The 61,257-nt window shown below is 38.1% G+C and overlaps 2 protein-coding genes across 2 annotated transcripts; both read left to right on the top strand.

Annotated features, from left to right (window-relative positions):
* Positions 1-27,235: 27,235 nt before the first annotated feature.
* Positions 27,236-32,897, top strand: LOC133996566 (CMP-N-acetylneuraminate-beta-galactosamide-alpha-2,3-sialyltransferase 1-like). The gene is made up of 6 exons (XM_062436169.1): positions 27,236-27,494; positions 27,672-27,868; positions 27,984-28,163; positions 31,609-31,654; positions 31,732-31,851; positions 32,646-32,897. Exons 1-6 carry the CDS (start codon positions 27,267-27,269, stop codon positions 32,811-32,813), a joined length of 939 nt encoding a protein of 312 aa, XP_062292153.1. The 5' UTR covers positions 27,236-27,266; the 3' UTR covers positions 32,814-32,897.
* Positions 32,898-52,511: 19,614 nt separating this feature from the next.
* LOC133996467 (CMP-N-acetylneuraminate-beta-galactosamide-alpha-2,3-sialyltransferase 1-like) lies at positions 52,512-59,803 on the top strand. Its single transcript, XM_062436050.1, has 6 exons — positions 52,512-52,794; positions 52,960-53,156; positions 53,260-53,439; positions 57,555-57,600; positions 57,679-57,798; positions 59,343-59,803. Exons 1-6 carry the CDS (start codon positions 52,555-52,557, stop codon positions 59,508-59,510), a joined length of 951 nt encoding a protein of 316 aa, XP_062292034.1. The 5' UTR covers positions 52,512-52,554; the 3' UTR covers positions 59,511-59,803.
* Positions 59,804-61,257: the final 1,454 nt, after the last annotated feature.

The raw sequence follows: 61,257 nt of genomic DNA on the forward strand, positions 1-61,257 counted from the left end.
CTGCAGCAGCTTGTTGAGATGATGGTGATTGAGACCAGGTGTGGAGATGAGGTGATTGAGGCCAGGTGCGGAGAAGAACCAGCAAGGGAGGAACCAGGGAGGCCACACAAACACACACACACACACAGACAAAACACAAAGGGGAGGGGAGAGAATGCAGATTCCTAACAGCTGGGGCTTGAGATGGGACTGATGAGTGCACAGTTTGAAGGCTTGGAAACCAAAACAATGAGATAAAGGAGGTTTAAAAGCTCCCTTAAAAAAACCCTTTTCACATTACACAGTCATTTGATCAATTGCTAATAAAAAACATCGATTGGTGCAGCTTTAAAGTCTCTTTACACTAAAATACTTTTCAAATGTGCCAGATACACAGATTCCACATCTGCATGCCCACTGAGAGTATTGACAAAAACTCAATATGATGGCAGAGAAATCCTCCCATTGCATTGATAGCATAACCTATGTTACTGGAATTTGCCCTTCACTGTCTTAAGTGATAGAGTCACAATGTAGATGGCCCCATTCTGGCAAAGCAAGCCAGTGTATGATTAATCATCTATCAGAGGGGACTTGGCTGGTATGTAAGGTTATAAAAACCCAGCCAAAGCCAATGTGGTGTAGTGATATTATGACTATACCCTGGAAATGAATAGTTTGCACTCATAACATTAAACGGGCACCACTTTCCAATTGAAGAGAAATAATTAAAGTGAATCAATCAGTCTTGTATCTGAAAGTAGTGAACTCTCGAATACAGAGTTCTCAATATCTGCTATAAAGGGATACACAAATATCAAGACTTAGGAATAATTAATGAAGATTTATTGATACTACTTATTATTCTGTTAACGTTTTTCTTGACACCTTGAAGTTAGAGGTCATTGTGTTTGTGTGTGTGTGTGTGTGTGTGTGTGTGGTTCAGTGGTTTTGAACAGCTGAAGGGTGAAACAAACCCTTTCATTACATCAGAGCATATAGTAATATAGTGTAGAGTCTTATTCAAGTATATAAACTGCTCTATTAATCTGAGTGTAGCTATTATAGTGAGTCTAGCTATATATCTTCATCATCATGCGATAAGTATCCTGGTGCTGTTTGATGGTTTTATGCTATGACATGCTGTGCAGCTGTTACATTTTTCATAATGGACATGACAAATGCTTTCTGTTGAAAAAAAAAACAGTACTTACCTCTAGAGGAGCAAATGTTCAATTAAACATTTCACAGTCTGGAGGATTTCACAATTCACTCTATTAGAATTTGCCACGAGGACTAAAATTTGTAACAGAGACGACTGGCTATTTCTCTCTGCTTTTATTGAGCTTTATTAAAAACATAATAAAGATAAGGTGTTTTTTTATTCAATATGTGAATAGCACCAGAAAACAAAAGAGTTCAAATAGGTTGCTATTGATTAGAAGAGAAAAAATAGAGGTGAACACAGGGAGAGAATTCCACTCTTGGGGAGCAAGTAAGTTCATGCCAATGTTGAGCTGACTGAAAAACGATGATCTAAAGCTAAAGCAGAAAATCACCCTTAAAACACCATTTGATGTAGAAATGTGGATGATATATAATTCTAAGAGCACAGTTATAAATAATAGGCGAAAGTGAAGACAGGAGAGCTTTAAATGTCCCTTGAGCCTGGAATTAAACTTGCTCACTTAATAACCTGATGATTAACACATTCATAAGGCCTGACTGCAGGCTTCTCGCGAAGCTACATGGCACATTCATAAATACTGATTTATGACTCGTGCGAGCCTCATGACAAATGAAATGATCATTTGTGACGGACCGTGGAACAATGTGTCAAAACTGTTTGGCTAAATGAGAAAGTAAAGGTCTTCCTGTCACTTAATATATCCAGCGGAGAAACATGGCTTGAATTTAAGTTTGCTTTTTTGCATGAGTAATTTTCTCTTTGTGTGTATCACCTGCTTCTCTTCTCATCCTCCTCTCTCTGGTCTCGGACTGATCAAAGAGCTGCTTCCTTCTCTGCGACTGTGCACATGCTTTTGCATCCATGTGTTCTTTTAGTCCAAAAGGGAACAGTCTGATTTCCTTTCAATCTCACTTAATATATCTTGACACTGAGTTCAGTATTGTCCATTTTTATTCACCATTAAACGTTGATTGATCATTAAAAAGCAGGAAAAGAAAAACATTTCTGGCGTGCATTTAATTTCCTGGCAACAGACACAATCTGACATTTTTGGAGTGTAATTCAGGTCTCTTTTATGTGTGCTTCCACAGCAAATGACACATGATTTGTGTCAATGTGACCTCAGTCTGACCTGGCCTGCACTTGTAAACAGAAACGGTTAAAAGTGGCCCCGGAGAGCCTAAAATTCGGAATTAATTGAGTCTTTGTAAAGCTGATGTAACGGTCACATGACTCCTGGCTCTGACCTTGCATCAAGTGTCTCTCACCACAGAAGTGGCTGCCTCTGCTGCTGCTGCTGCTGCACAGTTATTAAAATCTTGGCTCTGTTTTGCCTCTTCAGCCTCAGTGACCTTTATATGAACATGAATGCACAGATGACACAGTATGCAACCCCATTAGTCAAACCTGACTCATTTTACTTTCCATATATGACCGTCAAGTCAATCTGTGTTATTGTTCTTTGTCATGTGAATTACTTAATGAGCTGGATAGTTGCACTGGACGTTGACCACATTTAAAACATGATGTCAGTGTGGTCATTTGACACCATTCAATCCAAATAATCTGACCCTAGAAATTGTTCTTAAACTGGTAAATTGCAGAAACAAACACGTTTTAAGAGAAATATAATGCTGCCCCTGTTTTGGTTTCATTAAAGTAATCAGAAGACATTGTTAAAGGATAAAGCTGGCATTCATGTATTGATTGATACCCCTGACTTTCACTTTCTCTCATTGGTTAGAAAGACAAAAACAATTTGAGAAGAGAATATCTCTGCACTTTAGAATATATATCCACTAAAAATGATGAGAAAAAACACATACTGCAGCTTTAACGAACGTCTCGGCCAAGTCGTAAAATGTTGACTACCGAATGTATTCCATTCATTTTCCTGCAGTATTCGCTATATCTGTTATATTAAATCAGAGGAGTAGTGAGGAGACAAATACAGTTGAAGCTGAAGATTTGACTGCATTCATTTGAACAATCTCAACTGTATTAATTGGACTTATTCCTGTGTATTTTGTGCATTTATATTAACATATTTGGACAGTGGACACATTCAAATTCTATAAATGATCTCCCTACATTAATCAAACTGTATTTATATAGCACCTTTCGTACAGGTTAATGTAGTTGTTAAAGTGCTTCACAGTTGATTGACAAGCTGATAATAGGACAGAATAAGCGTCGACTGAGGACAAAGAAAAGGAATAACAATGATGAAGGAACAAAAACAAAGAACAATTGCAAAGAAATAGATGCATCTTAGATGGATTAAAACCTTTTAAACCTATTAGACACAATATTACTCACAATTGACTTGTGTTTTTTATGGTTATGTTTGGGCATTCACAACACAAGGTTGAAGTTGGGCAGGATTGACGATTGTGGTATTGGCTAAATAACCCTAACCACACATGTTCGGTGTCAACGGTTTTCACTTTGTACACCCACCATCAACCCTGACCATCTCCCTGCAACTTCTCTGTGTTCCCTGGAAACCAAGGAGCTATCTGAAGGCTCTTATCATTTCAGCTGATTCTGTGCTTTCCTGCTGCATAGTCCCAAACTTCTGCAATTAATCACATTACCGCAAACTAATTGGTACTCAGTGAACCTGGACACCTGAGGGTCTTGCCCTCCAGGGGCAGCTGCCTGCCTCACTAATCCAGCCTTGTCAGCAATAAAAAAAAAAAGCACCAGACATACATGCAGACTTACACCCACTTCGACAGATCTCCCTGGATTTTTATTGGCAATGTAATAAGTGAGAAACACTGCAATTTAAATGCAATAAGAAAATGAGCTGACAAATACTGTGTGTAAACGCCTTTCACACAAGAAGCAACAGTTGCTTTCGTATAAAGATGTCCATCAAAAAGGTATCCACGCTCTGTTGTGTTGAAATAAACACTTCTCACTTTTTTAATGAATATGATAATCCTTACAAGCAACCGTCACTTAAATGATATGAAATTAGGCAAGTGTTCAGTCAGAGAGAGATGAAATCCGCTCTGCAAACACTCACCGCACCTACGTACATACATCACAAGTTCCCACGATTGTTCGCTTGATTGTTTCTCCAGGAAGGCAGGAAGGTGCGGCCTGTCTAATAATTTTCTTGCCTTTTTTTTTTCTACTTCCATTTCTGCTTGTCATCACCTCGACTACAAACGAAGGGAAAAAAGTTCCCGACTGCTATTTAATTAAACGTATCCAGGGTTGAAGCGGAGACTCGTGCTTCAAAATGGCAATAGTAAAAGTTCCAGAGCTTTGTAATTCTCAGACAACACTATCAGCATCGCCTCACACTACTTTAATTAGAAATTTAACTCTTCATACGCCACAGATGGGCCACCTGTTTATACAAACATCAAGCCTTGCCTAAATGAATACCACCTGCATATTAAGGAGGACAACCCTAATATTCTCTCTTCCATTAGTGAGGTTTATTATGTGTTGTTGTATGCAAATGCGAATATTGTGAGGCCATTTTTCTATGTCACAATGATGGTAATGGTCACAAAAGGATGCTCACAAGAGAGGAGAAAATGAGGGCAAATAAGAAAATGAGAGAAAATCATGACAATATGAATGTCTGGAAAAATCTATAAGGATGTCATGCTAATGAAAGCATCTTTCCCTCCTCTATCTGTATAAATAAGACACATTTTATGAGCCCTTTTATGTTATCACTTGTATTTTGTGTCTCTGTATGTCTGGTGCTTTAACCACAAAAAGGTCCTGTTCTTTTTCCTCTGTGACCCAGAAATCATGCTGCCTTCCATGTAAAAGTATGAAATAAAAGAATCTGCTCGAAACAACTCCTGAAGTCTCCTTTGGCGAATAACGCCAAAGTGCATGACGCCTCTCCAGAGAGTAAACCGCATGATTGGCTGACATTTGGAAGGCAAATACCCCCGTCGAATGCCATAACACGTGCATCCAAGCTCATCAGCGATAAGCCAAGGTTTATTAAAGATGCGAGCGTAAATGCACCAAAAAGGAAAATGCCATCATCGGATCATGTTATGATGAAGTGTGTTTACCCGGAGTGACATTCAACAACCCCTACAGAAGGGCCAGGAACAAGTTTATGGCCACTTTGTTGCATTTTTCATGAAACCAGCAACTATTTACCCAATAGAGAGAATAATATTATGAGTCTGTAACATATTATTGCTGTTTATTGGTGTGAGAGTCATTAAATTCAATTGGTCCCTTGATGTTGTTAGTACTAAACACCACCTGGGGGCACTGCAAGCAATGCTTGCCATCAAGTCTTCCACCACTTGTGTTACAGAGACTCAAATTAAAAAGGGAGATGTATTAATGTTGTAAACATTAAAAAATGATTGGCATGCTTTATTGAACATGACACAAACTGAGTTAATTGACTCATAGCTCTAAATAAACCATCTTAAATGCAGTGAGTCACTGTCACTGCTATTGTAAACTGTATTCACAATAAGTGACATAGAACTTAAATGACCTTTCATGTGTTTTTATTACAGTATTTATATTGTCAGGCTGCCCACATTCCTCCACCACTGTGGGAAAAGAGAGAAATTAAGGAGGGGAATTGACGCTGTGGTTGTTTTTAGGAAGAATTCGATCACCTACAGGTTTATAATTAACAACAAATAAGTACAACCCTGAAAGGAAAATGTGACCTTTTTATATTACCATATCTGTACCCTCAGGTTCTTCACTGCCCTGTCACACGAGAACCGATACTCTGTGAACAAAGTCTGAACAAAAGAACCTGAGCTGGTCCGTCACCTCCACTGGCAGGACAGATAATACTACACCTCAAGGTAATTTTGCCAACATAACATTGTATAATGATTGTTATGCTCAGTCCCAAAATGAAATGAACTCAAGTGTCAAGCAGCCAAAATGACAGATTGTGGAATCTAACAATGTATGTGTTTGTTTACAATGTGGCAACAAAAAAAAAAAGATGGAGTAGAATTGGCCTCAGGGTGGGGAAAAATTGAAGTAGGAAGGTAAGAAATATAACATTTAGAAGCAGAACAGGAGCTGAACCTTAACAACACTGGTATGACAATGTGCAGTTTCCAAAAGACATCAGCATGTCACAGTCTTACAAATCAGAGAGTTAGTCATAGCAAAGGTGTGAAGATGTCGTCAGAGAAGAACCCACACAGACAGACACAGACACAGACACAGACACAGACACAGACACACACACACACACACACACACACACACACACACACACACACACACACACACACACACACACACACACACACACACACACACACACACACACACACACACACACACACACACACACACACACACACACACACACACACACACACACGTATATCGAAGTCACTTTTGGAGTATTTACATTGACTTACATTCATTCCCTGGAGACCTAACCCTTACCCTAACCTTAACCACTGACCCAAAAATCAGCTTTGTCCCCAACTAGTCAAACCTGGTCATTCCATATTATAGGTTTTACTTGAGTATGTTCTACATACTGTATATATATGTATCATTGTCATCTGGAACAGCTTTTGGCTCACATTTATGCAATGTACTTGCTATTCATGGCATTAACATTTATTAACATATGGTTTATTTACTAGCATTTGGTAGTGTTTATATTGTAGCTCCTGTAATTATCCGTGCAGCACACTCACTCATAACTTACACCTATTAATTTATAATAGCCTTTGAAATCTGTCATAGCTAGAAAACATGTCACTTCTGGGGAGTCATGTGTTATAGTTATAAATAAGCTAAAAATAAGAAATACATGAGAAAAATCAGACTTAAAATGTACAGACTACAACAAAATGAAAACATCTTTATTTTTAACTAAAACGAAACAAAAAACTAGAAAAAAAACTAATGTAATATACATTCCCTCACTGGTTTCACTGGCTTTGTCAGCCAAATTAGATCTAACAAAACTCAGCAAGTAAAAACAGACATTATTGATTTGATATCTTCAGCAATGACTCATCTTTAATTAAAGTCTTTTGACATACACAAATGCAGAAGGTGACAGAGTTAACTCCAAGCACAGTTACAGCCATTAAACTGTTTGTGCAGTTAATCATTTTTCTAAAATGACCTTGTGTACTACAGCTTATATGTGAGACAATACTGCACAACACAATGTTGTCCATTAACACAGGTTGCTGATTCACTGGCATCCAAATTTCCACTTACGTTGCTTTCAGACACACCTGTATTCTGAAGGTTGGAGAGGATGTATTTGGTTGTGAATAGGAATCCAAAACAAAAGAGGCTATTTGCATGTGAATAAAGCTGAAAAGAACAAATAATGTGTTTCAAAAAAACAACCTGAGAGGGTTTAAATAAAACGTTTTTAAAAATCTAAGAATTAACACGTGCAAGCAAGATTGGTGGCACTTTGTAGGGGTGCAGGTGTCACAAATACAGGTGTCACAAATTTGAATTACACATGGAAAAAAGAAACAGGAACCAGTGCTATTTGCTTAACAAACTATAAGATTAGGTTGAGGCTAAAGAGTACAAATGCTGTCCTGCTTACTGATGTCTATCTCTACAAAATGAAACTAGAAAAATATCCATCCTCTTTAATTCCTGGTTATGATTGTATCAAAATAAGTATTTTTTTCCAACATTGGAATAGAATTTGAAATTGACTTTGTACACCAGAGAAATAAAAACATTTCATAGTGAGCTTTTTACTTGATTATATACATGGAGTACACTACAGCTTTTTCACACAATATAGTTTAAAGTCCATAAGCTAACAAGGGATCATGCAGGTTTGGACATTATATGAAGTGAAGCCTTTGTTTAGCTTTTTTTGGTATGCATTTTTCATTTCTCCTAGATATTTGGGATTAGTTGGACCTGATCAGTACATAAAACTAAGCGTCATCTTCGAACAGGAAGTAGTTCCCCCCCAAAAAAAAATCGAGTCTAAATGTCCTCAAACGTATACTTCCTGATTAGCAGTGTTGTAGCTTGCTGATATTGCTAAAAGTGGTCAAATGTGTATAGTACATCAAACTACAAACATTATTTACCATAAATAAACAAGTGCTCACAATCGGAATGCTAATATGCTGATGTTTAGCATGTTCACCATCTTAGTTTGGCGTGTTAACATGCTAACATTTGCTAAATAATGATGAATAATGACACAAAGCACAGCTGATGGGAAAGTCATTTGTTTTGCAGGACTTAACCAGCATAAACAACAAGGAAACTAACACTGTCGCCCATCATTTACACAGTTATTAAAGTCATTATGTTAAGTACTTGCAATTATTTTAGGCATGTTGGCATCAGAAGTCTCTTCATCTCTCATGATTTTCTAACTGCAGGCCCTAATTGTATGTAATTTCAGTGAGTGCTGTATTTTACCCTTTATAATAATTACGTCCTTTCTCAAAACTGTGTTGTTTTATAACAATTTTATTTGTAACATAATACTATTTATCTCATCCAAAGCTGATGATTTTATACACAACACAGGTTGTGTGTACATAAGTGAATTCTACAATTTAAATGTTTATGGGAAACCATTTAACAAAGTTTAAGGACATACAATGGTAAATAAATTGCTGTAAATTTGTTAGTTTTGTTGCATTTATATATATATATATATATATATATATATATATATATATATATATATATATATATATATATATATATATATTTTGCATTGAGGTGGCATGACATCAGATAACAGTACCTCAAACACTGTGTTTCGAAAACCTTACCTATTGCAACTAAAGCCTTGCTACAATTTATCAATTTATGACAGCAGACCAGGAGGATCTGAACCCATCACTTTATCAGTTTATCCCTGAGCTAGAAGCACCACTACACACAATGATAAAGACTGACTCAGCAGGCAAAAACACCACTCAGTGGGGATGATGGAGACTTTGCTGCTTTGGAGCCAAAATCTGAATAAGGATGTATGTCAACGCTAAATGGTGAAGAATGACATTTGGTTTCTTTGGAAAAATGGTCTCAGCCTTATATTATCAGCTGTGGAAAGAATACATCTACTGAATCTACATCATCGACTAATGTGTGGGAACATTTTCTTCCTTTCGTCGAAACCAAATAAATAAAATGGTCAGATGTCGTGTCAGTTGTTTTAATAATCTGTTTAGGGTTTACATTACTTATGCAGGTGAACCAGGATTTAAGGTCATTTGGACTGACAGGTGGCTCATTTACAGGACAGTCTGTCAGAGACTCGCAGCAGGTTTCCAGTAGGTGTGATTTGAATAAATCTTGAATGAATGTGTGAAGTTCCATTGAACTTTGGACAACAAACCATTTCATTATAATTTGAAATTACCTGGAGCTCTGAGTTGAACACAAAGAGAGGCCAATGAATGGCCGCTATGTCAGCCGATGCAAAGTTAATTTTCTGCTTGTATCTGAACCAACAATATGCTACAGGTTAAGTGCTTGCTACATCAAATCAGGACAATAATGACACATGAAACCAAAAAGAAATCGTTTTTTCTATTCAACACCATTCATGAGCCAAGATTAAATCATAAGGCATGAATACTTTTGAGGGCAGGAGATAAAAAAGATATACTACTATGCACTCTGATATAATGAAGCCATTTTTCTCTGTCTTCTACCTTTGTTGGTAGGGAAGTATTGTTAATGTGATTATTTCTATAAAAGTATCATTATTTGGCTCTTAGTTTATATTGTTAATCTTAATTCCCACTACCAACTGTGTAATGCTTATCAACAGCCAGTCAATTTATTTATTATTAAATGACATAACATACTTATATACCTGTTAGAGTACTAATATAGCAAGATCCCCAAAACCTCCATCATTGTAGTACAACACAGAAATTCAAATAGAAATTGTCAGCAGCTTTATGAGATGAGGGTACAAAGGCAATCATAGGGCAATTATTGCCACAAATGGACTTCACAGGGATTCAAGAGTAATTAGCCAGGACTTCCCTTAACCAGACCCAGGCTGTCTAATTCCTTCATCCACAGAGAGCAAAACTGGTGAAGCAGCCTAATTTTAAAAGCAATCTCCCAGTCCCATCATAAGCCAGGGATTTTCATTAGCATCTTGTTACTGCTCAACAGCACCGCAATTACCTCTTAATTTGAGCTCATTTTGCACTTATTTATGGAATCATAATCAAGACTCCATGCCACTGAGCCTAGAATCAGGTGAAACTGGGGGCATACAGTATACACAAATAGTTGACTAAGTATCAGCAAACCTTTTACCAAGTATGCCGTCATGGATTTTGAAGAAATTAGTCACACTTAAAATTAAAGTGGACAGTAGATGATCCAAAAAAACAAGACTAAGGCCCTTTTTGGGAACCAACAGACTTTACCTTTCTGTTTCCCTCAGATCTCTTCTAGGAGCTGCTGTGAGCCATTAAAAGTCAGGGGAAAAGATAACACTCACATAAGCTCCAGTCTGATATGATAGAAGCATGATTGCAGATGACTGAAGCAGCCGGTAATAGATATTAAGTCAGCCCTGATATGATTTGTTTACTGCAGTAGGAAATGATTTAGTCACGTGAGTTTTAACTCAGTTTTCCTAATTTAATCAGTCACCAATCTTTTTGTTGAGCTGATCACATATCAACCGATATTCCCTCTCTCCTTACATACACAAAATGCAACAAAAGCATCACTTTATCCAAATCAGATGTATGGGTTCAATTACATGTAACTTTAGTGAATACCCTGCTAAATTAAAAAATAGTTGCAGTGACGCAAAATCTTGCCCCCCTGATGGTAATTGTAGTTGGGCACAACAATGCTTTGAGCTAAATGCTTTTGAAGCTTTGACAGCCTGCAGACTCTGCTTCACCACCACTAGCATCTAGACTCTAGAGATCGTGTCCCATCTCCTGTCTTATGGGCTTATGCTTGAAGAAGCTTCACCTTGTTAGAGTCTAGTCAACAAAAATCTTCCTGTCACTAACATCAATATATTTTTATACACTTCCAACTGATTTCTCCTTATTCAAATGCCAGCATGACACCATGCTCACAACGACAATGTCAACATGCTAATGTTTAGCAGGTATACAGTCCACCATCTTAGATTAGCCTGTTAGCTTAGCATTTGCTAATTATCTCTAAAGGGACAGCTCAAGCTGGTGCTTAGTTTTATAGGTATTTGGATCAATTGAAATTTTTAGATGAAACGCTATTACAATTCGTCCTGTATATAATATGAATGTATCTACCAAATTTCATGGCAATTCATCCAATAGCGGTTTAGTTAATTTACTCAAAACCACAGATTCCAATGTCATTGTGGTTGCAGAGGAAATGTCAGGGCATCCACTGAGTAAAAAAATAGTATCTGTTGCGCATCACATTGGGATTGTACAATACTACAGTGCCAATGCAAAAATTACATTTGACATTACATTAACATTACAACTGGAAAGATTGATTGCACCCTGATTGTCACTAGAGGCCTCTGATCAAGGAATTTGTCCAACCTTCCAAACATGTAACACAACTATGAAAATAGTAAGGCAGACACACTGATGCACTTAGAAAGGTGAAAAGAAATGACTAGGCCTTCGCTGCGCTTTGTTCTAAATAGATGCCATAGATCAGGTAGACAGAGCTGGAGCCAGAACTAATTGAGCACGGCTGGTTCTCCTGCTGGACTTAGGCGATTCCCCCCTCCATGACTGATGGATGTGTCTCAGAGGAAGAGCCTGGCCCTTCTGCTGCTATCACATTGCCTAATAATATCTGGTGGATCACATGCTCAACTTGAGGAATGTGAGTGTGAATGTGAGAATATTAAAGAAAATTAAACAGAGTTCTGCTGAGGGGCAAAATACACAGTAAGGCAGGAGTTTAATCATTTCAATAAAGGAATGTTCAAATCTCTGCCTTAAGTGGCTGGTATGAATGCTCAATTGAATCAATTCAGACAACAAAAATATGACAGCTCTTCAGTTTCATTCACTGACTGAAGTGTTTACTCAGCTACAATCAAAAATATTTGTTAACGAGTGTCCAAAATGCCTAATTCATATCTGTTTTGATAGAATGTGAGCTATTTGGATGAGTTGTAAAAATACAAATAGAAAGTGACTGGTGTTTGCAATGCAAATGCAATGCAAATGTATGCCGATGATTTCACCAAGTATAAGTGTTTAAAGGCACATGGCGACTGTTGAGCCAATTATGAATAAGACTGAGTTGTGTCGATCGAGTTGGAGCAGGTTTGTTCAAGTCAGTGGGTGTTGACAGTTTGAATGTGAAGTTTTCAGATCCAGTCCAGTTTAGTCACTTGAGGGACAGTCACTAGTAAATAAATGAAAGCAAAAAAAGGTTTGTAGTCTGAGTGAACTTTGGAAATCTGAAATGGAAGAAAAGCTGATGGAGCTGTAGAGCGAAGCGGCTGGTAGTGGTTGTTTGTGTAGAAGAAAATGCGGTGATTAGTATTGCAGTGGGATCGCCCTTGCAGTGACGCCAGTTGCAGTTCTTGCAACTGGCGTCATTCAGTGGAGTTGGTGGAATTATTCTTTCTGTGTGGTCTGTCCAGTCTGAGGATTTTAGCTAGTCCTCAGGCATTACATAGTGTAACATGAAATGTGCCATTCAAAGCGATGACTCAGTTAATCTCAGCTCTAAAGCTGCGTTCACACCAAAAGCGATGAACGCATTTTTTTTCGCGCGACAAATGAGAATCTGTTGCGCTATCGCTCGAGTTTCGACGCGGGACCATTTTGTGACCATAATGTAAAATTTTCACTAGATAACAACAACATTGCTTCTTCAATCATCAACCATGGCTGAGATCACTTACTCTTTTCTCTCATATGTGTCCCTGAGGCTCCTGAGGCTCTTCCATGTCCTGCGACGCACATCAACTGACAAAAACACACGTAAATTAACTGTTAAATCTATGCTGGGAAAGCCAGCTATTTTGTTTGTTTTTATTTCTTCTTCAAAACTTTATAAGGGAAAGCCAGCTATGCTAACAGGGGCTATACGTCAGTGACGTAAGTGACGTCAGTGACGTCGGGAGAATCTCAACGCTGATAGGCTGTCCCGGCACGGCGTCACGCGATGTCGCCGCAAAAGATTTTCGCGGCATCGCGAATTAGTCGCATGGCCCATGCGAATTCGTCACATGGTGCGAATTCACGTCTAATCGCGTCTTTGCATTGACTTTACATGTAATTTCGACGCGCGACATCGTGTTTGGTCTGAACACCCCTTTAGGAGTGTTTAAGTGTCTTTCAGCTCTTTGTTTTTGTTTTACAGCCCACAACTTTAATGTTTTGGTTCAGTCTCATCGCTCTCATCAGCCAAACTTGCTTTTCAGATGCTGCAGTTTTGAGAAAAACATTTCAGCCTGCACAGCACCAAACTGCAGACAGATAAACATAGCAACTAGGCATAAATAGTGGAGCATTTAGCAGCTGAGGTAAAAGCTGGATTTACATGGTTGCTAGGTGACCAAAGACGGAATCCAAACCATGGTTAATATTGCTTTGTGTTGGTGTATAATTAGGCGAAAGATTGCTAACATATTTGGCATAACATAACTCAATTAATGCAGTTAAAACGACTTTGTAGGGACTTTGTATGGAAAGAAAATAGATTGTTTGAGAAAGGAACTTCCAAATATACTGTAGATATTTATAAAATGGCATTTTTAAAATTGTCAAACTTCTTAACACATTTAGAAACTATAGACTGGATTAACCTTAAAGTCCCCTTCCACTTAAGAATGGTTTTTGTTTCTTGTTCGGTCAGTTGGATGTTTGAGCTTCACTGTAAAAAAAAAAAATGGCGTATGTGCACAGTTTGACCCCCTATCGTTTCCACATTCATCTGCTGAAAGCTGAAAATGTCTCTGTGTGCTGCTTTGTGACATCACAACTAGTTTAGAGTCTAATGTGGTCCAGTATGCAATTTAGCCATGTGAAACTTTAAAGCCTCCAGTGTACACACGCTGAGAATGCACGTTACAGTGAAGTAGGAGACATCTTGTGTCCAGCAATTCAACAATATATTTGCATATTCATAGACTCAATTTTTCGATGAGAGGGAAGGTATAGATGTCATTTTAAGGATTTTAATGAGGTAATTGTACTTTGCTAGTGGAAAGAAAATATCAGACACAAATTATTATTCCAAACAGTGTGGGCTCATTATGAAATAAAAATTGCAAATACACTAGAGAGGCAAAACAAGAGCCTTTCATCAGTTGATATGCCAGTCTGATTAAAAATAATGGAGTTCTTTGTAATCATCCTGAGGATAGCAGGTGTTAGAGCTGTAAGAGAACATGAGGGACTCTCCTTCAGGCATGTGGGAATGCTGTGTGATTAAACCTCTATAGTAACAAGAAGGCTACTGAATTATATGAAAGTTTCATTGTCACAAACCTGATCACTGAAACTGGTAATTTGTTGAAAATGTGGTTATGTTGCTTTAAAAAAGCAGCAAGTTACAAAGCATGCTAAACTACCTACTGCAAAAAGCCACCACAGAGGGGAGCACAAGTATTGTTTGTGATGGGTTTGTGATGGATTAAGATTAAATTCACCTTCATTAATCAGGAGGAGCAAACAGTAGCTGATACAAGGACTTAGTCATTTATTGAGTTTCAATAACTGTTCTTGGGGGGGATGGGGAGTGAGTGGGTGGGTTGTCTGGGAATTGCATCTCATTCGAAAGCTGGAAAACAACCTGGGCCAGTTTCCAGACACACAGCTCCCCAGGGAATGACTTCTTTGTGCCACCTGAACACAGCGAGGACATCTTCAAAATACAAAACAGTATCTTTGAAACCCTAGACATCCCAGACACAGTTTGACAATGGTAATTCACAGTTAAAGTTCAGCGGGTGAGGTATCATCCATGTCATCATGAGGACATAATCCTTGAAATGACAACTATAAGTATAAAGTCAGTCAACCAAAGAAAGGTTACACTCTGTCAGGAAAATGGGTTTTACAGTTTTTTGAGTATAACTTGAAACAGTAGTAAGAAAATGTAACGTGTAAGTATGTACATAATGATTTTGAGCCATATGGATGACAGGGGTGGTCACTCTGTCAGACAGCTGGTCCATCACTGAAATATCTTATCAACTCCTGGATGAATTAACATGAAATATTTGACAGATAAAGGGTTCCTAGATTATTTTATCCTAATGACTTTGGTGGTCCCTTGATGTTTCTTCTAATGCCACAACAAGGTTGATATTTGTGCTTCTGAGTGAAATGTCTTAAGGAATTACCTGATAGACTGCCATAAAATTGTATATTAAACAGTAATGTTCCCCATAGGATGAATCCTAATAACTTTCATGATCCCCTTGACTTGTAACACTCGTCCAACATGAGGGTGACATTTTGACAAATATTTGCAGTGTAATTTGCTAAATAATCAAAGAAGATAAATTCTTGTGAGACTTTGGACTTTTCTTCTAGTGCCATCATCAAGTCAAAACATTTGCTTTCCAAACATTTTGGTTCGTAACAAAATACATGTAAAACTAATGAAATTCCTATTAGTATAGATGGGAAGATTTTAAATTTCATCTTACATATAAAAACACTCTTTTTATCCAGATCATGATGAATTTCCATTGTCAGTATAATCATGAATATCCTCATATGAATGTAAATATATCCTCACGAGTAACTTGAAAAAGCTGTCTACGCTCCTATTGATTTCCTGATTTATTTTGGTTTGCCATTTGCCACAAGGGGGAGCTAGCATCTTTCCAGTCTTTTGTAGGCTCTGAATGTGAATGCTTGGAGAGGTCAGGTAGATTCTTTTGATTAATGATTTTTTTTTCTCTTGTTGTGATTACCTGCTGGGTGTTGGCAAGTCTGAATATTGTCTTATCTGTTTTTCCACTAAAAAGGATGTTGGATATGATGATGATTATCAGGATAATATCATTAATCACAACTATTTTGGCCAGGATGAAGGTGATATGAAATTCTATATCATCCCATGTTTCCCTCTCAGCCTCAGCTGCACTTTGTGTTTAAAGTTAATTTGCAAATATTAATTTGCTAACAGGCTAAACTACTGGTTTGTGAACTTACTATATATTTTACCTGTTACATTGCAGCATGGTAGTATTGTCTCTGTGAGCATGTTAGAATACTGTTAACCTGGCCAGCATGTGCATCCCAGTAAAACTCTGTGAAAAGCCTGTTTACAATAAAAAAAACAAGTTTGAAGAAAGGGCTCTGTTGTGGTGAGCTGACTGCATTCACTAAATTGAGCTGACAACTCCATCAGTCATTGCGATTGCATCACTATCAGTGGTGAATTATCATCTGCTTCACCTCCCTTTTAGGTAAACACTTACTCAACCATGACCAAGGGTAGTACTCAGTCCATGAAAATGTTTTTTTGCAGTGCCCGACTCTAAATGCAAATAGTGTCCCATGTTGGACTGCCCACTTAAGCTGAGTGACCAAAGTATAATCTGTTTCTTAGCACTCAATTTTTTGCAGCTGTATTATTGTGAAAAAAAGAAAAAAAAAGATACAGCACATATATATAATTTCCATGTCTCGATGAAGTTAAATACTTAAAAAGACATCACACTGTGGATTACAACCCTTTCAGCACATTTCCGTCTTATGAAAAAAGATAATTTCCAAACAGAAGATAAACAGAAAACCTCACATTCATAAATTGCTTGTTTGTTGATGTCACAACAAGAGCTGTAGGTTTGCTGTTTTGCTCACTTTTGCCTGGGGCTGCCACAGTCTCTGGAGTGTGGGTTAGCTGTAAACTTTAAACTTCATATCAAATTAGACACATTTCTAACACACAAGGTTTATTGCATCTGGGCCCAGAAATGTTTAAAGTCCCTCATTGTGGATCACACCTCTCAGTTTTTAGGAGTTCACTGACTGCTTGACTTCACCTTCAGTCAGCTGCCAACAACTGTAGCTTTGCTTCCTAAGAAAAGACAAGAACACCAAAGGGAAACTCTTTGCATCACAGTAGCAATAATAAATAAATAAAGAGTACATGACAGTTGACAGCAAAAATAAAGTACACACAGTAGCCATCATTGCATATCAGCAGACAACAATGATAAAGTATAATGACAGTATGCAGTAATAAATAGTAAAAGGGGGTGGGGGATAGTCTCAGATACTATTGTATAGTCTGATGGCTGTCAGCACAAACATACGCCTGAACTGCTCTGTTTTGCACCTGGGGAGAATGAGCCTTTGGCTGAAGTTGCTCCCCCTCTGCCATAACTCAATATAAAGGGAAAGGGAGGGGTTACCCTGGATTGTCCTGTTTTTGTCCCTTATCCTCCTCTCTTCCATTGCGCTCACCAGGGGCCTCAGATACTGCAGAACCAGACCATCATGACATGCCAGGTCATTGCCACTGGCCTATAGTCATTGAGAATACTGGTACTTGTGCTTCCCTCCTGAGCTACTTTTCAAATACCAATGCTGTCTGTAAAAAAGGTTTAGCAGTGTTAGTTGTTCATTCATTTTCTTTTGATCAGCTACATGATTGATTAATCAACAGCCCTGAACGCATTTAACCTTAATGGCTACATGAATAAAAGATGTGCAGATTCAATAAAACACAGATAAAACAATAGCCATGAGAGAATTCCGCACATTAAAAGAATCCATCATTCAGAAGAACGATTATTTAGATAATTAAATAATGTCTTTAATCATTTTTAAAGATTTTTTCAGATCATTTTCATACACAAAATGATTGATAACAAGAATCTGTTATCTGTTATAAAAATGTTAAACTGTACAGGAGATACAGATGGAATATTGGAGTCTCTGAGCCTCTGGCCTTCTGTTCATTTGGAGTTACAGGTCACATTGTGTGTCTACATGAGGCACATAAAGCGCAGAGGAGCATGAAAAAAGCATTGGTATTTGACAACCCAATTGCCAGAATAAAGTGTTAATCACATACACATTTAATCTACATTTCACATGTTGAATCTCTACGTTTCAATGTTGGCCATTATCAGTTTATTAATAACGCTTTATGATGTGAAAATGCTGTGCTTAAAGACTGGTTAAGTTAGGGTTAGCAGCTGAAAATGTCCTGACGTGTTACTAAAAACACTCATTGTTGTTGGCTGAAATGGGAGCGGTCTCGAGGTGGTCCTGAACAGCGCTAGTGTCTCCTCCTCCTAATAAGAAGGTCAACTCATATGTCATCTGAAGTACGTCACTTTAAATATTGATATACTAGGTATTAAATGTATTGAAACAGAGATTAAACGTATCTCTGGCTTTCAACAATGCCAACATTTTGGCGAGTGGGTTGTTAATCCCTTAGGAGGGAGAACAGGTTCTATGTCTTTCAGGGTAATTGTGACATTAAACATACACGCTGCAATGACAAACAACCAGTCGCCTCTGTTTCCAACCGGCTCAAAGTCTGCAACAAAAATGGGAATCACACATGATAAAGCATCTAAAATAATATTTATTACAAACTTAAGTTACAGTAAAATAATGTTAGTCATCTACATCAGTAATGAATACAGTGTGTGGATGAATTAAATGTGTGGTGCCATGTGCAAATGGACAGACAACTGTAATAAAAAATAAAAGACGTCATATGGAATACTATTGACACATCTGACCTGATACATGACAAGACACTGTTTAACAATGACGTACACCAAGAGGATATTACAACGCCAGTTAGTGTAAATCATGTAATAAAGTGAGCAAAGTTAGCACAGTTGGAAATCTCTAAATTAGACTCTGAACAACACATTTCTCCATGTATGTAGGTACAAAGAAAAACAAAACCACACAATTAGCAGCAAGAATTACATTTCAACATATCATTTCAGTCCTTAAATGTTTTGGGTTTTTATGTTGCATCCTGTGATGCAAGAGTTACATCCTGTTTACATTGTTATCTTTGTTCCGCGGCAAGCGTTTTAAAATCATAATTTTCCATGTCCATCATTCACCCACTCTTGAATCCATCTTTTTCTCCATTATATTTCACTTAATGTAGTATAAAAATGTTAGAAACTTTGTATATAATAATCGCTGGGGTTACTGCATAGTTGGGGTATACCCATTTATGATTCTGTGAAGCCTTTGTGTAGTAGTGAAACTCTTTTGATAACACCTATTCTTACAATTTTCTGATCCACTTAATCAGGAAAGTCTCAAAAGATGTACCCTTCTTGAGACTGAGACTGCAGAGACAAAAACGTTATCACTGTCTACTTGAATGATCAAAGTGGAGACAATGGTCTTTTATGACGTTGCACAATGTCACAATGAAGACGTATTTGCTTTTTAACTTGCACACACCCAGAATCATTGCACACCAAGTAGACTTGTTTGACAGGATGGTAATATTTGCAATGTTAACTGGGGGTAAACAAACCCACATCAAATATCACTGAAGCTGAGGCAGAGCTTTGGACACGCATGGCATCATATCATACATTTAAGCTGACACTTAACACAACACAATGAAAAAACAGAAAGCTTGATTTGTCTTGTGAAGTCTCCTGATATAAATCTCACCATTATTCTGCTCTTATAAGTATGGGTCCCTGAAATGAGCTCTTTTTGCTTACTATCTTTATCTTCAAGAGCACTGTTTTTTTTTTAGAGCATTCTGAAAGAGTTCACTATGCTTTTAGTAAGTTTAAACGAACTAAACGGTAAGAAGTGTCATCAAGAGCCTGCCCATAGAAAGTATTCATTGTGTTATGCTCAATCGTACATGTAAGGAGTGATGTGTTTGTGCGTGCAACTCATCCTGTCACATACTGGTTTTAAGTACACAACATTACCACTCTGGCAGAACTACCTACTGTCTTCACTTCTGCCTGATGTTTACTGTAAAAACAATCTCTGACTGACTCCTCCTGATTTGGAAGGCACGCCCTGTTTTATTGACAGGAACAGGAATTAGATCTTGATAAATTCTATGACTCAGTTTAACAAGAAGTCAGTGGCACTAACCCTTTTCATAGCCCTTCTCTATTGTTTTAATATGGCATGCTTTAGAACAGTATGACAGCCCTGCTTGAGTACAGTACCAACTGTGTTGATGTCATTCACCTGTTATTTTTTATCTGTTTGTTTAGTTTAGTCAGACCTTCATCAGGCGTAAGACCTGCAGATCAGAAATCACTGATTGGAGGTAGGTTGCTCTTATAAGATTTTTTATTTGTTCTATTAAGTTATAGCTCCTAAACAAACATTTCCATTTTTTTTTTTTTTACATTAAAATCTTTCCAGATAAAGGCTCGTCCTTTGAAGTGATTTACACAAAAGGCGGGTTTGTGACAGGCTGTTATACCATCTGGCACAGACCACCCCATCTGACCCATGTGCCAGGTGGTTTTGTCATTTGATAGGGAAATTTCTTTTAGAACAAGATGCAGAAATGTCTCTGGACTTTTCTGTCCGAGGATCAGGAAGAGGGGAGCAGTGGTGGAACAACTACTCAGATCCTTTACTTAAGAAAAAGTACAGAAAGGTAGAAATACTCTATTACAAGTAAAAGTCCTCCTTAAGTACATCATTATTAGCAGCTTTATGTAGTTAAAGTATTACAGTAAAAGTAGAGGTTTGGTCCTTCTGGCTGATATATTATTCTATATGTAACCAATTCCATTATTAATACTGAAGCATCATTGTGTAAGCAGCATGTTACTGTTGGATCTAGTTTGAACTACTTTTCATACATTTAAGAACAGTGAATCCCAACCTAGAAGTGGGGTCCCTCCAAAGGGTCACCAGATAAATCTGAGGGGTTGTGAGATGATTGATGGGAGAGGAAAGAAGAAAAAACTAACTTCAGCTTTTAGACTTTTTTCTCTAATCTTTGATTTTTGCTGAAATATTGCATCATTTGAACATTTATTGAAATGAAACCATGTGAGAAGTTTAGAGGGAAATATCACTATTTGGTGGGGCTGTTAACAACTCATACTGCCACAAAGGGCAGTGAGAGTGGAGCAGTTGGACCCAAATGCAAACACTAAAGACAGGGCTGCAGAAAAGGGTTTATTCCCTTGGACATGCTTAGAAAAACCAAAAGTACAGAGCTGAACTGAATAAGCTGACAAAAACTGGCAAGACTGACGAGAATAAGACAAAGACTGACAAATCAAAACAAAGGATCCAGAGACTGAACAGAAAACCAAAACTTAAATACTGCCAGAACTAACGAGGGAATAGGGAACAGGTGACAAGTGCAGGCTGGGAGTGATAGGCTGAAAGGACACTGGAGACAGGGCCGGTGTTGATGATACTGATACAAGATAGGTGTGAAGGCTGGGGAAAAACAATGAGGGCAAGGCAGGGCTAATGAACCTGATGCAGGGCAGGTTTGAGGAAGAGCACATGAACACACAAGGAAAACAGGGCAAGCCAAATGACTCCAAGCAGTAAACAAAAGTGTACCATTACGAAACACAAAGAGTCCATGACAATAGACATCTGAAATGTGACACCGGCTACACATTGCTTTTTGTAAGACATGAAAAGACAAAAAAGTTGAGAACAACTGGTTAGAAGCTTATTATAGTATCCATTGTGTCAAATCTCCATCTGAAAACTGAAGCTGTCAAATGTAGTGGAGTGGAAAGAACGATAAAACGTAGTGGAGTGGACATATAAAGTAGCATAAAATGGGGATACTTTATTATCTGTCCCCACTGGAAGGGATAAATAGTAATGAAACAGCCAGATGAAGAGTTGTGAAGATGACACACATGAATGGAAACTCACAATTACAAGTAATTTATCAGTGTAACACCTTAATTGTATATAATTATTTATTTGACTGTGGTTACAGCTGTAGTTGATTTCCAGTTGACAACCACGTCCCTCACAACAGCACACTGTGGCTCCAGAGTAAAAGCAAGTTTAGCTACCCAGTGATCAGTAAAGCAAACAAATTCAACTGAATGTTGAGATACAAACATTATACCAACTTATATGAACTGTGTTAGCATGTACACGTTTTACAGTATTGCTTCTTGTATTGCTGTGTTTCTAATATTATGACACCACCAGCCCCCCTGCACACCCCCCCCCCTTTTCTTTTTTACCAGTTTTTTTCAAGCTGACCTACCATGAGGAATGACCGCTACCTGTAGCTGCAAGTTGAAGACATGAGGGCAATATCTTAGAGTGGAAGCCAACATAAATTCTGCATCCCTTATTTACTCAACGTTTTAATCAATGTATTCTCATGAATGCATGTTGCTGTCTGAGTTAGTTCGGTTAAGGGTTGGGATTTAGGTAGAGCTATTAAGCGTTTATTGAAAATAACATGAATGCATTGATTTAAAAAAAAAAAAAAAAAAGTCCAGCGTTGGAACATGTTTAAACAGCGTTAGCATGAAAGAGGCCCTAAAGTCATTATTTTAAGACACAGACAGTTGAAGACCATTATAAAATGTGACTGTGACTCAGCGATTTGCTTTGTCACACAAGATTACCCTGGATGCTCTGCTTTCTTCCCTCCCCATGTAAACTCACTCCTATAATTGCCTTGCAGGTCCCTGGGCATTGATCTGTGGTAACCAAGTAGCCTACTGACAATACATGCAAGCAAATAAATCTGATAGTGGCACATCAGAAAGAAAACCAGAGAGGGACAAGTCATGCTATACATCGGTTTTGGTAGAGTTGATAAAATTCTATAGTAAAGTTCAGTCTTATTAGAGGTCAATTTGAGATATTGAGGACAGCATACTAAAATTTCACATCAGAGTTTGAAGAGTTTGCAGCTGGGAGTTGGACCCAATTATTTAGGAGCCAATCAGTTTTCTTATCCATTGTTTCTAGATACAAGGACAATTCACAATTATATAGGTAAATCTGATTTAAAACCTCATTACATATGGTATGAAACTTAATGAAACATTGCTTCTGGCCATCATTGATTCACTATTAATATCATACACTGGATGGAAATAAAGGGACATGGATTACAAACAGTTTTAAGTGTATTTGGTGTCATAGTAATTACTGTGTATATCCGAGACGTTTCTCTCTGAACCAGTTTCATAGAACATCACCTCCTCTGGTAGGTATCAAGACTTTCTTAATCCCACAGAATTTTAAAGAATAGGGTAACTTTGAAATTTGAAGTGCAACCTCCTTTTTTACTTCACTGTATAAACTTTTTTATTGACTACATAAAGTTTAGAAGGTTACTGTTTAAAAGCTGTAGACTTTTAACTTAGCAATAGGCTTGATACTCCAACAGTGCACCATACATTTGACTCAAACATTTTAGGTACCTTCTCTGACTCATTAAATAACAGAACTGGCCCCAACTCAGAGTTTAAGGAGAGTAATGGGTGCTGACCGCCCCCACAAAAATAACAAAAGTCAGAACTCACATACAGTAAGTGTGTATCCATTCTTTAATGATGCAGCAGTAAGGAAACAGCCGTGTTTCAGCCCAAGGCTTTCCTCATTGTTACCTTCCCTGAACCCAAACTGCTCCTCCTTAACTTCAAAAATCGATGACAAATCTGTATGAATATATGTATAACTATGCACACTTACTAAAGCTGTATGTTTACAGTTATGTATTATTAGCAGTATTAGTGGACTTTTTGTGGAAACACCAAGAGACACAAATAATAATTCTTAGTAACTGAATGAGTAATTCAAAGAGCATTCTTATGTCTTTTGTTCTTAAAATTAGCCTTCCAAATGTTTCTTAATGGGTTAGGTTTTATATGTGTGTGTGTGTGTGTGTGTGTGTGTGTGTGTGTGTGTGTGTGTGTGTGTGTGTGTGTGTGTGTGTGTGTGTGTGTGTGTGTGTACAGGGGACAGTTCAGGCTTTATTAACCAAGTGAATGATATAATTACATACCATATACAGCAGTTTATGATAATTATCCTTTATCTTTACATTCATTTTTATTAAAGTGGCCAATTCTCAGTGTGTAGACCAGCCTATAACCTGTTTAAAGGCTCACTTAAAAGCTGCGTGTGTACCTGCTGCGCCTCGTCCAATCGGCTGCATCCTCTGTGTGACGGTGTGTGTACGTGTATGTGTGTGACGTTATTGTGAAACAGGCAGCAGCAGTCTACCCACAGCATCACTGCCCACTCTCCCTGGCACGTCACTTCAGGTTGTTGGGTTAGGGTGTAACAACTGCTTCCCGAAACTGTTATAATGACCTGACTGCCTGAAATAAAAGTGCGGATGCTCTGCCTTGATTTGATCCGATGCGTGAGTTTTATGATCAAATGTTTGGATATCTAACGACATCAAATATTCAGCTATAGTATGCCATGACACACCTGGTGGAGTTACTACTTATATAAATAAATATTTTTGGTAATTTTTGATTTTCTTTTTTACATTCGAGAGAAGCAGAAGGAGGAAGAGGAGGACCAGGAGCCGCCTGAGGTTCGGATTTTTAAAAGCTTTTTATTGGCGAAGTGTGTTCTATGTTCTACAGGGGAGCCAGAGGGAGCCAGGGAGCCCCCCCCCTTAATCAGACATGAGCTCCCCTGACGACACGAATAGTGACATTTTGGGGGGTCTCTAAAGTATTAACAATATACTATTTTTTACCCGCATTTCTATTTTTCTGTATTTTTAGTAGCATGTACCATACGCAAAAAAGACTTCATTTTTCACTTTAACAAAGGTACAGACACGCGTTCTATTCTTGCCATAATCATCATCGAAGTGTGGCGGTGCTGTATGATAAACTTCACTTTGCGTCATTCAGTCTGTGCGCCAATCAACATTATTAATTTATCCGTCATGTGGTAGTCAGGGTTAAGTCAATTGACTCTAAAGAGCAGCTCAACAGCTCGACCAAGGCAATCTGTGTCTTATTTGTGCTGATAATCTATAGAATATAGTAAACTACATCATTCTGTTTGGCCGTATTGTATCATACAGTATAACGTTTGGTTTTGATAATCTATACGATGTCAGTCCTCTCTCCCGTTTCGGAAAAATATGAGGTCCCCAGAAAGCCATGACAGTTCCAACACTGGCTCTGACAATGTGCGCAAAACATGTTTTCTTCTCATCATAACAATTTCATAACATCATATCATCTTTGCAGAAACCGCACCTCTTCACCAAAGATGTTGCAATAATACTCTGGAAGTCTTTTCCTGGATATTATGTACAGGTGTAAATGGGCATTTCAAGATGCTCATCATTACTCAGACTGGCTGATGTTGAACTACAATAGTCTCCACGTTTACTCAGTATAACTGGACTAAAGGCAGATTGACACTCTGATCAGGTAAGATAAAATAAATAAATATCATCAATATCATAATTGATAGAGGTTAGATCTATTTCGTATATAATTTAAAGGTAGAGTCAGTCATTCTGGAGAGATCGTTGATATTTGAACTAATTACAGCCCTTATTTAGTGAACCTTCAGAAGCTCTGCTGACCAAAAGAGAAATGTGGCAGAATCCGGTGTGATGTGTCAGTTGTAGAGAGAAACTACTTTAGGTCATGATTAAAATCAAAAGTCCAAATACAAAATTCTACTATGACTACAAATCATCAGCCATAATTAAAGTTAAAAAAGCAAACATTTATGAAGTACATTTTTAAAAAGAAATTTTTTTCTGTTTAAGCTTTTAATTGAACTATTTCCATCTAAGCTTTTCCATTTTTAATTTTGAGTTTGAAATGTGATGTTTACCTTTTCTTATTTCCATTGCCATTTTCTATTTCAGCTTTGAATATTTCCATTTAAACATTTCCATTTTAAATTTGCTTTTTCGTTTTTCTTTTTAAGTTTAAAATAATAATCCATTTAACTCTATCTCTTTTAGTATTCTATTTGGTGTTTTAATTTAAATTTAATTAAAAAATATCCTTCATAAGAAACAGACGCAGAACATAAACACAACATCAATAGTCTCCGTCCCTCACTTACACCAACCTGCACCACTATCCTTGCAAACACCCTGATTACATCCTGTCTGGACTATTGTAATTCTCTTCTCTTTGGTCTTCTTCGGAAATCTCCTCATAAACTCAAACTCCAGAATCCACATCAATGTTACCTGATTTATATTGTTTGATGTACTGTTGTTGTGTTATGTGTGTAAGGTGTCCTTGAGTGCTTTGAAAGGCTCCTTTAAATAAAATGAATTATTATTATTATTATTTAAAAAATGTGGGGATCTCCATGACACTGTCTCTGATTCAATGTGGAGAGTGGTCTCAATCGCTAGTTTAAAGTCTTCTTCAATACAGCATGACGTTCATTTTGTAAATTATTATTTTAGAGTAAAGCCTATAGTAGCCAATAGCTGTTTTGCTAATTTGCCATTTTCTTTTAATGGTTTTAAGCCCTTTTTTCACAATTGAAAAATAACATTAGCATTATCACAGTTAACCATTAACTGTTAAGGCACCATGATAACCAAGCCAGCAGCTAGCCTTAGGTTTAGCTCCATCCTCTCATCCAAATGTGGTCACTTCTGGCTCCAAAAATCCAAGATGATGGCAGTCAAAATGCTAAACTTGAGGTTTCAAAACAGTCCATAAACCAATGGATGACATCACAGTGGCTATGTCCATTACTGACCTTATAGTCTATGGTCTGAGCCACTTTATTTGCAAATTATAGAGCCAGGGCTGTGTATGAATTTCTTTCCAGAATCACTGACCGCCTTTTACATGTAAGCTTATTGCCAATTGGAAGAGGTAATAATAATAGTAATACAATTATAATTAACATAGTTTTTTTATAGTGTGATTTTCATGATGCAACCTGTAGATAAAATTATTATTTGTATTGATACTCAATGCTCATCCTAAAGCAATCCTCTTGATTTTAAGAGACTATTAAATACAACAATTTAATTTAAATGGATTGGCTGCATTCACTCTATTTAAAGATGAGTCCATGTAGAGAGCTGTTTACTACCACACTGTTAAACTGATAATAGCTGGAAATCATTCTTCCTTATTCATGAATGTACACTTATTTATTGCACACCACACTTTGTCTGCAGAGTGAAACTATTTCCCACTCACGAGCATCACACAGTCAAGATGAATTCAAGGGTGATCGTGTTTGTTGCCCTGCTGTGCGCCACTGGTCTCTGTGTGTTATTGAGGGGATCCATGCCAGAATTCCCCCAGCTGCAGATAAGCCGCTGTTCTTGCGACAAATGTCTGACAGAGGAGGAACCATGGCTTATGCAGCATTTAAACAAATCTGTTCAACCATTTTTGTCAGCAGACTACAGTCTTCCAGAGGATGCTTTCAACTGGTGGAAGGTAATTTGTCATGAAAAGAGTCACTTAACCTGCAGTTAACAAAATGGTAGAGGAAGTGAAAACTTTGTATCACTTTTATTATCGCTGTTCACAACTCTTTTTTTCCCCTGTATGCCAGTTTGCTCACGTAAAACTCAAAACTGGTCTAACAACAGTTTGTGTTGATATGTTTATCAGCGTTTACAGTTGGAAAGTCGTGATTACAGCACCTACAGAACAACAGTGGAAAGGTTGTTTCAGATGTTTCCACCCAGTCCAGATCTGATAGAGTCCAGCCCTGACCGCTGCAGGACTTGTGCTGTGGTGGGGAATTCTGGTAATTTGAGGCAATCACATTATGGACCTCTGATAGATTTCCATGATGTTGTTATAAGGTAAATTGTATTACCTTATCTTAAAGTTTTCTAATGTATTTTTGCCAATAATAACAGTTGTCCATGTAATGAATTCAAGTCTTTAAGTATGTACATATCTCCCTGTACTATTTAGAATGAACACTGGTCGTACCAAAGGCTACGAGGCAGATGTTGGTACCAAAACAACACATCATATCATGTATCCAGAGAGTGCCATGGACCTGGATAACTCCACTCATCTTGTGATGTTTCCATTTAAGATACAAGATCTTGAGTGGCTCATCAAGGCCTTCAGCACAGGATTTTCTGGAAGGTGAGTCTTATTCTAATGGACTAATATGTTAGCATTTGTCCCCATCTGTATCAAGACCTGAGATGTTCATTAAAATATCTAAATGCTAACATGCTCACAATGACAATGCTAACTTAATGATGTTTTCTAGGTACAGTGTTATCTATGCACAACATGTTATTTTAGTGTAACTGATCGGGATATCATTAGTTTTGCAGGTATTTTGTTAAAAAAACGAAGGATTAAAAACTATTAAAATTACTTACTAAATTTCAGGGCAAGCCGTCCAATACTTGTTGAGACATTTCACTTAAAATGACCAATTTCAAACTTGTTTTGGCATGAGATCAGAGGTCATCAATGTCCATAGGAAAACACCAAAGTGCCAATCCATCCAACAATTGAGATATTGGACCAAAACGGTGGACTGACTGCACCAACATACCACATCATAGGATACGTGAACATATTACACTTAGTACACTAAACTATGGTAAATGGGCAAATACATATTAGACTTATTTGGAGAAGGTTGGTTAGTTTGTTGTTCGCAGCAGGATAGCACTGTTCGGGAACACAAACCTGACATCTTCAATGTCATGCCATGCATTTTAACTGTAGATTTTTAGTATCAAGACTCTGGTTATTAAAATTTTTACTGCATTTTACTATTTTAACCCAAACCCAAACCAAGTGGTTTTGCGCCTAAACCTAACTAATGGTGAGACATGATAAGGTTGAAAATACATCATTGATCTGGCGTATCACCTGCATGCAAACTTGGATGTTGGCATTTGAGACCAGGTTTATATATTGGACCCAACTATTTAAATTGACAAATGAAAGACTCATACCCAGTTTAAATTATTTCCACTAACCAAGACTGTACTCATAGAATAGTGTTACAATGTAAAACTTCAATTGTGGTTCCTGGGGCTTATGTGGCATAACCAAACAAGACTGACCACCAATTTTCCCCCAAAAAAAGTGTCACAATCTAAACTACTATCACAGGTGATTCATCTTCATAACAGACACACAATGTACATCCAATGCAAATATTCAGTGCTAGTACAAGAGGTAGCATGTCCTTCATGAAGCAAAACAAAAAGCAATGACTGACTGGAATTCATGCCCTGCCTTAGTATAGGTAGTGTTGGCTTTGTTAAACAATTATGAACTTTCCCCATGCTCAAGACAAGTTAAGGGAAGAAGGGAAGTGACATATCCCAGCACTGTTAAGATATGACATCGCTATTAGAGTGTAGCCTACCAGCACAGTACAACTCTACAGGTCAGCTGACACGGCAATATAACAAACAGCCTCAAGGTGCTTTTAATAGCTTGAGTTGATCACAGTCTTCCTTGACAGTGCCAGTTCTTTTGCGTGAGGGTAAGATGTACTAACGGAGGGGAGCAAGTGTTGGACAGTTGTTGGCAATGAGAATGAATGAGGTTCACTTGAGGGCCACAATGCCTGCTAGCAGTTTCAGAATGAAAATTCAAGTAATTAGAGTCTGGCCTATAGCTTCCTGCTAAGATTTTCAGAAAGAATGATCTCTGCTTTCATTTCTTCTGGAATGTCTCAAATATAATATTACTGATTATTTTATTAATTTCAGCCCCTTTACACCTTGCATTAAAATGCGTCTCATATCCATATTGTCTTTAGATATCATTCAACCTAATAACATTTTCGCCTGGTATCAATATGTGTCTCAGTCAGTGTCCACATTGAGATCTGAATAGGATCCGATCCAGGTAAAACAGCCAAACTTCTCATATCCTGGCAGAGGTCTCTGAGGTGGTCAAAAATCTCCATAGTGGCAAGGCCCTGGGTGTGGATGAAATTTGTCCTGAGATGCTGAAGGCTCTGGACATTGTTTGGTTGTCAAGGCTGGCACACATCTTCAGTGTTGCACTGGGATCAGGGATTGTGCATGTGGACTGGCAGACCAGGATGGTGGTTCCCATTTTCAAATAAAGAAAACACCGTTTGTGAGGATGTGTTCCAACTACTTGCGGATAACACTACTCAGCCTCCTGTGGAAAGCTTATGCTTGGGTGCTGTAAAGGATGCTCCAACTGATTGTCAAATCTTGGATTCGGGTGGAACAATGCGGATTCCATCCTGCCCATGAAACAGTGGCCTTTAACCTTGAGGATACTTGAGGGGTCATTGGAGTTCACACATCCAATGTACACATGCTTTGTAGACTAGATAAGGCTTACAACTGTGTCCCTTGAGGCACATGGTGGACAGTCCTGTGGGAGTATAGGGTACCCGGCCATTGCTGCCAGCCATTTGGACCACAACAAGCTGTGTCTGCATTCTCAGCAAGTCAGACTTAGCCTCAGTGGGTGCTAGGCACTGCAAGGGTTATCCCTTGTCACCAATTCTGTTTGTGATTTTCATTGACAGAATCTCAAGGTGCAGGGGGAGGAAAGTGTCCAATTTGGGGGTCTCAGGGTTGATTGTCTAGTTTTTGCAGATGATGTAGTTCTGTTTCCTTCAACACACTGTGACCTTCTGCAGGAACCAGGACAGTTTGCAGCTAAATGTGAAGCATCCTGGGATGAGAGTCAGCACCTCCAAATCTGAGGCCATGGTACTGTGCTGGAAAAATATGACTGCGTCTTCTCGGTCAGGAGTGAGTTGCTGCCTCAAGTGAAGGAATTCAAGTACTTTGGGGTCTTTTTCACAAGTGAGGATAAGATGGGGCATTAGGTTGGCAGGCAGATAAATACAGCATCAGCAGTAATGCGGGCCATGTACTGCACCGTTGTGGTGAAGAAAAAGCTGAACCCGATGGCAAAGCTCTCAGTTTACCAGTCAGTCTACATCCCAGCCCTAGCATATGGTCATGAGCTTTGGGTAGTGAGTGACTGAAAGAATCAGATCATGGATACAAGCAGCCAAAAAGAGTTTTGTGTGGAGAGTGTCTGGCCTCATTTTTAAAGATAGATTAAGGAGCTCGGACATCCTGGAGCCACTGTTCCTTTGGATCGAAAGGAGCCAGCTGAGGTGGTTTGGGCACCTGGTAGGAATGCCTACTAGGTGTCTTCCTTTGGAGGTGTTCAATCCAGACACATCCAAATAGTAGGAGACCCCAGGGCAGACCCACAACATGCTGGAGGGATTGCATATCTCTTGTGGTCTTGGAACACCTTAGGATCCCCTAAGAGGAGTTAAAAATGGATGGATGGATAGTTGACAGTTGGATTGACAACGCAATTGCTTTAACATTGTGTTCAATGTTTTCATGATTTGCCCCTGACCATCTCTGGAGATGGTTTGGCTGGTTGGATCACAATCCATCCTCAGTGTGTCTTATGTGCATTACGCCCGTAATTTCATGTGGTCAAGCTCTATCCAATTGCAGTCTGATCACCCAAAATGCATTTTAATGTGAGGTGTAAAGTTCCCTAAGATCCTGAGTTTAACATTTTGTGGTATTTCAAACAGGTCATATGTGCCAATAAAATCCACTATCAAAGGCAACAAAGATTTGGTGAGTATTATTTTGAATCCATCAACCAATAAACTATATAAACAATACACTGGAGGCTAATTTTAAATCCATTACAGGTGATAGTGGCCAATCCAGGTTTCATGAGGTATGTTCATGAATTCTGGTTAGATAAGAAGGGCAGATATCCATCCACTGGCTTTATGGCGGTGATTCTTGCCCTGCACATTTGTGACGAGGTGAGTCAATTTTGAATTGTTAATTTTCTTATGATTGCTCTATCACACTACTGATTGACAGTTACAAATAATTGATGATTGATGATATTGGAGCCATATTATGAGTCTTAAATTTAAATAATAAAACAAATAAATAAATAAATAAGAAAACTGGCCACAAAGAGACTTAAGCATAGTATGGTTGATATAAATGATTGCCTGATAATCACCTGTGTATTTGCTGATTATGTGACATGATTCTGCTGTATTCCTCACACTCTGGTATTCTATAAGTAGGTCTTTGTTGTGTAGGCTGTCTGGTTAGATAAGGGAGAGCAACAGTTTTCCGACCGAACACATCAACTATGTTCAATGTTTTTTTGTTCCATTGAAAAGTCAACTGCAGTATATCATTTAATAAATATAATTTCACAAATCTCATGCTGTTCAGCAAGATTTTGCAAAACTCTCATTTTGCTGCAAGCAAGAAGATATGTGTTTTATCATCTAGGGCCATGAAGTGACCCATCATAATCTGACTACACTGTAAGAAATAAGTGACAAAATATAATCTCATTTTATACATTTTTATTATTATCAGTCATAATTTGCATGTTCACAGTAGGTCATTGTCAGGGAATGGTAGACATGCTGTAGCTGGTTTTGGGCACTGTGCTGTGTGCTTCTGTTCTGCTTCTTGGTGTGGACAGAATCAATTCAATGAGGCCTCTGCTTTACATTCTCCTGTCGACTTCTTAACATTTTAGCTTCAGACTAGGTAATTGGTTTAATATGTGTTGATTTTGATTTCCCAGGTCCATGTTTTTGGTTATGGAGCAGATAAAGATGGAAACTGGAGTCATTACTGGGAAACACTCAAAAACAAAAAGTTAAAAACTGGAGTTCACCCTGGATCACATGAGTATTATAGTATCCTGCAGCTAGCTGAGCAAAATAAAATCAGTTTTTATACAGGGTATTGACCTTTAAACTCAGAGTCCTTACAATTCAAGAGGCAGATGTCACTAACTGAATGACTCCCTTGCTGCACACATTTACCCTTCATGAGCCCCTTTCACCAATGCACTGCAGCCCTGGTATTTTGGGTGGGGTGAGACTCAGGGAATCTCCTGCTGTGTGGTACATGCACGAAAAAGTTAGAACTGATTCTGTGGACACAAGATTCTACGCAGCTTTGCACCTATTTTATTTGTTTTTAATAGTATATTGCTTATTCATTGTCATTTTGATGGTCTTTGTTGCAAAGCAACATGAATGAACAAGTTACTCAGGACTGAAAAAAAGAAATGGTTGTGTATAGCGCGTACACACACACACATACACACACACACACACACACACACACACACACTAAATTTGCCTATTTGAACAGCACAACAGCAGTTCAATTTGAAAGTGAAAACTCTTTGCTGTGTTTTTGCACAACATATGAAAATTACCTGGGCTGAACTACCAGGCAGATGTCTCTAAAATGATGTGATGATATAAAATAATGGATAGTACCAGTCAAAACTTTGGACACACTTTCTCATGACTGGTACTATTCATACCTTCGTATCATCTTAATATGATTACATGTATATAACTAGCCACCTGTACTGTGTACAAGTGCTACTTCAATTTATACATACACAAATTCTTCATGAACTGAAGAAAACTAAATCAGTGCTTGAACTGCAATTATGCATATGTCTAAACCTGGCATGTCCAAACTATTCCACAAAAGGCCTTTGTGTGACAAAAGGCTGCAGGTTTTTGTTCCAACCAAGAGCACACGATTTGACCAATCAACTGTCTGAAGACTGAGGTCAGTTGATTAAATGAGTCAAGTCTGATGTGCTCCTGCTTGGTTGGAATAAAAACCTGCAGCCACATGGTCTATGTGGAATAGTTTGGACACCAAACCATCAGCCTGTATCAAAATGCAGATTTTACTCTCTCTCAGTTCCTAGTTTATATTTATTTTTTGTGGAATCTTTAAAAATTGGTATCAAAATGTTAATTATGTCTTTAATGTTTTATTTAAAATTAATGTATATACAGTAGGGTGGGCTAAGTGAAGTAAAGATTGTGTTACCTCAATGAATGTATTTATAGATAGTACAATTTTCTGTTAACCATAGAAAATATAACACATGTATATACTGTACACCAAGATCAGATTATTTGTAATTCTCTACACTATAATGGACACAGACAATCTTTGGACACTAAAAAGTCAAGTCTTTCAAATAATGTTCTGCGGTGATATTTAATGTCTTGCTCTACTTTGTACTGTTAGAACCACATTTTCTATTTCTATTTCTATTTTTCAACAAATGTTACCAAAATGTTTGACAATACACTTGAAAAAAGCAGATTGATGAGTGATTTTTTTGGGTCAGAATTGTATCTCAGTTTTTTAAAGTTTTGTGATGTCCCTTTTTCTTTTCCTTCTACTTATGAGGTTGGTTTGGCTTTCTGGCTCAGGAAGCAGTGGGCAGGATTGGTGAGAACGTTAGGAAACCACCTGCACCTGGTTAGTTTAGGCCTCATTTGGGTGACTTCCTTGTTAACCTCTTTATCTTGTCTTCCTTCCAGACCTTAACCAGCATGATAAGTTAGGGTGTGAGTAACTCTCATTGTCTCCAATGTAATTTACTAATTGTATGCAGAAATAAGTTGATGTTTAGTGTCAACTGGAAGATCACCTGTTTGAATCCAACTTGGCACCAAGGTGTTTGCATCCTCAGTTTTTTCCCCATGTGTTATAAACTCTTGTGGTTTAAAAGTTGTACAATTCCGTTATGTCAAATACCTTTACGTCTTATCATGTCTTCCCAGTGGCGCATTTTTAAGAGAATTCTGTTGCCTACTTTAAAGTGTCTGACTTTACACAAACAAAGAGTGACAAGAGGTTAAGTTGGAACTCTCAGACAGTTTCTTCTTTCCATGCAGTGCTGTATGACCCAAATTGGCATTGTTTACTGTGTTCCTGTGACAATGTTGAGTTATTTAATGATTGATCCCAACTGTTTGTTGGGTATGGTGAAGTGAAATGAAGGTTTGGTTAGCAAACTAAAGTATGGGGGTGGGGGACACATGCTTTAAAAAATAAATAAATCTTGTCTCCTTATTGTATATAAGCAATTATAACAACAATAATAAAACATTTTTTTAAAAAGAGTTGTGCCTTTTGTTTAAGTTTTATTTCCTCACACACTGCATGATTTTTAACCTCTTTTGACACAGCCAAGTAGAGACCAAACAGCAAAGCACAGGACACAGGTTTTCATGGTGGGGTTTTATTCACCCAATAGGTTCAAAAAGAACAAAATGGTCTTGATTAATATTCATATTGGGGGCTAAAAGAGGTCTGAACACAACCAAACTGCTCTCAATAGAGACAAAACTGACCTAATAAATACACCCGAGGGGAACATATATACTGTTTGACCAAAACATTTAGCACACATTAGGGGCAACTACTTAATTAGCTAGAAATAGACACAACATAAACAGTTTGCCTTTACCTCAGTTTGCCTTTACCTCAGGTTTTCACACACCAACAGTGTGTGAAAACCTTGTGAAGACTTACAGAAAATGTTTGACCTCTGTCATTGCCAACAAATGGTATATAACAAAGTATTGAGAAGAACTTTTGTTATTGACTAAATACTTATTTTCCACCATAATTTGCAAATAAATTCTTTAAAAATCAGACGATGTGATTTTCTGGATTTTTTTTTCTCAATCTGTCTCTTATAGTTGAGGTATACCTATGATGAAAATTACAGGCCCCTCATCTTTTTAAGTGGGAGAACTTGCACAATTGGTGGCTCACTAAATACTTTTTTGCCCCACTGTATATGTTCTTGCGCACACACACATACATTCACTTCTGGTCTTGTCTTTTGTCCCACAGTGTACATACTGGTATTTTATATTCTCATTTGCTCAGCGGAATAAAACAAGACTTAGTTTAAAAAACATAATGTGAAAAAACACAATGTGGCTTATTATAGTGTATATATTTATTTCCAAATTTCAAATTCAAGTGTAAATACTGAATTTAAAAAAAAAAAGAAAAAAAAAAAAAGTAAGCCACAATAAATCGACTGCCTCACATCTTTGATCAACTCCTGCAATGTTTTTGTTTGTTTGTCATGTAGCTGATGGTGTACTCACCATAATGAAACACTCCAAAGTGGTATATTTACAACTTCACGTAAGACATCTGTTATTCAGTGGCCTGTTAAAAAGAACAGATCAACTAACTTTCAAACCTTACTAGCCTCTGTATAATGTCTAGGAAAATGTCATGCCTTTAATAATCATAGTAGCTTATCAAGTACCCAAGTCATCAGATAAGATAATGTTGTCCTGTAAAAGTCTCACGATGGGGACATTTACAGTGTTACAGTAATAAAGTGGACAGTAAAACGTAGAACAGCATCAATAAAAAAGAATAAAGAACAATAAGTCAGTACAAAAGCAATAAAGACAATAGTACTATAAATTAATAATAAACTAATAATTAAAAATAAATTAAATTATAATTTAAAACAATAAAAAAAATAATAATAAAGCTCAGTTACTGTGTTCTGGGGCCAACTGGTGACAAAGCAGGTACAATACCTGCTTTGTCACCAGTTGGTGCTTTTTTCAGGTGTCAAAAAAAACCTGTGCTTGTCAACAGTCCATGAACAGGTGGAACTGCCAACACCCAGTTCTCTCATTTCATTGTCGTCTCTTATTTCTCTGACAGAGGTCACATTGTCCTGTTGAGCCAGGAGTTGAGTAAGCTGGTGTCATATTTCAATTTTTAAAGTTCTTCTTAACTCAGTAAAAGTTGGGTGTGTTGTTAAATAAACACAGGTATGTGTGATTTCAGCATGTCTGAGGCTGTTAGGAAGAGCAGCAGGAGATGAACCCAAGAGCAGGTAGCAGCAGCCAGAATGAACAGAATAATGTTTATTTATTTAGGCTGAGTGCAGGCAGAGGAAAACCAAACTGAATAAACTGAACTAACAAAGCAGAATAAAGCATTCAGAAATACTAAACTGAAAACGGGGGCCTAAACACAAACAACAGGAAACAGGTGGCAAGACACAAGGGCAGGCTGGGAGCTGATCGGTTGGGGACATACAGAGCAGGGCAGGGCTGAAAACACTGTGTGGGGGGAAGAACAGGCTGAGGAAGAGTACATGAACACAGGAGGGGAACAAAAAGCAGACAGAAACCAAAAACCCACAAAATACAAGAAGTAAGCTCAAGAAAGCCCAAAATGTCATCAGTCACAAAAAATAATATGGTCATTAAACAAACATTCTCATTCTTAACCAGGTGAAGGCAAAAGTATTAAATGTCTGGATAAAGGTTCGATACAATGAACAACAATATCTATTAAAATAATCGTATTATTTTTAAATATTTCCCAACAGTCAAACATCATGACTCAAGTTTAGATTTTACATAAAGGTTTGAATCCAATAGCTGCTTGAAATGTTACTGTCATGTGAATATTTCAATATTTAATTTCCATTAGTAAGTGTTGAGTTTTGTTTGTTGATTGATTTTGCCTGATTGCTGAAATGGGAGGAGTTGCACACAGGTGCCTTAACCTACAAATAAAGGGACTGCAGCTTGCTCTGGTGAGATGAAGCATGCCAGTCAGATGAACTCAAGACTGTGTGTCTGATTATTCAGTGTTCCTCCGTTATGTAGGGCCATCAGTGTTTCAAGTCCTTTTATGATGGCAGCGTCAACAGTAAGGCTAATTATTTTCATTGTATACTAATGTGTTATATTATTTAATCACATATGATATTTTTAGTCTATAAAAAAGCTTAGAGAGTGTCCATCGCTGTCCAAATGTATTTAATTGAGAAGCAAACCCTCACATTTGAGAACCTGGAAGAAGCACATTGGCATTTCCCTTTTTCCTTTTCTTACCTATATTATATATATCACAAAAGTTGTTCTCAAACTAAGTGGTCAGTGTTAGTCATTCATCCTGTGTCTATCTTAAACTTAGCTCCTTGCAGTGTAAAATAAGATAGTTGACTGTAAGATATTTAACCTCTGTTTAACAGATATGTTGTAATTGTGTATGAGCCAGTGGTAGGACATATCGGTAATTGTGTAGATTTCTATGTCTCTTTAATGTGTCGAACTGAAAAGCCTTTAGAAAGCATTGTCACTTTGTTATCCAAGGCTTCCTTGTTTCTATCTGATGGTTATTCATGAACCTTTAGGGTTAGCTGTGGATAGGCGTACTTAAGAACTAGTCAAACTGTCAGAAGGAGAAAAGGTAATTCTAGTTGGTATGCTCTCTCTTCTATCAGACATATGATGCCTTCCACTTCTGATTGTATTATTATTACATTATTACAAAACCTGACAATGATCCCTTTGTGTGTTTATTGAGTGATCAAGCAATTAGCAATACTTTCCGGGGTCTTGTCCATCGGACACTAACCTGCCAAACTTTTCTTGAAAGGTTGACTCAATCCACAATTGGGACTGTACTAAGAGACTGAGGAATCTAAACACCCATTTAAAAAAGGTTGTTTTGTTCCAAGATGCCTGATATTTTCTTTTCAAGAAACTGGATAGCAGTAAGTTTAAGAACCATCCACCTTGACTGGCAAAAGTAAAGGTGATTCTGTGGGAATTGCATTTGTTCATTGGTTTCAAATTCTGAACAAGTGGGGTTTAAATGTGCATTCTTGGTTGTTCAAGTAATGAAGTTGTAAAATAGGTCTTTGGTGTTTCAGTCCCCTATAGGATTCTTAAGAAAAGTGCATAGGAAAAAAACTGTTAAAGTCTGTTGCTACAAACTGAGTTATAGTCCCATAAAGCTTTAGAATTCAAGGAAAGCAAACATGTACCTGTGTAACCAAAGGAATACAGGGGTTAAAGTCCTCTGTGGCTTAAATATGGGGTGAAATAGGAAAAACAGTAATATGTGTTGGACAGTTCAGGAAAGCCATACCTTTCAGCTGTTGAACTCAGGACAAAAAAAAGTAATAGAGGAGAGGAAAATAATAAAAAATCAGAATAGTGCAATATTGCGTTACATCTTTGATCATGACTGAATTTGTAAAATTTTTCAAAACCCCAGTGTGATTATTGAAAGCACTGCACGCTTGTTATGGCACACTTTCACTAGTTCTATTTGATGAAGAAAAGACAAAAAATGTGTGTGATATATAGTTAGGAGTTTTGTTAGAAACACTGTGCAACACCAATTCAACGTTTTGTACTATTTTTTTCAAATCTGCTGACAGAAAAAGAACAATGAAGGTGCAGTGGACAGATCTTTATATATTGTAACAGAGTTCTTCCATTAGGATAAAATTAGGAAAAGCTTAAGTACCAGCTGCTAAGAAGGTTAATGATCAGTGGACAAAACTAACGGAAAGTTTGAAGTTGCGGAAGAAAGAGGCAGACAATAGAGAAATAACTGACAAAATGGGTAAACATTTTTAAGCATTTGTTTCTTTGTGTGTGGATGACACATACAACAAATTGGCACAGATGGCACCTTGTGTATTGTTCACAACTTATTACACAACACCATTTTGTGGTCATGTGGCAGATTTTGACTCATGATGGTCATAAAATTGTTGTCTTGAAAAATCTCAGATATTGTTGCATGAGTTATCAGCTTTGTCAAATCCTTTACGGCCTTGTGACTGGGATTATGAGTATATGATAGAATGTGATGGGATATGGGCTGCCATCAATCAAAAGGCCAGTCAAACAAATCAGATAATTGGCAGCTGTCCTAAAATAACACCAACTTCTACTAGTATGGTTGGTATTCATAAGGTGAATCATTCCTTAGACTGTCCAAAAAGTAGACCTCCTCGACAGCTGGGAGGTGAGGCTCTCCCTGGTGAGCAACAACATCATCCACAGGTGGGAGAAGTAGCAGGAGTAGCATCACAGGACAGCAAGAAGCTGCTACAGCGCCATCTATCAGCAGTCCACCTCCACCATATGCTGGGCTGCTGGAACAAACCTTGAAATCACCTACATTGACAGCTTAGAGAATACAATGCCTTCCTGTGACTGAATGGCTGACTCCAGAAGTGTTAAGAGAAATGTACAACATGTTTATAGACAATGGAAGATAATAGAGCTGCATATAGATCTGATCATTGATAAACTTCCAGAACCTAAGAATAATTATAAAGTGTTCACAGAACCTTTGGTAAAGATGGTAACACAGTTTAAACCCACCGCAGCTGAATTGGAGCATGTCATCAGACTGCCTCACTGAGCCTGACTGGCTTTTGGTTAGTTGCCACAGCCCACCTACTACTTTATCGTCCAAGCCACTTCACCACAGCACTAGGGTGCCGACCCCAACCCAGTAACATGAACAAAAAATCATGGTAAAACCATAGTCTAATCTAGCAGGGGTCCCAGGTCAAATACCAGCCACACAGACCCCATTGCTAGAGTCATCATGGATCATGGCAGAAGGCAGGCAAGATATATTGCCTGAGGCGTGGTGGGGGTTTAACACAGCTGGCAGTCACACCGCCTTTTTCACAAGATCTGAGTCGCCTCTGCGAGCACAGACCTTACAAAGAAGCTCGTCTTGTCTAAGTATGTATTACCTCGACTCTCACCCCACTGAATAAGGCCATCGTCCCTGATGTGCCCATATAGGTTGGAGGACAAAATGCCTCTTGACCTAAAGGAGCTCCTCATGTTCTTGGGTTTCAGCCTGAGAGTAACACTACTGTGACCACATTTAGGGGCTTTCCGAATTTCACATGTGATGCATCCAGGGGCACATGTAAGCATTCAGTGACACATGGTTTTTGACAAACGTTCACAATGGATTTGTGAATGTTTATCCAAACTTTACCACATACGACATAGTCTGGATACACATAAAACACAAATTAACTTAGAAATAATATGACAACGACATCGACATTTCTGAAATAAATAAGGACACTCCTTATAACCCTAGATATTGTATAATAATGATCAGTTTTCTTAGGTATCAAAAGTAATCAAGAACAGGAACTGTTTATAACTAAGTTACAACATTTCTATAGGTAAGTCTATGACATTAAATCTACAGTATGTATAACATTTCAAAGATGAAATAAAAAACACAAGGCTCAACTTGTAGCCCACAGCTACCTCACTAACTCATTGGCAACATTGTACTTCCTGCTCGCGTCCTCCAAAGCATTTTGAAGGACTGTAGTTCCTAAACTCAGAGAATGAAAGAATAACAAGGAGTGATAAAATCCATTAATAGAGCTTCAACTTTGTTTTATATCCTCTGAACAATGAAACTCTCCTCTATTCATTCCTTTTCAGATACTGTTTTGAAATTGTGTGGACATACAGCCATAAAACATGCAAGATAATGGCAAAATAACTTGTTTAAACTAATCAGAATTTTAGGGATTAATCTATTTTCATTGTCAACCAATTCCATGAAGAACAACCAAAAATGTAAAAATGTGTTAGTCTGTCTTAATACGTTTTCTCCTCAAACCCATTCGTTCATTGGTTTTTTACTGAAGATTTTATATATGAGACAGTAAGACAAACAGCCAACAATAAAATGCGACACATCTACCAAGATAATGTTCCTGTCATATTTTGTTATCATATTATTAATGTCTGTCACTGAAGAGTCAGTCACTGGATGGCAGCAGAGGAGGTTGTATCAGCATATGGTTCAAAAGTACTTGACCTCAATAATAGTAAAGTATGAATGAGTCATTCTGCTGTCCGTTTTCAGTATCCCCCTCCTCCCCTGCTCGCTTTTTCCACGTCATGTATTCTCTGTTTTGGACCTGGTCTAATGTATTTTGTACTCTTTCCTGCCTTTGACTCTATGATCCTCTGTACCCTTATTTGAGTATTTCAATCTACTGAAACACATCCACCCTGCCTTATCATCTGCATGTGTGTCCTATCTTTTGCATTCCTGCTTCACCACTTGCACCACCCAGCATGGCTGAGAATAAACAGGTGCAGTGATTGGACCGACAGAATGGCATTCGACTCGGGGGCTTCTCGACTATTGATTTGGATCACAGAAAGAGCCGGGACAATAAATCAATATTGAAAGCCAGGCATAAACTCCACTGTCTAACATCATGAACATGTTGTTAATCACGTTGCATATGTACAGTAATAAGTGTGAGTATATTCATCAATAAACTGCATTACATGTTAAAGTGGAATTTATGGACTGAACTGAACTGTGCATGGAGTATGCTTGTGTTTCCTATTAGAATTTTAACACTTTGTTGGCCATTTGAAGGTAACATCAAGGAGATTAACAGCAATTTTCATCTATGTATAAGGATGAAAAGTGCTTGAGTACATTTTGAATTTTTCTCTCATGAGGCTACACCATTACATTTGGACGGATTGTAGATGCTTTTTAGGTCTGATGTCATCATGACATGCCTTGACAAAATATTTCAGTAATTACAGTGGTAATTAATGCTTGTTCAAAAAATGTTTTGACCAAGGTATGTTTTACATTTTCAGATATCATCAGATCCCAGCATCACTTCTCAGACTAAAGACCAAATTATATATTTTGTGGCATCATCCATTTTGTGAACAATGTCACAGAATATGTCTGGAGGCAACAGGTACATTTTTTTTTTTTTTTAAATGAGCAAATCCTATCCAAACAATGCACAACCTTATACACTAAAATAAAGATGGGATAATGTTGAATACCACCACATAAAGCAGAGTGCTTCCAGAGCGTTTCCTCTTATGAGTTTATTATTTAATCAAACCCCTCTGTATGTTAGATACTGTAATACTTCATCTTATACAGTAAACCCTAGCATCTCCCATCATTTTGCAATGAAATTATTTACAATGGAAAGGTACAACTTTTAATCATAATAGCCTGCAAGTTTTTTTCTTTGACATTTTGAATTTGCTACTACTGGTGGTTGGTGGTGACAGGCTCGTCCATCCAGGGCGGGCCTGGCACCCCGACCCTTGTGGTTCATTTTGACTCAATGTTTCCTAAAAACTGCAGTGGCCAGCTTTTTCTGGAAATGACTGAGCCTATTAAAAAGAAACTATACACATTATATATTATATTTTCAATAGAAACCAATGAGCAAATGAGTTTGAGGTGAATGCCATAAAGTACTAAAAGACAAACTAACACTTTCACATTTTTGGTTGTTCTTTTCATACGATTTGCTGGCAATGAAAACTATAGATTAATCCTTTAAAGCCTAATCAGTTTAAACAAGTTTTATAAGGCTAATATTTAATTCAGCATACTTTGACAGTATTTTATGAGTTAGAGTTAAAGTATTTCTTTGTTATCATTGGTAGTTTTATGGGGGGCTGTTATGTAGTCAACATGTTAGAAGCCTTGAGAGAAGAACTTGTTCGGGTATTTTCTAAGAAAAGCCCAACCAGCTGTTTTGAGTAAACCCAAAACAAAATGTTACCTGGATGTTGATTTACCAATACATAAAGGAACAACTCATATGTAAAGGTTTTAGTGGATCATACTGTTAAGCTGGTGATGATGATGTATTGATTATTGTTCTAGTGAAAATCGAGTCCAGCTCCATGGGATCTTGCAAGCATAATGTTTCCTTTAATTTCTTTTTTGGTACATGGCTCTGGCTGACTGACAGCAGAAATTTCCTGAGCCAAAATAGTTGAAATCAATGGTGTCAATGGTTTACTGACTAACTGATTTTATTTCTTCACTCACTGTGGAATGATTATACCTGCAGTGAAGCTGGCAAGCTCACAGACTGGGAGCCTTAATCGATCAATACCATTAATAAGTTAAAAAACACACATACAGCGAGATATTTGTGTGATTTAAACAGCTGTCAGTGCAGATTAAGCCTCGCATTTTACATCCTGATCAATAACAGCTGCCATCTTACTTTAATACACAGAGCAGGGTGGCTGACAGGTAATGTGTGCTGTCCCCTTGAAGGCAGAAAAATGTGACACCCCACTCCTCCAACTGGTGGCATTGTGGTACTGCATTAGAGCACGGCATCAGAGATTTAATCATACAGTAGCTGCAGGACTCAGTCTAAAAAGTAAACTCTCAGCAGCAGCTCATGATCAATTATTCTTTCACATTGTATCTTTAGAAAACCAATAATATACAGTGGTGTACAAAAGTCTGAGACACACTGAACATCTCAAATTATTTTACATAAACCTGGAAATAATCTGAAAATTTGAGGGTTCAGAAGCAATTTAAATCACAAGAAGTAATGACGTGTAAAATGAAAAAGAATTTATATGAAATTCGACGCTATTTGTCGGTCAGCAATCAAATTTAAGGTAATTTGCGGCACTGACCAATTTGACTCCTTTCAACAAAAGGTCAGATTTCATTGTATCCCTTCCATTGAGGCATTATGACGATGGTCAGGTACATTTCATAGGTACATTACATACAACATACCCAGCCCACATTTGTTGGACATAAGCCTGATTATCACGACAACAAGAAAACCACAGACATAACGTGACAGCATGTACTGACAAGCATTCTTTGCACAGTGTCAACAATGTAAGGCCCAGAGTATCACGGAAAGTGGAAATGGATAGGCCGAATGGAGAAGCAAAATGACTCAGCAAATAGATTACATAAAATGAGGAAATACAGCAAGGAAATAGAAATGCAAAGGTGTCACAGTTAAGGAAGGATTTGACTCAATTAAATTGCATTTTCAGTGTTGTTTTTATATAAACTTACATTTGGACCATTAAAAATGTCTTTCGGGTTGGTGGGCTGTGGGGCCAGTGATTAATAATATTACCATCTATCTGTGTGTTGATGTGCCCAGCCTATCGAGGACAGTGTTATTTATTCTTTAATTTGATTTGATAATTATGTCAGAGGACCACACCTGTGTGCTGTCATTCTGCCATACATGTTGTGAACTAATTAATACCAGATTATATGGTACTGACTGGTGAGTCAGCCATAGACAGCTGTGTGGGTGTGTATGCGTGAGTTGGAAAATGACACGAAACGAGGTCAAAGAATGCAACTAATCCCCTTTAAACTCTGACAGTTAAACTAATTGAACGAACTGACATTAGACATTGTAAACTGTAGGAACAAAGTGAGCATCAGGTCTCAACAACATCCTATCATTCATGGTATGTAGGTGATGTGGTACACACCTTATTATGTATAAAGGTAATCTGTTTTGCACAAAGACATTCCTCCCTAGAGGCTAGACGGGTTTCTGAAAGTTTTAGGACATGTCAGATAAGAAAGAAGATTCAAGGTGAGGACAGTAGGTTTATGTACATTCCACCATTTTTCAATACAAATTGTGGTTGTATTTGAAAAAAATTATTACAACACAAAATTATCCTGATAAGCCCGTGCAGTGTGAGTGAAAAAACGCAGCTCTTTTATTCACTTGAAAAAAGGTTTTTATTACCCTAGAAACCCATCACTGTCTTAACATATAGAGTCAACCATGACATACTGTTGAGTAAGGTTTTTGTTGTGGGGCTGATTTGTAATAATATGCATGATTTAAAATGTAAGTTTAAATTTGGACAAGGTTTTCTAACTTTTAGAATTTCACTCACCAAAAAACAAACAAATGGAGCACAGATTTCTGGGATGGTCTGTTAGTACAATCCACCGAGTAAGATATATTATTTGATACGGCTGAGAGGTTTGTAATTTCAAGCGTCGCACGCATAACTAATGGAGAGTAACTTGACTGGTTGGATGTTGGTTTGATTTGAGACAGAATCAAATGCTTATCCTTGGAGTCCTGGATGTTTGATCTGCATTTTTTAACTCAAATTTTGGGATTTGAATTTGGTCTACTAAATTTGAAGAACTTGAATATATATTATTGGAACTTTTTCAACACGTGAGTGGGCGATATAGATACAATTAAATATCACTTATCATTTTTGACCAAATACCTCGATATCGATATCAAAACAATATTGTAAGGATGACTATAGGTGCTTTCACAAAATATTTACACAATGAGATGTTTGATAAATAATCATCAGTAATATAAGGACAAAGTGGGTAACTGCAAATAATAGAACAGCTAGAGCAGTTTGGTAAGTACAGAACATTACATTATTTTACTGTAATGCTTCCTTTATAACTAGGAAAAAACAACACTTACACCATATCACAATATTACAATGTCCAAATCCTAAGGCGATATCTAGTCTCATTTCACGATGTTGATATAAAATCGATATATTGCCCAGCCGTATGTGAATGTTTAACTCTCAATTTTTGAACACTAAATTTCAGTGCTAGGGAACAAATTCATAATAGAAAGGTTCATAAATGACCTGGTATTTAATGACAACCCAGTTCCCTGGATTGAAACGGCTTTGTTTGTCTCTGCAAAACATGGATACGTTAAATTCTTTCATATGTTGAGTCTCTAGATGTAAGTGTTGGCCATTATCAGTTTAATAATTATATTTTATAATGTGACAACATTGTGGTTTTTCATGTTTATTTATTACACATAAAGAAAAAAGCATAATACATGAAAAGTAATGCATGCAGAATTTTTGGAGATTAAGAAAATTAACAAAAGAGAAATGTGCAAAACCCATCAGAGCTCATCAGGTTGCCCTCCTATGGTGAGACATACAACATGAAAAGAGTACAGAAATACAGATAAATACTTACAAAAGCTAAACAAAAATATAAAAAATCTAAAGTGTTACAAGTGTTTCAAGAAAGGTGACCGGTACATTGAATATGATAGTGACACTTATGATGCTGCATTACTTACTGTAGTTGATCCAGCAAGCAGAGTATGGTTCATTTCTTAAATGACTTTAGGCTGGTGACATTTCTAAGGTAAACTGGTAATCAGTTCCAACAGAAAGGACCTCTGAATTTAATTGAAAAATTAGAAGAAGTTGTTCCGGGAAAGGTGGGGTGGAGATTACTGGCTGACCTTTTATTGTAATTACGGATTTGGAAGTTGAAGTGAAATACATTTTGAAAACATACTGGGAGTAGGTGGTTAAGGTCTGGTTCGGTTTAGGCACATAAGCCAATTGGTTAGGGTTAGGGAAAGATGGTGTCAAGACACTGGTGTTGTTGTTGATTGAACTGACCGATGACAACCAGTAACAAAGTGAGCATGCGTGAAAGATGAGTATGATAGGGGCGAGCAACAACTATGCCTGGTACACAAAAGATAATCTCCCATCAACGAAGCTTCATGTCTCTCAAGGTAACTGAACCATGACACAAACACTACAATGGGGACACAACCAACTTCCTCCTGGATATGGATCAGCTACTGAGTCAATTTGCTGTTTTCTTGCTCAACAAGATTGTCCGGCATGTCTGTGTCAGGGCAGACGAAACAGAGCACACAATTAGCATGCCAGAGCACAAAAGCAGCACAGACGCGCTGTGGCATGTTGCTGCTTGGAAATTGTTAGAAGAGATCAGAACAGCCAAGTTTAAAACTAATACTTTTGTGTTAGGATTCATTCAGATCATGTTTCATCATTCTTGGATCTTGGAAACCTTTGCAGAAGCCACACTTTTTCACCACAGATGATACAATTTTGGAATCTTCTTCTTGGAAATTATGTACAGGTATAAATGGGCATTTGCTCATCATTACCCAGAGTGTCTGACATAGGACTACGGTAATCTCCACGTTTACGCAGTATTATTGGACTAGAGGCGGATTTATACTGTCATCAGGTAAGAAAATAAAAAAAGAATATGAATACATTTAGTTTCAGCACATTTGAATCGAACAAACTTATCATGATTTTCAGAGATGTTAGATATATTTTGTCTATAATTTAAAGGTAAAGTCAGTCCCGGAGAAAGATTGTTGATTTTTGAACTAAACACCCAAACAAATACAGTCTTCATTTAGTGCACTTTCAGAAGCTCTTTCACAACACATGTACAGTGCGATATTTGTGTGATTAAACAGCTGCCCACTCAGATTACACTTCACTAAACACGACAGCAACAAAAGAGGAGATTTGTATTCATGGTTAAAATTAAAAGTGCAAATACAACATTTTTATTAATTAAATTATAATACTATTAGCATTATTATTGTTATCATTAACACTATCAATTACCACTGCTATTGTCACTGTTATCATTAGTATTATTACCATTATTACCTACCACCTTAACTATTGTCATAACCTTCCACATTGATCACTTACTACTGACTACTTTTATCAATTACTGTAAGTAATTACTTGCCACACACACATCCACTCACGCACTCACCAACATACACAACACATATCCCTGAACAGGGGGGGCAGGGATGAGGGGTGCCAGACTCTAGGCATCATCAGTGTGTGTAAAAAGAGACTGGATCAGGGTGGGCAAACCACTTCCACACCTCACTTGCTATTTTGTCACTTTGTCTTCCCACGTCTATCTTGATGTTTTTTGCCATCTCATTATGAGTAGGGATGTCCGATATTATCGGCCCACCGATATTATCGGCCAATATTCACTTAAAAATGTAATATCGGGAAATATCGGTATCAGGTTTTTATAACCGATATTTGTTCTGTAGGCGTCAGCATTTCCGAGCCTGCATGAACGCAGCATGGGACGTTAACCGGCGCGCGCTTGATGACGTATAACAACAACACGCTAGACTCGTGGATTTCTAACCGTGGCTAACAAGTTCATAGCGTCCACCGCCATGTACACAAACACACAAACAGAAGGTTTACCTCCTCGTTGTCATTTTCTCTGTTATGCTTTCGACGAGTCGCCCCTGTGACGTCACCGTCAGAGTCCAGTGGGTCCTATTTGGGTCCTACTCTGCTAGGGAAACACAACAGCTGAGAGGAGCGAGTGAGAGGACGTTCCTAAAAAAGGTCCCGCCTCCAGAAACGGGGCTTATGTCTGTGGTTTGGAACTATTTCCAAGTGTTCCCTACGGATAGTAAATTTGTAATTTGCAATGACTGCAAAGCAGCATAATAAATATGGCAGTGCCATATTGGCACTTTTTTCCATAACTTAAATTGAAGTTGTTCTCTTATTTTGCACAGACAGTGTTTACATTTGGAAAGCCATGTTGCATTTATGTATGCATCCAGTGGGTCCTCACAATAAAATTAGGCATAATGTGTTAATTCAACAATAGGAGATATGTTATGTTGTTACCTAATAGTTTTGGTGTAAAAAGCCTGCAAATATCGGTATCGGGTGATATCGGTATTGGAAATTAAGAGTTGGGGAATATCGGAATATCGGATATCGGCAGAAAAGTCAATATCGAGCATCCCTAATTATGAGCATTAATTTATAAGATATAGATGTTCATTAGGAAGTGGTGATATGTTTTACACTTTACAGTAAGTCTCCCCTGTGGGAGTTATACATGTTAAGTATAAAATATATAAACTATAAGTGTTTAAATAGTTTGTAACTCATAAATAAAAGTAGTGCAGGAACATAATAATTTTAATTATGACCAAAAATATCCTCCATAAGAAACAGACTCAAAGCGTGTGTATCTGTGTGTGTGTAAAATGGAAGTGTATCTGTTCCGTGAGAAAAAACTTTCTATGTGAACTGGCCATAGCCTCTCTCTGCAGGTAGCCCTCCTGCACCATGAAACAGGGTGCTGGAGACGGGAAACTGTCATATCCTCATACAGACAGCTACTCTGATGATTTTACCCTGTCGTGTGCCCAAACATGAACACCCCCTGCTGATTGGCTAGAATAATGTTGTGTGGCTTGCAGGCGGGGAGTTCCGGTCCTCTGAAATGATGCCAATGCGGAAGTAACTTAAAACTGCATTCTATCAAAAGGCAACCAGCGGGCGACCGTTTTTGGTGTCAAAAGGACTTCCATCTCTATACGAGTCAATGGAGAATTCACCAACTTCTCACTTGATTTATAACCTCAGTAAAAGTTTTCAAAATGTGTTTATGGTCTAAATCGCTAGTTTAAAGCCTTTTTCAATGCAGTATGATGTTCATTTGTGAAAGTTTGGCCTCCCTGATTTTATATTTGACGATAAAGCAGGGTATGCATTAGGGCGTGGCTACATTGTGTTTGACAGGTTGATTGGTTCACAGGTTCAGGAGGGCGCCTCATGCCCCTCCTGTTGCCCATATAAGTAGAATATGTGTTTTTATTTTTCCTGGCATGCACCTGAAATTTTCAAGATGGCGCTGCTCAGATCCGATACTATTGGCTTCCAAGCAGCAGTCCACAAACCAATGGGTGACGTCACAGATGTTACGTCCATTTCTTATACAGTCTATGGTGGCTTGAGCAAAGCCAAAAAGCTCTGGGTCTGAAAAGTGAAGCAAATGTGGAAGTAACTTAAACCTGCATTCTCTCTAATGGCCAGCAGGTGGCAACTCCACTGGCTCAAAAATGAAGTCTGATTGTATAGACGTCTATGAGAAAATGCCTAACCCTAACCCTATTAAAGTCCTATTTCTCATTTGATTCCATGAACAGTTTCATAAGAAGTTTTTGATCTTGATTGCTAGTTTGAAGTCTTCTTTAATTCAGCATGACATTTATTTTGGAGATTATTATTTTAGAGTAAAATAATTGATAAAGCAAGGTTGGCTATGGGGTGTGGCTATATTATGATTGATAACGTGCTACCACAGCCACAATGGTGGTCAGGTAATGTAACCATGGTGTAACCCGAGAATCACAGAGTACCCTATAGTTGTAGCTGAAGCCGTTACTGATTATACATTTTGTTTTAATGTTTTAAGCCTGTTTTTCACTAGTGAAAAATAGCATTAGAACTATCACAGTTAACCATAGACTGTACCTGCACTTTGATAGCCACGCTAACAGCTAGCATTAGGTTTAGATCAATCCTCTTGTCCAAATGTGGTCACTTCTGGCTGCAAAAATCCAAGATGGTGACAGTCAAAATACTAAACTTGAGGCTTCAAAACAGGAGTCCATAAACCAATGGTTGACATCAAGGTAGACAAGTCCATTATTGTTCTTATAGTCTATGGCAGAGGTATTCAATTAAAATTCACTGAGGTCCAATTTGTGAAAATGTCGTCAAGTGAAGGTCTGGAACATCATATTGTCTGTGTTATTTTTCAGTACCTTGAAATAGCATTGTAGTTCCATCAGCATATGTGTCTAGTGGCTAGATTGTAGACTATGAAATAAATACTGTAGAATTCTAGAATATGGTACCAACATTTATTAGTATTTACACTGAACTTTTGGGATTTAAATAAATATTAAAATAGAAAAAATAAGAATAAAAAAAGAATAAGATTTTCTTTTTCTTACATCAAATATAGATGGCATTTTAAAATAAAGTGCATTGCGGAATGCTTTTGATTGTGTTTCTTAAATAAAGTGATTAGTTTTAGAAAAATAAAAAAAACAATCCCTACTTACTTTTAAATTTAACTTGAACCATAAACTAAATTCACATCTAATAACTTTATAACAAAACATCTCAACACATATTAACCTTTTTTCCCCTGTGTGTATCTCACTGACAATCGAGTCTCTCCCATAGACTGTATATAAAATGGACGTAACATCTGTGACGTCACCCATTGGTTTGTGGACTGCTGCTTGGAAGCGAATAGTTCCAGATCTGGGCAGCGCCATCTTGAAAATTTCCGGTGCATGCCGGGTAAAAAAAAACACGGATTCTACTTATATGGGCATCAGGAGGAGCAAGAGGCGCCCACCTGAACCTGTGGACCAATCAACCTGTCAATCACGACGTAGCCACGCCCTAATGCATACCCTGCTTTATCGTCAAATATAAAATCAGGGAGGCCAAAATTTCACAAATGAACATCATACTGAATTGAAGAAGGCTTTAAACTAGCGAGTTTAAACCACATTAAGAGACCATAAACACATTTTGAAAAACGTTTACTGAGGTTATAAATCAAGTGAGAAGTTTGTGAATTCTCCATTGACTTGTATAGAGACGGAAGTCCTTTTGACACCAAAACGGTCGCCCCCTGGTGGCCTTTTGATAGAATGCATTTTTAAGTTACTTCCACGTTCGCATCATTTCAGAGGACCAAAACTCCCTGCCTGGTCTCTCCACATGTCCGAATGCACAGATTTGATTGACTGATTAGCGTCAAGTGAGAAGATTCGCTATGTACAGTGGTCTGTGAGTTTCCACTTTTACCGTAATAGCTGGAGAAGCTGCACCCCTTATAATAGAAATGCTCAGACAAAATTTATCAATCTTCAATATTTCATCAGTTACAGGTCCGGGTCCAGATAGGCTGGCATCTGGGTCTGGGTCCGGACCCCAGTCTGTCTATTAGTGAAACCTGGTCTATGGTCTGAGACACTTTGTTTCCAATTTACAGACCCACGGCTGTGTATTAACACCGAATTATTTGCAAGTGTATTTACACAATGGACAGCTTGTGGACAGTGAGGAGATATTGCCTGAATTTGACAAGAAGTGCATTGAATAATTTATTTTCAGAATTACTTACTATTTTTAAATATAAGCTTATTGCCAATTAGAAGAGAAAATAATAATAATGTAAGTATTAAGTATTATTATACCACTACCAAACTGGTAAACTGATAAGAGCTGGAAATATGTTTTTCTTGATTCATGCATGTACACTTACTTGTTTATTGCACTACACACTTTGTCTGCAGATTGAAACTGTTTCCCACTCACGAGGATCACACAGTCATGATGAATTCAAAGGTGATCGTGTTTGTTGTCCTGCTGTGCCTCACTGGCTTTGGTCTGTTATTGAGGGGATACATGCCAAAATTCCCCCAGCTGCAGTACATAAGCCACTTTGTCACTGCCTGTGACAAATGTCTGACAAAAGACGACCCGTGGCTTATGCAGCATTTACACAAATCTGTTCAACCATTTTTGTCAGCAAACTACAGTCTCCCAGAGGATGCTTTCAACTGGTGGAAGGTAATTTGTTAAGAAAAGAGTTATCCATTCGGTAGTAGGAAATAAAAATGTTTTTAAATCACTTTTATCATTGCTTTTCTTTCATCATTTATCCCCTGTATGCCAGTTTGCTTACACACAACTCATAACTGGTCTAACAACAGTTTGTGTTTATATGTTTATCAGCATTTACAGTTGGAAAGTCGTGATTACGGCACCTACAGAACAACAGTGAACAGGTTGTTTCAGATGTTTCCAAACAGTCCAGATCTGGTAGAGTCTAGTCCTAATCACTCCAGGAATTGTGCTGTGGTGGGCAATTCTGGTAATTTGAGGGGATCACATTATGGACCTCTGATAGATTCCCATGATGTTGTTATAAGGTAAATCTTATTGTCTTATCTTAAAGTTTTCTAATTGTCGAGTTGTCTATGTAATGTCAAATTCAAATCATTAAGTATGTACATATCTCCCTGTACTATTTAGAATAAACAAAGGTCATACCAAAGGCTACGAGGCAGATGTTGGTACCAAAACAACTCATCGTATCATGTATCCAGAGAGTGCCATGGACCTGGATGACTCTACTCATCTTGTGCTGTTTGCATTTAAGATAAAAGATCTTGAGTGGCTCATCAAGGCCTTCAGCACAGGATTTTTTGGAAGGTGAGTCTTTTTCTAATTGACTAATTATGTGTGTATTTGTCCCTGTATCTGTATGGACACCTGAGGTATTCAGTATTTACTGAATAAATAAGACATCATAATATTTTATATCATATACCTTCTTTAAATCACAATTGCTATGTCTGTCCATCAAAGCAAACAGGGCAGACTAGTGTGATTATCTGATGGCTTATTCAGACAGAAGAAAAAGCTAGTTACATATCTGCTTTACCGTGTTTGTTTGGACTGCCAAAGACTGTGAGATGAATTGCAGACCAAACATGCAGACGAGTATCAAAAGAAAATAATATTTATCACAGATAATCCTGTAGCACACAATTTACATCCAATGCAAATATTCAATACCTGTACAGTAGGTAGCATGTCCTTCATGAAAATAAGCAAAAACAAATGACTGACTGTCATAGCAGAGGCTGGAGAGAGAAATAACAGCCTTAGGATGCTTTTAATTATATAAGCTTAATAGTGTGAGTTGATCACAGGATTCCCTGACTGTGCCAGTTCTTAGAGACCAGCATGTTCGTGGGTAAGATGTAGGGGGGGAGTAGGTTTCGGACAGTCGTTGGCAATGAGAACGAACAGGTTTAACTCACCAGGTCTCAATTTATTTTAAAATCTATTTTATGAATTCATTTGAGTCCGGCCTATAGTTTCCTGCTAAGATTTCCAGAAATACTGAGCTCTGCTTTCATTTTCTTATGGAATGACTTATGTTATTATTCTGACATAAATAGTTCATTTCAGTCCCTTTACACCTTGCATTAAAATGCATCACAAATCCAATTTATCTCTAGATATGTTTTAACCTGATTACGTTTACATCTGGTATCAATATGTGACTTCATCCTCCACATTGAGATCATTGAGCTAAAACAACTGAACGTCACATCCTCCTCTCATTTTTGTGGGTCCAAAAAAGAAAAAACAAACAAACAACCATAAATGGTTGCCATTCATGAAGGGGTGCTATTGGACTTTTACTTGCTTTTTTAAGTGGGGGAAGAAGCATGGAAAGGCCAAACAAACGCCATGTTCTAGAATAAGGCTGGTAATAGGTGTACCTGGTACCAAAACATGAGGATGACTTGCAGTTGTGTCATCAGATCTGTGGTGGTTGTTTTGGACACTCAGGTAAAAAGAGGAGCAGTGGTGTCAACTGATTGCCAGTTGGTGGTGAGTTGGAGCAGGTGTCAGGGGAGATTGCTGAACAGACCTGTGAGACACAAACGAGTAGTGAGGGTGGACTGGAAACATCTTTCAGAAGCCCCTGTCCATTAAATCTTTCACTTCCACCTCCTAAGGAATTTCTCCTGTATCCTGGGGGAAGATGGGGATATTGAATCCGAGTGTACCATGTTCAGGACCTCAGTTGTGAAGGTGGGTACTTGGAGGGTCATTGGCGCTTGTTGGGATGGCAACCGTAAAACTCGCTGGTGTACACCAGCAGTGAAGGAGGCCTTCAAGCAGAAGAAGGAGGCCTTTAGAGTCTGACTGGCTCAGGGATCTTCTGATACAACAGATGGGTTGTTAAGGGCCAAAAAGGCAGCAGCAAAAAAAAGCATAAAACAGGGTGTGGGAGGAGTTCAGGGAGGCCATGTAGAAGTACTTTAGTTTAGCCTCAAAGAAGTTCTGGCAAAGTGTCAGGTGACTCAGGAAGGGGAAGCAGTGCTTAGCCTGGGCTGTTTTCAGCCGAGGGATGGAGAACTGCTGACCTTGATGGGGGACATTGTTGAGCAGTGGAAGTAACACTTTGAGGAACCCCTAAAACCTGCATTCTATGCAGGAGGCAGAATTGGATGATTTGGGGGAAGTCTCACTCATATCCCTGGCAGCGGTCTCTGAGGTAGTCAGAAAGCTCCTCAGTGGCAAGGTACTGGGTGTGGATGTAATTCATCCTGAGATGCTGAAGGCTCTTGAACGTTGTGTTGCATGGAGGTTGGGGATAGTGCCCCTGGACTGGCAGACCGGGATGGTTCCCATTTTTTTTTTTTAAAATGGGGACCAGAAGGTATGTTCAACTATCGGGGGATCACATTACTCAGCCTTCTGGGAAAAGCTTATGCCAGAATACTAGAAAGGTGGCTCCGGCTGATTGTCGTACCTCAGATACAGGAGGAACAATGCAGATTCTGACTTGGCTGTAGAACAGTGGACCAGGCCTTTAACCAAACAAGGATACTTGAGGAGTTGTTGGAATTCACACATCCAAACTCCATGTGCTTTGTTGAATAGAAAAGAAAACCTTTGACCATGTCCCTTGAGGCACCTTGTTGGTGATCCTGTGTGAGCATGGGGTACCAGGGCTGTTGCTGCAAGCCATTCGGCTCATATATATATATATATATATAGCAACAGCAAAAGCTTTGTCTGCATTCTTGGCAGAAAGTTTGACTTGTTCTCAGTGGGTGCTGGGCTCTGCCAGGGTTATCCCTTGTCACCAGTTCTGTTTGTGATTTTCATTGACAAAATCTCAAGGTGCAGCCAGGGGGACGTGAGCGTCTGGTTTGGGGACCTCAGGATTGCTACTCTGGTTTGTGCAGATGATGTGGTTCTGTTTGCTTTCACAAACTGTGACCTCCAGCAAGCACCGGGCTTGACAGGCAGATCGGTGCAGCATCAGCAGTAATGCAGGAAATGTACCGTTGTGGTGAAAAAAGTGCTGAACCAGAAGGCAACAATTTACTAGTTGGTCTACATCAATTAGTCAAGAGCTTCTGGTAGTGAATGAAAGAATCAGATGGTGGATACAAGTGGCTGAAATGATATGGAGAATGTCTGGGCTCAGCCTTAAAGAGCCACTACTCCTTTGCATTGAAAGCAGCCAGCTGAGGTGGTTTGAGCACCTAATAAGGATGCCTCCTGGATGTCTTCCTTTGGAGTTGTTCCAGGCACATCCAACTGATAGGAGACTATAGGACAGACCCAGAACATGCATGATTACAGGGATTACATATCTCTTCTGGCCTGGGAATGTTTTGGGATCCTCCAAGAGGAGTTAGATGGATGGATGGATGGATGGATGGATGGATAGTTGTTGTATTTGGATTAATAATGCAATTGCATTAACACTGTTCAATGTAGTCACAATGTGTCCCTGCTAGTGGTGTGAATCTTCACTGTCCGCACGATTTGATTCGATTGTGATTCAGCTGTTAGCGATTTGATTTGATTTGATTCGATTACCTGATGCTTCTCAACGTATCACATCCTGATTTTTCTATATTACTGCATGGCTCATTTTTTATCAATTGATACAAGAAGTCGGATAAATATGAATTCCCTTTTTAAGAAAGTACTTTAAAAATCTGAATGTCAACATTCAACATACATGTTAAACATAAATGTTAAAATAAATCAACAGTATAGATCTCGTTGGGGTGAAGTTCACCTGCCTGTATGAAACACACACGCAGACACTCTCTAGCACGTACTCTTGCTAGCTCGCTCCAGATTCCAGGAGATTGTATCTAATTGCGGGCGTCAGGGAGCCGCTATCAATATAATTGGGAGTTGGGATGTCAGGAGAGACTGACCACCGAGTTATTTTCTTCACCTCAGAGTTTACATTGTTTCATGCTGCAGTGTGTGTTGGTCAGCTGCTCTGTTACGTTAGCTGAGTAACAGCGTTAAAAGTTCACAGTAAACTTTATGATCGTCTCAATCACAAAATGCTTCCGACCACTTAGATATTTTTAAGATGAACTACAGATAAACTCTCGCGTGTGCGCCTGTAAGACAGTACGGCTGCTACGCTGCCCTCACAGTTTGGTTCCGCCTTTGTCGTCCGTCAACATCAAATTATTAGCTAACGTTTAAATAATTGATTCCTGACTGTTGTTAATCGATGCAAAATCATCCACGTCTGCATCGTGATGCATCATATAATGAATTCATTTCAACACCCCTAGCCCCTGCCCACCTCTAGAGGTGGTTTGGCTGGTTGGATCACAATCCATCCTAAATGTGTCTTACGGTTGTACTTTCATGTAGTCAAGCACTATCCAACTGCAATCCAATCACCCAAAGGCATTTTAATGTAAGGTGTAAAGGGGGTCGTGTACATTGAATTTAACATTTCATGGTATTTCCAACAGGTCATATGCGCCAATAAAATCCACCATCAAAGCTAACAAAGATTTGGTGAGTATTATTTTGATTCCATTTACCAATAAACTATATAAAAAATACTTTCAAAGGCTAATTTCCAGGCCATCACAGGTGATGGTGACCAATCCAGCTTTCATGAGGTATGTTCATGAAATCTGGCTTGAAAAGAAGGGCGGCTATCCATCCACCGGCTTTATGGCAGTGATTCTTGCCCTGCACATTTGTGATGAGGTGAGTCAATTTTGATTTGTTATTTTTTCTTTTGAATACTCTATCACACTACTGATTGACAGTTGCAAATAACTGAGTCTTTTACTGTTCGATATTTTGCTGCAAGTAATTGAACAAATTCAAAGTTAACAACACAGTACATTTATCATAACCTTCCAAAATGATCCAGAGTTATGCGTTTTATGATCTGGGGCTGTGAAGGGACCCTTTTATAATCTGACCATACTGTTAGAAATAGAGAACAAAATCTCATCTCATTACTAGTCACAATTTGCATGCTCACAGTAGGTCATTATCAAGGAATGTTAGACATACTGTAGCTGGTTTGAGGCACTCCTATTATCCTCAAATTGAACTAACACATTTTACCCTTGGGGTCAATCTGACCCCAGGAATATCTGCCTCCAGAAAATGATTAAAATAAAATTGTTGACCAAATGTTTGTGTCAGGTACTTACATATACTTATATAATACATAAATAACCAATTGATGATGAAACTTAGTAGCAAGTCGACCTCTCCTCTAGCGCCACCATCAGGCAAAACATTTTAATTAGAATTCATGTATCTTGAAACGTTTTCATTCGAATCTTTTCAAATTTACTGACGACATTAATGACCACAAGAGGATGAACCCTATTGGTTTTGGTGACGACATGACCTTTCCTGTAGCGCTTTCAGTTTTAGAGTTAGTGTATCTTGAAAATCTTTCATCCAAATCTTTTCTTTTTAGTTAGAAGGCTGCCGTGCAAGCTTTTGTATGTTTACTCCTCCCTGATTTTGCATGAACTCTCAATTTTCTTTCGGGAATTTCCCGCCCTCCATAGTGCAGGAAATATAAGTTCTACTTCGGCAGGTGTAGTACAGTGAGTAGGTCACACACACACATACACACACAAAGACACCTTAATGCCCATGGTGCGGGAAAGTTCTCATGGGAATATGTTTCCTCCTCCCCCATGTCACGTTAGCACCAAAAATGGAAAAATATGGTCCCTCTCTTTACTTCAACAACAAAGTAGACTTAGCGCTGCGAAGGTCATCAAAAAAGTTCCAGGACCCGCAGTCAGCCATGTTGAAGACAAAGTCATTATTCGAGCTCTTAATACAACCATCAATTGAAAATATTGTTAGAGGGGAGGCATGTGTAGTTGGATGACTTGGATGTGATTGACTCGCAAGCCTACATTGGCTTCCTCATTTTGGCAGGAGTTCACAAGTCAAGTTATTTCCCGTGCCCACACCGCGAGAAGTATCAGTATCAAAGTTCTTGTGGTAATTATGCTCCCCAAAACAATTATGTCAACTATTATTTTTTGAATGATAAACATTGAATGGGGTCAAATTGACCCCAAGGATAATAGGAGGGTTAACAAAAAATCAGTGCTTCTGTTGTCTTGGTGAGGACAATCAATTTAATGAGGCCTTTGCTTTACATTCTCCTGCCAACTTCATAACATTTTAGGTGAAGTTAAATTGATTATGTTTAAAACATAATCAGATTAGGTAATTGGTTTAATATGTGTTCATTTTGCCTTTCCAAGGTTCATGTGTTTGGTTTTGGAGCAGATAAGGATGGGAACTGGAGTCATTACTTTGAAGAACTCAAAAACAAGAAATTTAAAACTGGACTCCATCCTGGATCACATGAGTATGATATTATCAAGGAGCTAGCGGAGCGAAAAATCCTCCATTTTTATGCAGGGAGTTGATCTGTGAAGCTGAGTCCTTACAACTCAAGAGGCAGCTATGACTAACTGAATGGGTACATCTCAAGTCTCTTAGTTGAGGTTTTCTCACTCCTCACCTGTACTGAAGTTTTTCCGAATTTGCACTTTGACAACTGTCCCAAGTCTCTTACTTCAGCTCTGAGGAGCAAGGAGCAAGGAGGGATCCATGAGGAGCCAAAGTGTGGAAACATGAGACATATGAAAATCACCTGGGCTAGACTACCAGGCAGATGACTTTGGACACACTTTCTCATTCAAGTGAATGGGAAGCTGTATTCAAACTTTTGACTGGTATCCTCCAGGATTACAGCCCCTCCCGCACCCTCCGCTCAACCTCTGCTGGTCTATTAACCATCCCCACATCACGCCTCAGCCCCATGGGTGCCCAAGCCTTCAGCTGCTCGGCACCCAGACTATGGAACTCCCTCCCCCCACACATAAGACAGTCAAAACACGCCTGTTCAAACTGGCATATTCACTCTGACACTGTGCACTACCCTTGTTTTTAGGTTGATGTCTGGTTTTAATAATGTTTGATGTTTTTATTCTCTGTAAGGTGACATTGGGTGACTTGAAAGGCGCCATCAAATAAAATGTATTATTATTATTAATATTATTATTATTCATACCTTTATATCATCTACATCATTAAATGTATATAACTAGCCAACTGTACTGTGTACATGTGCTATTTTATTTTAATTACACACTAATGTTCCATGAACTGAAGAAAACTCTACATGAAGATTTTACCGACCCGATTGTGTTCACCCCTCCCAGCTTGGTGAAATGTTTTGCCTTTTTGTGTGTGTGTGAAACGACTTTTAAATTATTTCACACAAACCTGAATTTAATTCGATGCATGTTTTTGAGTGATACGAATACATGGAAAACACAATTTATTTTTTAGTGCAAAATAAATCTTTTTAACATAAATCTGTCCTGCTTAACAGAATAAAATAACAGAAAACAATCTCAGTCCTGCTTAACTTAACAGAATAAAATACATCTTTCTTTAACAGAACTCAGTCCTGCTTAACTTAACAGAATAAAATAACAGAAAACAATAGAAAGCAGAAAATTCCTGTAATAGTACACATTTAGTGCAATAAGAAAGGTGAAAACAGAAAAGTCTGTGGAAAAGTTGTAAACATAAACACGTTGTGCCTCAAAGGCCATGACTGTGCAGTTGTAGTAAATAAGAAAAAAATGCTACATCATGTGGAGACAGCCTATTTTTTCCATTTGTATTTCTTTTGAGCTTTTGCTGCAGTAAGGAGTTGTTTTTTTTTTCAGTGCTACAGAGTAAAACTCTGAGGCAACAGTAACTTGACCAATGAGAAGAGCCGGATTCTGCACTGTCATTCTCGTGTGTGAGTGTGCTGGTCAAAGAGCAGGAGAGGGCTGGCAATAAGATTACTGTAAATGTTCATATAAAACGCCTTGTCATTCATTGATTCGATTAACATTTTACAGACTATTTTGATTCTCAAGGAAATACGGGACAAAGTGCGTCCCTTTTCAGCTCAATATGGGACGTAATTTTGTTTCAAAATAAGGGACGATTCCGTTTTTCAAGGGAAAGTTGGCAACCCTAGAGTCCAACTTTTTTTTTGCCACAGCAAAAATAATATATACATAATATACATCACCGCAAAACAGTTTTTTATTCTCTACATTGACTGTTAAACTGTTGGACCATTTTTAGTTCATCATTTTTATACCTGTG

The sequence above is a fragment of the Scomber scombrus genome, chromosome 16, assembly GCF_963691925.1.
Source record: "Scomber scombrus chromosome 16, fScoSco1.1, whole genome shotgun sequence".
Classification (NCBI taxonomy): Eukaryota; Metazoa; Chordata; class Actinopteri; order Scombriformes; family Scombridae; genus Scomber; species Scomber scombrus.

What these genes read in the sequence shown, in the direction of transcription:
- LOC133996467 (XM_062436050.1), top strand. Translation starts at nt 52,555, where the DNA reads ATGATGAATTCAAAGGTGATCGTGTTTGTTGTCCTGCTGTGCCTCACT. An exon ending in ATGCTTTCAACTGGTGGAAG is followed by an intron (nt 52,795 to 52,959) that starts GTAATTTGTTAA and finishes TATGTTTATCAG; the next exon opens with CATTTACAGTTGGAAAGTCG. An exon ending in AGCACAGGATTTTTTGGAAG is followed by an intron (nt 53,440 to 57,554) that starts GTGAGTCTTTTT and finishes TATTTCCAACAG; the next exon opens with GTCATATGCGCCAATAAAAT.
- LOC133996566 (XM_062436169.1), top strand. Translation starts at nt 27,267, where the DNA reads ATGAATTCAAGGGTGATCGTGTTTGTTGCCCTGCTGTGCGCCACTGGT. An exon ending in ATGCTTTCAACTGGTGGAAG is followed by an intron (nt 27,495 to 27,671) that starts GTAATTTGTCAT and finishes TATGTTTATCAG; the next exon opens with CGTTTACAGTTGGAAAGTCG. An exon ending in AGCACAGGATTTTCTGGAAG is followed by an intron (nt 28,164 to 31,608) that starts GTGAGTCTTATT and finishes TATTTCAAACAG; the next exon opens with GTCATATGTGCCAATAAAAT.